General features: G+C 34.8%; 2 protein-coding genes across 2 annotated transcripts; both read left to right on the forward strand.

The window, feature by feature from the left end:
- The first annotated feature begins 26939 nt into the window (after nucleotides 1-26939).
- On the forward strand, nucleotides 26940-27761 carry LOC139841289 (uncharacterized). Its single transcript, XM_071831515.1, has 3 exons — nucleotides 26940-27107; nucleotides 27187-27261; nucleotides 27417-27761. Exons 1-3 carry the CDS (start codon nucleotides 26940-26942, stop codon nucleotides 27759-27761), a joined length of 588 nt encoding a protein of 195 aa, XP_071687616.1.
- LOC139841290 (uncharacterized) lies at nucleotides 27761-28840 on the forward strand. Its single transcript, XM_071831516.1, has 2 exons — nucleotides 27761-28378; nucleotides 28565-28840. Exons 1-2 carry the CDS (start codon nucleotides 27761-27763, stop codon nucleotides 28838-28840), a joined length of 894 nt encoding a protein of 297 aa, XP_071687617.1.
- Nucleotides 28841-72089: the final 43249 nt, after the last annotated feature.

The raw sequence follows: 72089 nt of genomic DNA on the forward strand, positions 1-72089 counted from the left end.
ATGAATAAACTCCTAGAAAAAGATGCTCCATTCATCTTTTCAGATGAATGTATCAAATCTTTTAATATTCTTAAAGAAAAACTAACTAATGCGCCGATCATGATAACACCAAATTGGAATCTACCATTTGAACTAATGTGCGATGCAAGTGATTTTGCAATGGGAGCCGTTTTAGGATAAAGGATTGAAAAACGATTTCAACCTATATATTATGCTAGTAAGACGTTAAAAGGAGCACAAACGAACTATACAACTACTAAGAAAGAACTCCTTGCTATTTTCTTTGCTTTTGACAAATTTCGTTCATATCTCGTTCTAGCAAAAACCGTGGTCTATACCGACCATTCTGCTCTTAGATACCTATTTTCGAAACAAGATGCTAAACCAAGATTAATCCGTTGGATCTTACTCTTACAAGAGTTTGATATTGAAATCTGAGATAAAAGAAGAGCAGAAAATCTCGCCGCTGATCATCTTTCTCGTCTTGAAAATCCCGAATTAGAAGTTCTAAATGAATCGGCCATACAAGACAACTTTCCTGATGAATATCTATTGAAGATAGATTATAAAGAAATCCCATGGTTTGCAGACTATGTAAACTACTTAGTTTGTGGATTCCTTGAAAAAGGATTATCGTACCAAAAACGAAAGAAATTCTTCAGTGATATAAAACACTATTTCTGGGAAGATCCACATCTGTTTAAAAGTTGTCCCGATGGAATAATACGCCGATGTGTATTTGGAGATGAAGCTAGTAAAATATTAAACCATTGTCACACAGGACCAACAGGAGGGCATTATGGGCCTCAACTAACAGCAAGAAAAGTTTATGAAGCTGGATTCTATTGGCCTACAATTTACAAAGACGCACACCTTCTTTGCAAATCCTGTGATGCATGTCAAAGGGCCGGAAAAATAAGTCAACGTGATGAAATGCCACAAAATGTCATCCAAGTATGTGAAGTATTTGACATTTGGGGTATTGACTTTATGGGTTCATTTCCAAAATCTCATAATAATCTATATATACTCGTAGCCATTGATTATGTATCTAAATGGGCGGAAGCACAAGCTCTCCCAACTAACGATGCACGAGTTGTAGTCAACTTTTTAAAACATCTTTTTGCAAGGTTTGGAACACCGAAAGCTTTAATAAGTGATCGGGGTACTCACTTCTGTAATAATCAACTTGAGAAAGTTCTTAAAAGATATGGAGTAACTCATAAAATTTCCACCGCATATCATCCACAAACAAGTGGACAAGTTGAAAATATAAACCGAGCTTTAAAACGTATTCTAGAGAAAACCGTAGGATCAAATCCGAAGGAATGGTCCATTAAATTGGAGGATGCACTCTGGGCTTTTAGAACAGCCTACAAAACTCCAATTGGAACCACACCTTTTAGACTTGTTTATGGAAAAACATGTCATCTTCCAGTAGAAATTGAACACAAAGCATTTTGGGCTTTGAAGGCATGTAATCTTGATTTACATGAAGCTGGACGTCTACGATTAAGTCAACTAAACGAATTAGAAGAATTAAGACATGAAGCATACGATAATTCGTTAATCTATAAAGAAAGAACGAAGAAATGGCATGATAAAAGGATCAGAAGTTCAAAAGAATTTAAAGAAGGAGACAGAGTTCTTCTTTTCAATTCACGATTCAAGCTATTTCCTGGAAAATTGAAATCAAGATGGTCTGGACCATTCATAGTCAAAAGAGTTTTCCCATACGGAACGATAGAATTAATAAATTCAAATGGGATTGAATTTAAAGTTAATGGTCACAGAGTTAAACATTACATACATGGTCCGATGGAAGTTGACAATGAAGTTAATCATAATTTCACCACCCAAGGAAACCTTCAAAATGAAAACATAAATATGTTATCAACAACATATGAAAAATCAAAATTGGAATATAGGGAGGATTCAAATTTGAGTGATGAAGAAGAATTCCTATACAAACCTCCTATTCCAAGAAACGAAGAAAAATGTGAACAAGAAATTCAAATAGAAATGAAAGAACTAAGGAAAGAACACCCGAAAAAAGTTTACAAACCAACTCGACTTACTAAAGCAGGAGACCCGGGTGAATTTATCATTTCTTGCTTACTTAATGATGGTGCTGTATATAATGGACTCGCAGATTTAGGAGCAAGTGCAAATATTATGCCTCTTTCCTTATACAAAAGATTAGGCATGGGTAAATTAAAACCAACCAAAATAGGTGTTCAATCATTTGACCAAACCATTAAACACCCGGTTGGAATAGCAAATAATTTACTTGTTAACGTGGGAAGTTTGACCTTTGTTGTAAAACTTCATAGTGATTAATATGGAGGAAAACCTTGATGTTCCTCTAATTCTAGGTCGCCCATTTTTAGCAACCACCGAGGCATTCATTGATGTAAGAGAAGGTAGAATAACACTTAGGGATGGTGATACATCGATCACCTTTGTGAACCGAAAGTTTAGATCTCCACAAACCAAAACTGTTAGGCCAATAAAAACGCATAAGTGTGGGGAAGATGAAGAAACACTTAATGATGATCCAATCACAAAGAATGCCGTTGATGATACGAAATTAGATGAACCCATTTTTAACAGTTCAACGAAGAAACTTTATAAACGGGTTTACGATGCTAAGATTAAAGGAAACTTTAAGTTATATAACCGATTAATATCCAATTTATCGTCAAAAGAAAAGGCAATGTTAGTTGAATTTGTGAAAGTTACAGAGGAAATCAACAAATGGATTGAAGTAAAAGTCAAAGATATACAAGTTGTTGATGATTCAATTGAAAATAATGTTAATCACAATTTTGACACCACAGCTAACTAAGTGTGGGGAGAATCAAGTCTTTAAAGGTTTATGTATTTCTGTTAGAGTTAGATTGTCTGTTTTCGTGTAGTTCTCGAAAATGGAACCCGAATGGTCTTTTCCTAGCAGACCCTAAAGAACTAGTCTTCTCCCCCCATTCTAAATTTTTATTTTTTTAGGTTTTTATAAAATGAAGACTGCCTGTGAACTAAACCATGGTCTAATGCTACACGCTTTGATTACTAAACGTAATAATGACACACTACCAAGTGAAATAGTATCAGTAATCAGAGAAAGAATGGACGGAGTTAGAAAAGAATCCAGATGCGAAGATAATAAGTTACAATTTGGTAAAGGAAAATCAAAATCCGCAGCGAAAAGAAGAGCACGACACCTAGAAAGATGTCACAAATGCGGAAAATGGTCACATGGAGGTAAATGTTCAAATAATCAAACCTATTCAAATACCGAATTTGTTACTTTATGCAGAGACAGACCGTTCATATGTTTAGAAGAAAAGACACTGAATGCTCGAGGTTACGCCTATGTAGCTATGGAAAACCAATTAAACCGACTATCTTATGAATGGGATAGATCATATAACTAAGAAATCTATTTCACAGGTAAGTCTGTACAGTTTTTATTTTATTTTTTTATTTTTAACCTTTTGATAATAAACGCTAATTTGTTCGCTAAAAAGTATTAAATTAGTATTAAATAAAATTAGATTTGGCGACCGAAATTATTGATATCATTCAAAAATTTATTACATCACTGCGAAATTTAACGTTTATTCTTAAGGTATAAATATCTTTAATCAATCAACCCAAAATATTTCAAAAATTCGTCATGAGTTAAATTAGGTCTTGGAACCGAAATTACTTTACCGAAAAGAGGGGCGCATATTTTTGATAATATTTGATTGATTAAAGTGGGATAAAAAGCCAAAAAGATTTTTAATTTTATTTTTACCATGTTTTTAAAATTAATATTTAAATCTTAAATTAATATTGTAAACTTTGTAAAATCAATATATTTAAAATTGTGAATATTTGAAAAAATTAATATAAGTTTGGTGTGAATTTATAATATGAATTTTTAAATTAAGTTTTGTGTGAATTTTTAATTTTTAAAATATGAATTTTAATTTTATGCATTTCAAATTTTAAGTTTGGTGTGAATTTTTAATATTAATTTTGAATTTTATATTTAAGTTGTGTGAATTTAAAAACAAAAATTTACTTTATCTCATTAAGTTAAAAATATGATTTTTAAAATTCGTCGTAAGTTGAAGACTAGGTCTTTGAACCGAAATTACTTTACCCAAAGGAGGGACGAGAACTTTTATTATCATTATTTTTAATCTTATTGAATTAAAGTATGCCAAAAACATTAAAAAAACCCAAAAATCTTAGCTTTTAAAACAATCGCTACAAAAAGACAAATTTTAAAATTTTGTCCAGGGACGGACTAGGACATCGATCCGAAACGACCTCGTCCTAAATAACAAGGGAAACAAAATTTTAAAATTAATTACTTAATTGTTTTAATTAGTATAAGTTTAAAAAAAATAATAAAAAAAAAAGCAAACTCCGCGACTCGCGGAGTTTGAAGGGTAATTCACCGCGAGTCGCGGGAGGACCGAAATACAGAAAAAAATATAAGGGCTGGAACTGATCAGTCCCAACACACCACAGAGAAAAAATACTGCGAAAAACACAGCCGAAAAACCCCGCAAAATACACCCCAAATTCACAATTTTTGACCGTTAATCACCAAATTTTTTACTAAAATCATGTTGAGAAGGATGCTATCAAGGAATTACTCAAGAAAAACGGTAAATTTCTACACCTAAACACCATTTAATCCGAAATTTGGTGTTCTTGAGCCATTTTTTCCCCAATTTGATTTTGATGCTTTTTAGTGTAATTATGCTTAAATTGTTTATGTATTATGCTTGTATAACCTAGATTGATGCTATTTAACATGATTAGAAGCCTTAAACTTCAAATTTAGAGTAATCTAGGGTTTGTGTTCTTGAGCAAATTTGGGGCTTTTTGATATAAACAGGTTATGGCCGATTTTTGTCATGAATTGTTGCTAAATTAAGTAGTGTAACATGTCTAGGTAGTTAAATGATCCAAACTTTGAGCCTAAACATGATTTTGAGAATTAAAGTGGACTTTTTCAAGTCTAAAATTCATGAACTTGATTTTTGAGAGATAATGTCGTTTGAAACTTGTTTAATTGCTAGTGATGATTATTTTGACATGTTATTTGAATTGAATGCTTATAAACTTGGCAAACATTTTCGTATATGCTATTTTGAAAAAGTGTAGATTTGATGAAAATATGAAAATGAGCTTAAGTTTGATATAAATTGATCATGTCATTGTAATTATTTTGATTGATGATTTTGCTGACACTAATGCATATTTGGATGCACAAAAATTGTGTTTGATGTGTTTTGCAGACTGAAAGGGGTGAATCTTCATCCCAAGCCCGCAATGCTCCTGCTGAGAATGCGGAACAACAGGAGGTGGATAACTACTACAAGCAGGATATACCTCATCCAGTCATGACCTTTTCTAATATGCACTTGGAAGAGTTGCACCCGAACCTGAGATTTGACAGACTTTGGATAGATTATCCAAAATATCAAAGGGGTTTGCATACTCTTCATTCTAAGGTTGTTGAGGTACCGAGGGTTATAGAATGGGGACCCTTAGAAGCTGTAGAATTGGCCGGGCCAATTAGGGAATTACTTGTACAGAGGTATGGTAATTCTACTTTTAATGACTGGGTACGTTTATTCACCATGCGTAGACCTGTATATAAAGTATGGTGTGAAGAATTGTTATGTAGTATAGAGTTGAATGATCGGGTAGCTAGTTTAACCGATCGTTCTTTTATTAGATTTTTGTTAGGCGGTTCGATGCGCCACATGTCTTTACTAGACATGGCTCAGGCTTTACGTATATATACGCCTGAGGAGTTAGCATCTGCCGATTGTAGAGGGTTGATACTAAACGGTAGAAAGATATATGAAAATTTTGATACACACGGTGTGTGGAGTCAAATGACAAGCCATCACCGTTTCAAAGGGGGAAATTACTCTTATTTGGATATAGATAGAGCCGAATTAAGAGTGATTCATAGGTTTTTAGCTAATTCGATTACACAAAGAGGTAAGAACAAGGAAAAGGTAAATGAACAGGATTTGTTTTACCATATGTGTATTCGAGACCCACAAAGTGCTGTAAGTATACCATATTGTGTGGGTTATTATTTATCAGCTATGATTAGGGGGATGAGACCACATAGCATAATAGGAGGTGGTATTTTTATTACTTTGATTGGTGAATATCTCGGTGTGGATATAAGTCGGGGGGGATTATTAGTAGAAGAACCAGAACCCCGCGATACTATAGGTTTAAATGTATACCATGGTGCGAAAGTTTTAAAGAGGCGAAATAACGCCACAGTACAATACCATGGTAGACATCCACAGGTTGAGAGAAACCAACAGCAAGGTAATGTAGGAGGGGGGAATGAGATGCAAGAAATGCAAAGGTTTATAGCTTCTCAGGAGTACGAAAATGCTAGACAGAGAGCATTTGAAGATTGGCAAGTTCATCAGAACCAAATCATAGCTCATTGCCAACATATAGGTAGAAACTATATTCCTACACCGAAACCCATCTTCCCTCCCTGGTCTATAGAGATGCAGCCACCGTATCCTACGTATAACCCTGCCGAAGCATTCTATAGCACCTATGGTTATGCTTGGAACCCCTATTGGTACCAGTATCATCCCTAGTCTACTTAGTTTTTTTTATTTTGTAATTTGTAATGTTGATACGTTTAATACTTATGTTAATATTGTAATAGTTTTTATAATTTTCTAACTTTTATTCTTAGATTTTAATAATTTTTGAATGTGGGGTAATATACCAAACTTCAAAAATATGTATATATGTTTGCAGTTTATCTTATGTACACAACAGGGTAAAACAACGCATTTTCAAAGACTGGCATTAAGTTCAGCAAAAGCAACTAATTTTGACGACAAGATGCAAAATATATGTGAAATAACAACAAGACGGAATGAACAAATGATGTGCACCATTTATCATTCAGCAAACAAACGCCAATATATTTGGAAACTTTGGTAAAAATTTAATCATTTTCACACAAAACACCCTCAATAATTTAAATTGTTAATGATTTCTTGCAAATGAGGGCATTGCAAGATCTTAAGTGTGGGAAAGGGTTAAATTCTTTCGGATTTTAAAATTTTTACTTTAAACACTGGGTTACCATTAAAAATACTAGTAAAGCAGTAGTTGTATTAGAATCTAGTGCTCTCTGATAATAAAGAACAGCCCTAGTCTTATATACTGACTACCCAATTCTAGTAAAAATTACAAAATTTTCAATTAAATGAACTCAAAATCATGTTTATACATATTTATGAACGATAAAACTAGGTTATAACACCGAAATTATTGTTACCTCGAAAAGGACATAAATTGAGAAACAAACCAAAATGTTAAAATTCATTTAAAATGGAATAGAGGACGATAAAAAAAGGAAAATAAAAGCCAAGTGTGGGAAAAATTACCAAGTTATCTTAAACATATGCCACATATTTTTGTACAAATAACTGAAAATACTTTTGCTTTGGACTAAACTAAAAAGTTTTACCTGATTTACTGTAAGAAAGATGGATCTACACGATGAATCAATTCCATCATTAAAAGGAAGTAAAGTCTTCCGAAAAAGACACGCGCTTCTTGATTTAGGTCAGGAAGTTGTCGTCCAGACCAGCTGTAGGTTGACGAAAAATCTAGAAAAGTCATCACTAAAATCAGCAGGAAATCCACGGACCTCAGCATTAAACAGGGTCGCCAAGTGGTCAGATTTATCCTAACCATGAGAAGGATTTATCTCGTAAAATGGGGGGGCACCATGCAAATTAGCTGGATAAGACTAATGAATCAGATCCCCAGAAAGGATAATCTCCTTAAAGATTAAAAATCAGCTTTTAAGCCTGATATTACTCAATCCTAGAGATTGACCTTAAAGATTGAGAATTCAAACTCATGGAATTCAATGATATCTAAACTCGAACTTGAACGAGAAAATATTTTGATCAAAATTACAAACCGATTTGTTTTCTGAAAACCCTATTTTCAATGCGTTCATTACCATTGAACGTAAAATCCTAGGAATTCACCTGGAATTCATTAGGTCACCTGAACTAAATCGGGTGTCATCCGTAAGAACGGTGGTTGCATAGCATGGTCAAAGACAGGACCTTGTGCCAGACCGAAAAATTATAAGGGTGAGCTTTACTATTGCTCCTACCAAGGATAGTAATTGCGTCCGACACGTTATAGACCATAATTAAAAGCATGTCAGGGGACATTGCCTTAACAGTTGCTTGTTCAACGCTTTCCTTTACAACCGGACGGTAGTTTACCGAAAAGTAATATATGGGACAAGTAAACTGGACGTGTTGCTTTCCAAATACAAGGTTAGCAAGTGGGTGACACAAAACCGCAAGTTTTGAGCTAAAATTTTCAAATCTGAAACCCACCAAACCCACAAAAATATTTTGCAAACACCAGTAAAGGGTTATTCCGGAAAACTTATCTAGGGTAAAAAATAGATTTAATTTTCAAAAGATCAAATGTTTTCATAAAGATTCAATTTTCTTAATGGATCTAAATTTTTATAGTCATGTGGGATTGTAAACCATATAGTTACTACCATTGTTTATACCGCCGTATAGAAATCACTGATGTACAAAGTGTGAAGAATAAAGAAGTGATTCTAGTATTTCAAGACGATATTGCTTGAGGACAAGCAACACTCAAGTGTGGGAATATTTGATAATGCTAAAAACAAACATATATTTCATAGCATTATTCCTCAAGAAAGACAAGCTTTTAGTTGCAATTGTTCTATTTACAAGTAATATTCGTTTAAATAATAAAAGGTGAAGACAAAAGATAGATTCGACGAATTGAAGACGCAAACGACCAAAAAAGCTCAAAAGTACAAAAGACAATCAAAGAGGTTCCAATTATTGATAAAAAACGTCTCGAAATTACAAGAGTACAAGATTCAAAACGCAAAGTACAAGATATTAAATTGTACGCAAGGACGTTCGAAAATCCGGAACCAGGACCAGAGTCAACTCTCAACGCTCGACGCAACGGACTAAAAATTACAAGTCAACTATGCACATAAATATAATATAATATTTAAATAATTCTTATAATTATTTATATATTATAATAAATAATAAAACCCGTCGGCAAGAAAGACTCCAAACTGGACTGAGCTGTAATTTCAATCTCCGCGACTCGCGGAGTTTGAAGGCCAAAAATGCCGCGAGTCGCGGAGCCCCAAGTTTTGAAAGTCCCTATAAAAGCAACCGAATTCTAAGCATTTTTCATCATCTTTTTCTTCTTCTCTCATAATACTACGTAAATATTTATATTTATATTTTAATTTAAATTTTAATTATAATTCTAATAATAAGGGTATGTTTGCGAATGTTGTAAGGGTGTAAGTCGAAATTCTGTCCGTGTAACGCTACGCTATTTTTAATCATTGTAAGTTATGTTCAACCTTTTTATATTAATGTCTCGTAGCTAAGTTATTATTATGCTTATTTAATCCGAAGTAATCATGATGTTGGGCTAATTACTAAAAATTGGGTAATTGGGCTTTGTACCATAATTGGGGTTTGGATAAAAGAACGACACTTGTGGAAATTAGACTATGGGCTATTAATGGGTTTTATATTAACTAAACAATACCTTGTTAATTTAATATACAAACTTATAATTCGACGTATTTATATATAACCACATACGCTTAATCGGACACGATGGGCGGGATATTTATAAGTACGAATTATTGTTCATTTGACCGGACACAGGGATGGATTAATAGTCAATGGACTCATTAAAACAGGGGTGGATTACATTCAAGGGTAATTGGTGTAATTGTTAACAAAGTAGTAAAACCTTGGTTTACACGCAGTCGATAACCTGGTGTATTCATTAAACAAAGTATTAAAACCTTGTTACAATTCGAATCCCCAATTAGTTGGAATATTTGACTTCGGGAATAAGAATAATTTGACGAAGGCTTTCGCTCTTTATATTTATGACTGATGGACTATTATGGACAAATCCGTATGGACATATTAAATAATCCAGGACAAAGGACAATTAACCCATGGGCATAAAACTAAAATCAACACGTCAAACATCATGATTACGGAAGTTTAAATAAGCATAATTCTTTTATTTCATATTTAATTTCCTTTATTTTATATTTAATTGCACTTCTAATTATCGCATTTTTATTTTTATTTTATTTAATTGCACTTTTAATTATCGTACTTTTTAATTATCGCAAGTTTATTTTATCGCACTTTTATTATTCGCAATTTCATTATCGTTATTTACTTTACGCTTTAATTTAAGTCTTGTATTTATATTTATTATTTTACATTTGGTTTTAACTGCGACTAAAGTTTTAAAATCGACAAACCGGTCATTAAACGGTAAAAACCCCCTTTATAATAATAATATTACTTATATATATATATATTTGTATTTTTATAAAAGTAAACTAATATAGCATTAAGCTTTGTTTAAAAAGATTCCCTGTGGAACGAACCGGACTTACTAAAAACTACACTACTGTACGATTAGGTACACTGCCTATAAGTGTTGTAGCAAGGTTTAAGTATATTAATTCTATAAATAAATAAATATCTTGTGTAAAAATGTATCGTATTTAATAGTATTTCCTTGTAAACTTTAATAGTATTTTATACCCCTTAGCTTTGACATCAGTTATAAAACTTTTTTCATGATGCTTGATATAACATTTAAAGTCGAGCATTAACACTAACCGATTTATGCTTACACATAAAAATATTTATGTTACTATTTCACAACAAATTTAAGCCCCCCTCATTGGAAATTCCTGGCTTCGCCCCTGTATATAGGTTGAAGTTCAAAACTACAAAAAAATGCCGTTTGTTTTTCTCTCAACCTCGGTATACGTGCAGATCGGACTTTTTTGATTATTCTTTCTCCTCCTTTTCCTCCATAAACCACCGTTGTTTTCCTCCTTAAACCACCGTACTCGTCCAATTTCAACCTCTTTCTTCTCAAATCCCCATTCCTTTTTCTTTTCTGCTTTTATAAGATGAACTCTTCGGTTTCTTTTTCTGATTTCCCACCTCTGTCGCATTTTTCGGAGTCGGTTGGCAAAGCTTCTTCTTTTTCGTTTCAAACTCCTTTTGAGTCTATTTTTACTCAGTTCTCGTGCACGGGTACCGATGGTTTTGAGGGTGTTTTACAGGGTTCTTCTACGCCGGTAGTTTTTCCGGCGACGGAGAACGGTACCGATAGTAGGTCTCGTGGTGCCTCTGTGTGGGAGAATTGTCCCGATGGTTGGTCTCGGGGAGCCACTGTCTTCATTTGGAGGTTAGAGAAGGAGGTTACTAGAGGTATGATCGAGAGTGTGTTCGGGAAATTGGGAACGATTTCTGAGATTAAATTTTGGGCTTTAAGAAGGTACGCCTTTGTATCCTTCTTAGAGGATTCTGTCGCTGTTAATGCCGTGAATACTTTAGATGGTTCGAATGTGTTTGGAAGACCCATTTTTGTGGGTTGGCCAACAAGGAATCGGGTCGGGAAAACTACTGGGAGGATCTCTGTTTTTCGGGCAAATACTCAACGGTGTGATTTGGTTCCAAATCCTGATGTAGGTAGCAGTTTGAAGAGTCTATATTGTTAGTGGATCATATGCCTTTAGAAGAAGTTAAGGTAAAAGATTTCTTGGTACATAATAATGTTTCTGTTGACCATATTTGCAAACTGGGGTTATTTGGATGCGTAGTTTTGTGTTCGGATTTTGGGGGTTTTAACAGGTTAATGGAGGCAGCAAAGAGAGTGAATGAGTTTGTTTTGATATCACCTTTTGATGATCTTGCTGACCATTTTGTTCATTTTATTTGGGTGGAAATCAAGGGTATTCCGGCCAAGTATGTTTCCGACGTTAATATTCATAAAGTGGCCAGAATATTTGGCAAGGTTCTACACGTGGCTAATGTTGGTTATAGTTTTGGTTAGAAGAAATGGATATGGTTGCTTTGTATTTATGAATGGATGTTATCACACATAGGTGGGAGAAAAAAGTTGGAGGGGACTTGCTTGGTTATAAAAGAGGGGTTAAGTCTTCATTCCAAATTGCACCAATCAATACACTTTAAGTATTTGATTATTTCTTTCTTTCTTACCCTTGTTTGAGAGTTGTATTAGTTAAATATTTTGAAGAGTGTAGTTGGCTTAAGAGAGTCGTCTATATCATTGTAACAATTTGTGATATAGTGTATTTCTCTCTTTGGGGGCCGGTGGTTTTTCTCCTGTTTTGGAGTTTCCACGTTAAATCTTGTGTTGTGTATTATTCTTATTTCTTTATTATTATTGTTGGGCTGGGTGGTGGGAATTAGTGAGACCGTAATTTCCCAACAACTGGTATCAGAGCGTCAGGTTTGACGGGGGGTCTCGGTTATAGGAGTCGGAGTATGCTCTGTGGTTGCCACGGGAGTGTATCGTCCACATCAGAAACGAGTTCTATTGATCGTATATGATATCTGGTTAGACAATATTTTTTCTGATTCGGAGTAAGTGGTGTCTAGAATTTGTAGTGGACCGGGTGTTGGATTTTCCAATTTAACGGATCCTGTGCGCCACTTCACTACATCTGTCGGCCAGTCGAAACGTGAGCAAAATCAGAGAAAGTGTTATTTATAGGATATGGATACGATGTCAAAGTTCAGTCCGATGAGGTTTGATGTAGAGAAATTTGATGGGAGGATCAATTTTGGCTTGTGGCAGGTTCAAGTCAAGGATGTGTTGATTCAGTCCGGTTTACACAGGGCGTTGATGTAGAGACCCGTCCTAATCCATCCGGATGAAGTCCATATCGATTATAAACAATTCACAACAATTGATTACATTGCGAGGTACTTGACCTCTACATGATACATTTTACAAACATTGCATTCGTTTTTGAAAATATAATCTTTCATTACACCGAAAGTTGACGTCATGCATATAATTTCATAATATATCTATCTATAATTGACTTAATAATAATCTTGATGAATTCAACTACTCGAATGCAACGTCTTTTGAAATATATCATGAATGACTCCAAGTAATATCTCTAAGATGAGCAAATGCACAGCGAAAGATTTCTTTCATACCTGAGAATAAACATGCTTTCAAGTGTCAACCAAAAGGTTGGTGAGTTCATTAGTTTAACATAAATAATCATTTCATAATTTTAATAGACCACAAGGTTTTCATTTCCAGTTCTCATAAATAAGCGTCCCATGAATAGAGACAAAAGTATCATTCATATGGATTGAACACCTGGTAACCGACATTCACAATATGCATATAAGAATATCCCCATCATTCCGGGATCCTCCTTCGGACATGATATAAATTTCGAAGTACTAAAGCATCCGGTACTTTGGATGGGGCTTGTTGAGCCCGATAGATCTATCTTTAGGATTCGCGTCAATTAGGGTGTCTGTTCCCTAATTCTTAGATTACCAGACTTAATAAAAAGGGCATATTCGATTTCGATAATTCAACCATAAAATGTAGTTTCAATTACTTGTGTCCATTTCGTAAAACAGTTATAAAAGCAGCGCATGTATTCTCAGTCCCCAAAATATATATTGCAAAAGCATTTAAAAAGGGAGTAATGAAACTCACGCATATAATTATTGTAAAACAGTTAATAAAACATTTGCATGTATTCTCAGTCCCAAAAATGTAAAGAGTAAAAGGAATTCAAATGAAACTCACTCTACTGTATTTTGTAGTAAAAATACATATGACGACATTGAACAACTGAACGATGCAGGGTTGGCCTCGGATTCACGAACCTATATCATTTATATATATATTAATACCTATACTTGTAATCGAACAATTATATATTTATATATATTAATAGTTATTTTAATTGTTATTTTATATCATGTGTTTTATTAATAACTTAATTAGATATAATTTATCTTTATATAAGTAATTAACATTTATTACAAAAGTATTAATATGATTAGGTTTTATATATATATAAAAATATATATATATTTTTATGTATAAAATCTTCATTTGATATATCAATAATAATAATAATGTTAAATATAATAATTTTTAATGTTAATAATAGTAATTTTATAAAAATAATAGTAATACTCATAAAAATAATAATTTTAATGATACTAATAATAATATTAATAATACTTGCATAATAATATTGATAATACTTTGATAATAATATTTGTAATAATAATAATAATAATAATAATAATAATAATATTAATATTAATAATAATAATATTAATAATATTAATAATATTAATAATAATAATAATTATTATTATTATTATTATTATTATTATTATTATATTTATTTATACCTAATAAAAGGAAATCACGCGTGTTATTAGGGTTTAAAAAAAAAAGAAAAGAAAAGAATAGATCGAGATGCAGAGCAAAAGGCAGAATAAATTAGGGTTCTTGGGTCTTGGGTTCTTCGATCGGTTAATTGATCAATCGATTAATCGACCATCATCGGAGTATAACGGGTCATCTATTCATCATCATCTTTCATTCAATCTTAATCATCTTCGTAATCGAACAACAACGAAGGAATCGAAACAGTAAACGGTGTCTGTCGAATTAGGAAGGGATCAATAATCACCACATCATATAAATACAGGTATTGCATCACTCTTCATCGTGCTCGTTCAATCATCATCGATTTTCTTTATTCCAGGTATCGACAGAATACGGTATTAGGTGTTCTTTTTATTTATTTACTTAATTATTTATGTAAATATATTTTTATTAATCCTCTTGTTGACTGTAAATTGTAAATTTATCTCATTTGTATTTACAGTAATGTAACCTATCTGTATATAAAAGATTGAAGTATTTGATTTTTCTTTTGTTAATTTGAAAATTGGTTCGATGTGATTCGTGAAAAAAAAAAATAATTTTTAAATGGTGTTTTGCAGAAAAAGGTTTGATGAGATAAAATGAATATGTCACAACAGTTTTTAGTGAGGTTATTGTGTTAGGGTTTCGAATAAATACTGGAACAGGATTTGGTCCCATGAATGACCTTAAAAGATTATTGCAGGTTTGTTATTGTGTTATTTTTGGATAGAAACAGGTTAACGAAGGTAAATAAAAAAAATAATAACAGCAGAACTTACAGCAGGTGAAATTTGTGGGTTCCTCATGGCTATTCGAGCAGACAGGAAAAGAGCAGTTTCAATTATCAATACAATGGACTTCAAATTAGCTCAGATAAGTGTCTGTTTGCTCTTGATGATTGCAGGGTATTTTATCATAAAACAGAAATAATGTAGAAGCAGATAGAGTTTTAGGAATTGATGTTTGTGATGGTTTGAGGTTCATGTTGCTGATGGAGATTGAAGTGATTTTGCAGCTGCAGTTGCAAGTGCAGTCTTCGATGGTTTAAATGGTAGTCTCTGCAGCAGTCGTGATGGTTTAATGATGTGTTTTACAATGGCAATCATTCAAGGAGTAGGGGCAATACCCATGGAGTATAACTGCTCGACAGAATCGGGTACAGAATAATGATTGTGGCAGTTTTGATGGTGATGAAGATGATGTATACCTGGATAGAATCCGAAGAAAAAAACATGGTGTTTTGATGATGTTGTCCTTCGAATCTTATAGTTAAAGTATTGTGATTTTCATGTTGGTTGATACAAGAAAGAAACAAAGTAGTTGATAGGATTGGTTTGTTTGTATTGTGAAGAAGTCGATGGGAATCAAAATCAAAAGAAAAAACATATGGTGAAAGTTAACAACTTGTACTATAGATGTTGATGTCTAACCATTTTTGTTTGGTATTGAAAATAGAATCATAATTAGATTACAAGCAAGTGGTTAAATGAAATTGAATCCATTTTTATGTGTATTTGTTTTATTACATAATTATTAATAATTATAGTTATTGTTTTATTAGATTACAACAATAAAATACTAATATTATCAATAATAAAATTTAATATAATATTAATAATGATAACAATAATACATATAGCAAATCAAATGTATCTAAATTTTATATCATCAATTCTAATAATAATAATAATAATAATAATAAATGTAATAACAATATAACAATTATAGTTAGAATTGTAATTATATTAATATTACAATTATATAATATGATAACATTCATTTAATATTTATATATTTTATATATGTTACAAATAATTAATAATGTAAATCCTGTATGTATATATATATATATATATATATATATATATATATATATTCATTTAATAGTAACTTAATTATTTTATATTCTAATTCACATATTTACTTTTAATGTTTTAATTATATTTTGTTATTTCCAAATTATTATTACATATATATACTCACATTTATTTATATAATTATATTTATGGTCAAAAAATCGTTCGTGAATCGTCGGTAATAGTCAAAGGTCAATTGAATAAGTAAATATAGTTTCAAAATTTTCGAGACTCAACAATACAGACGTTGCTTATCGTGTCGGAAACATATAAAGATTTAGTTTAAATTAAGTCGAAAAATCCCGGGCTGTCACAGTTGAAGGGTAAACCCACCCTTGTTCCCGGCCGTGATTCTAGCAAGAAGTTCGATGAAGAAGAATGGGATGATATGGATTTGAGGGCGTCAAGTGCGATTCGTTTATGTCTTGCAAAGAACGTGTTTGCAAATGTGCACGGGTTATCAACGGCTAAGGAACTTTGGGATAAGTTGGAGCAGCTGTACCAGGGCAGGGGCATCTCAAATCGGTTGTGTCTTAAAGAACAGTTCCATACTTTGCGTATGGATGGGGGTTCAAATATTTCAGATCATCTGAGTATTCTTAATGGTATTGTTTCGGAACTGGAGGCTATTGGAGTTAAAATGGAAGATGAAGATAAAGCTTTGAGGCTGATATTATCTTTATCATCGTCCTATGAGCACATGAAACCTATTTTGATGTATGGGAAAGAAACTCTAAAGTGTGAAGACGTTACTAGCAAGCTCCTATCCGAGGAGAAAAGACTGGAAGGTAACGGGGTCTCGTCATCAGAAAGTACGGTACTGTTGTGTTCGGATAGGCGGAAGAGAAACTCCAGAAAGAATCTGGTATGCTGGAAGTGCGAGAAGACTGGGCATGTAAAGGTTAATTGTTCAGGTGGAGCTAATCCGGCAAATGGCTCCAAAGGCGCTAATGATGTCTCCGTTGTTACGGAGAGTGACGAATTCTTCTGAAGTCATGTCATCCTCATGGTGTGTCCGCGCCACCATGGAAAGGGATGTTAGTTAGCGGTTCCACAATTGCACATGGGCAATGGTTTGGCATTGGTGTAGGTTGTGTGGTGGAAACTGATGTTGTAGTTGATGAAACTTCCAAGGAAAGTCAAACAGGAAGTTGCACCATAACTGTTCAGCTGGTTATACAACATGTGCCAAGGTGAAATGCTTGGAATGTGATATTCTAAGTGTGATACTCTTTATGGTGGAGTATGATAATTATGTTTAGAGTTATGATTGTCTGTTATGAAAATGATTGTCGGGTCTTGACAATGTTCGATGAAGATGCAAATTTTATTTCTTGGGTTAGAGGTAATGTCAGCAGCATGAAGATGAGGATCCTGAAGTTGTCGTCGCGGAAGCATCTACGTCGGTTTCTTTTGCAAAGTGGAAGCATGGTTATCTTCTTTTATCCAAAAGGTGGAGATTTGTTGGTTAGAGTTTTGGTTAGAAGAAATGGATATGGTTGCTTTGTATTTGTGAATGGATGTTATCCCACATAGGTGGGAGGAAAAAGTTGGAGGGGACTTGCTTGGTTATAAAAGAGGGGTTAAGTCTTCATTCCAAATTTCACAAATCAATACACTTTAAGTATTTAATTATTTCTTTCTTTCTTATCCTTGTTTGAGAGTTGTATTAGTTAAATATTTTGGAGAGTGTAGTTAGCTTAAGAGAGTCGTCTATATCACTGTAACAATTTGTGATATAGTGTATTTCTCTCTTTGGGGGCTGGTGGGTTTTCTCCTGTTTTGGAGTTTTCACGTTAAATCTTGTGTTGTGTATTGTTCTTATTTCTTTATTATTATTGTTGGGCTGGGTGGTGGGAATTAGTGAGACGTAATTTCCCAACAGCTAAATCATCCACTCTCTTAGGCAATTTGGTTCTTTGTATGCATTTATAAAATCAATTCGGGTTAAACATATTCATGAGTTAATTGCAACTAAGTTAGAGGGGGATACGATCTCGATGAAGGACGTTTGGGTTAATGAAGTTGGACATTCGGTCGATTTGAGGTTTCTTGTAGAGGATTGCTTTTTGAAAGAGGTGACGGCGAGTGTTAATTGTTCTATTAAGTTTGGTTTGTTTCCGGAAACAGTTATCAGAGAGAGTTGTTTCGGTGTTGCTGATGGTACAGATGAGGTGGCAGGTGTTCGAGGGGGTGCCAACAGAGTGGAGGATGGAATGGATGTGGTGGATGCGCATCATCATGCTTCGGGATGCTTGGACGCTTCATTCGAAAGTGACGTTTTGTTACATACGAGGGTTTTAGATAACGGGGTTTCGGGTTTAGACAGCGGGTGTTTGAATGATAAGGATGATAGAGGTAGTTCAAAGGTTAGAGGGAAAGAATGTCATGTTGAGGTTGATTTTTTAGGTTCTCTTTATTCGGTTAATTTGGCCGAGATTGATGGTGCTCTTTGTGATAATGGCTTTGGTCCAAAAGGTAAAAAAAAAGGAAACTTGACGAGGTTGCGAAACCACTGGTATGTAGTGCATCTACTTCTAGTATTCTTGATAACTTGGCTAATGTCACTACCGGTAATATTGTGGGTCGTAAATATTGTATTTGTGTTGATTTGAATTGTAAAGGTCATTGTAAGGGTTGGCACGTGCATGCTAACAAGTTTCGTTTCAATGGGGGGGGAGGCGAGTGTTTCGAGAGGGAGGACCAAGAGGAAAGGGAAGGAAAAGAAGACTGTTTCGGACGGGACGTTTTGATTACACGATTCTAGTGACGAGGATAAGGTTGAGGAGATTTCTAAGCGGAAAGCTAAAGGTGGGTTTACTTTTGTGAGTATGGAAGGGAAGCGTGTTGGTGCGGGGGTGGGTGAACCTTTAGATGATGTTGGTTTTTTTGATCAATTTAGGAATGGAGGTTTGGATGACGATGGGAGTGATATTGAGCCTTCATTTTCGTTCAAGGCTATTGCGGAGGAGGGTGATAACGATTCAAACTTGGGTTCTTGATTGGGGTTTATGTTGGTTGTCAAGTAGTCTCTTTTGCGGGTTTTGTATTTGTTATCTTTTGGGTTGTGTTGTCCTTTTTAAGGCTCGGGTTTAGATAGCATATCGTGTTGTCTAGCTTAGCTTTGTTTTCTACCTTCGAACCTTTTTTGGGTAGTTCTCTTGTATTCTTTCTCTCTTGTAGAGATTTTGTTCTTAATATAGTTTTCGTTATTCGCCAAAAAAAAAATTAAAAAAATAAATAAATAAAATATATATAGCATTTTATCTTTCTTTATCATATCATACGGAGTAAACTTTTACTCTCAATTTAATTGTCCATTAATGATACGCATATCCGCATGACCATGTGGATCACGCATCCAAAGTCCTGAACTGCACACTAATTGCCATGTAAGACATATGGCACGGGTATAGTCGCACTCTATGCGCCTATACCATCTGATGTGAGTTTCATATACTTGCATAAGGGTTTAGTATATTCTAGAAGAATATACGGTATAATTAATTCAGATTCTTTTCCTTAAATAAACGAAAGTTAGTTGGGATAAGATCACATTTAATTAGGGATGAGATCATATCAAAACCCTAATTTGTGAGCCTATAAATACATAGCTCACAAACCCTAAAAACATCATCGATTACTCATACGTAACATAGCATACACATTATCGTACGAACAAGCTTCATACGATCTCTCACGTAAAGACTTTCAGGTATGTCTCGAACTATAAAAACTTCATGTCTTTGGGCCACTCAACTCTGTATGCTAGGTTGTTAGTGGACTCTCAAATCGGCCACCCTGTCGGAATCGAAACGATACCAATGTGGGTTATCCATGACTAAGCGTCGGAGGTTCGAATATTGTTAGTCCTTAAACTCTATCATGCACTCAAGCGTAGGTTCACCTTGACCTCGTGAAAATATGCTTGATCATTTCTGTGGGACTGGTTGTGTGAACAAATAAGATCAGAATTTGTGTTGTGTATAATTTATTATATGTATCTTCTTTCCGTAAAACTTTTTTGTTTAATTAATCGGTCACTTTCAGGTTTTCAAAGTTGTCAGCAAGTATGGGTGGAGGAAACAAGAATGCCAAAAATTAGGGGCGATCGGATTCTCCAGTAAGTCCAGAGTTTCAATCACCTACAATGACTGCTATGAATACACCACCGACGCCACCTGCACCAGTTAAAGGCACATCGAAGCCTCCATCAACATCGAACATCGAAACATGACCAATCTCATCAGAAACAGTCCTAAAAGAATCATCTAAGAATTGGTGGCACTCTCTCGATGGAAGCGTGTTAGAAACAGGAACTAGTTTCAAACCATTCGAGGATCTGCCTCCAAAAAATCTGAGCTTCGGTTCTCCAAGCGAAACCGTTCCACCAGGTTTCAAAGTTAAAACTACTTGTGTGGGCACTAAACCAATCATCACAACTGTTGAACCCGAAACTCCTATCGAAAGGGTTACCACAAAGAATGCTCAGGAAAGAATCAGACAGATGGGTCTGAGAAAACCAAATGGTTCATATATTACGCTGACACCGCAACAAGAGTCAACGGCATATGCGTCTTCGCAACCAATTCCTAATACTTTAAGCAATCAATATAGCAGGACGCAATATGTCTCGACTCAATCCAACAGCTTTATATCTCAGTTGCAGCAAGTAGCGCCGCCGCATTTAGCACCGGCTTTCAATGAACCAGCACGAGTACAAGAATTTATGAGCAACTGGTTCGCGGTATTACAAGGATAAAAAGCTAAACAAAGTCTTGAGCTAGCTCCTACAACTGAAAAGTGTGTGCCACATATTGTAAATCATCCCTTCATAGTAACGCCTGTGTTACCTTTAACATTAGGAAGTTACGATGGGTTGTCAGATCCAGATGATTTTTTGCAAAAAATTGAAGGAACTGCAAGAACACACAGTTGGGGTGACGCCGTAGCATGCCATATGCTACCAATAGTGCTGCAAGGAGTAGCAAGGGAATGGTTCAATAAATTACCAGCCCAAAGCATTACAGGTTTTGCGGATTTGCGCTCAAGATTTCTATTAAATTTTCACAATCTACACGCCAGCAAAAGAACACATGTCGAATGCCACGACATTAAGCAGAAACCAAAAGAAAGTTTGGGAGAAGTCATAGACAGGTACACCAAGGAGGTTGCCAAAATCTAAGACCTCCAAAAAGTCAGAAGGTATCCGGCTTTATACATTGCATAGACACAGAAAGACACCTATCTTTGTGGTAGCAGTTACGCAGAAGAGTGCCGGATACTTGCTCAGAGTCTATAAAAGAAACGCATGATTATATGCATGCGCAAGAAGACATAAAACAAAATTGTGGAAATACCTCTTCAAGCATGGATATTGATGAAGATTATTATTGGGTGCAAGGAAGAGGGTCAGAATCTGGTAAGCGCTATGGTAGTAATGGGCCATCCCGAGGCGGTAATTATAATAGTGACAAATATCGCAAGTTTAATAATAATAAGGGGAGGAAGTCAGAGATTTAAAAATAACCATGCTGATAATGTTGCATTAATAAAAGACCTCACGAAAACACCAAAAGAAATATTGGCTACGGAGGCAGTATGCAAAAGCTTCGATCCCCCGATAACTTTGTCAAAATATGGGAATAGAGACAAAAGCAAATTTTGTGATTTCCATGTCGATTATGGTCATGAAACCAATGAATGTCGACATCTAATCAAAAAGGTAGTTGTCGAACTCAAAAGAGGAAGATTGCAACACTTGAAGAAGGGTGGAAAAGCATCAAGTGAGAAGCCAAAAGGAGAAAAAGAGTATCCATGGCAAAGAAAAAATGATGGAAGGGAAACAGAGAAAACTATTAACATGGTCATCAGCGGACGGACAAATCAGAGACGCAAATTAGAATTGCCAGAGGAATGGGAAAGCACTCCCATCCTATTCCCGGCGATAGCGCAAGAACCATTAGATGCACCTATCACAATTAAAGTGTAGTGACCAGAACTTTTCCATGTTTATATATATTAATTGAGATTGATATTTACATGATTAAATGTTTCCAACATGTTAAGCAATCAAACTTGTTAAGACTTGATTAATTGAAATATGTTTCATATAGACAATTGACCACCCAAGTTGACCGGTGATTCACGAACGTTAAAACTTGTAAAAACTATATGATGACATATATATGAATATATATATAGTTAACATGATACTATGATAAGTAAAGATATCATTAAGTATATTAACAATGAACTACATATGTAAAAACAAGACTACTAACTTAATGATTTTTAAACGAGACATATATGTAACGATTATCGTTGTAAAGACATTTAATGTATATATATCATATTAAGAGATATTCATACATGATAATATCATGATAATATAATAATTTAAAATCTCATTTGATATTATAAACATTGGATTAACAACATTTAACAAGATCGTTAACCTAAAGGTTTCAAAACAACACTTACATGTAACGACTAACGATGACTTAACGACTCAGTTAAAATGTACATACATGTAGTGTTTTAATATGTATTTATACACTTTTGAAAGACTTCAATACACTTATCAAAATACTTCTACTTAACAAAAATTCTTACAATTACATCCTCGTTCAGTTTCATCAACAATTCTACTCGTATGCACCCGTATTCGTACTCGTACAATACACAGCTTTTAGATGTATGTACTATTGGTCTATACACTCCAATGATCAGCTCTTAGCAGCCCATGTGAGTCACCTAACACATGTGGGAACCATCATTTGGCAACTAGCATGAAATATCTCATAAAATTACAAAAATATGAGTAATCATTCATGACTTATTTACATGAAAACAAAATTACATATCCTTTATATCTAATCCATACACCAACGACCAAAAACACCTACAAACACTTTCATTCTTCAATTTTCTTCATCTAATTGATCTCTCTCAAGTTCTATCTTCAAGTTCTAAGTGTTCTTCATATATTCTACAAGTTCTAGTTACATAAAATCAAGAATACTTTCAAGTTTGCTAGCTCACTTCCAATCTTGTAAGGTGATCATCCAACCTCAAGAAATCTTTGTTTCTTACAGTAGGTTATCATTCTAATACAAGGCAATAATCATATTCAAACTTTGGTTCAATTTCTATAACTATAACAATCTTATTTCAAGTGATGATCTTACTTGAACTTGTTTTCGTGTCATGATTTTGCTTCAAGAACTTCGAGCCATCCAATGATCCATTGAAGTTAGATCCATTTTTCACTTTTCCAGTAGGTTTATCCAAGGAACTTAAGGTAGTAATGATGTTCATAACATCATTCGATTCATACATATAAAGCTATCTTATTCGAAGGTTTAAACTTGTAATCACTAGAACATAGTTTAGTTAATTCTAAACTTGTTCGCAAACAAAAGTTAATCCTTCTAACTTGACTTTTAAAATCAACTAAACACATGTTCTATATCTATATGATATGCTAACTTAATGATTTAAAAGCTGGAAACACGAAAAACACCGTAAAACCGGATTTACGCCGTCGTAGTAACACCGCGGGCTGTTTTGGGTTAGTTAATTAAAAACTATGATAAACTTTGATTTAAAAGTTGTTATTCTGAGAAAATGATTTTTATTATGAACATGAAACTATATCCAAAAATTATGGTTAAACTCAAAGTGGAAGTATGTTTTTTAAAATGGTCATCTAGACGTCGTTCTTTCGACTGAAATGACTACCTTTACAAAAACGACTTGTAACTTATTTTTCCGACTATAAACCTATACTTTTCTGTTTAGATTCATAAAATAGAGTTCAATATGAAACCATAGCAATTTGATTCACTCAAAATGGATTTAAAATGAAGAAGTTATGGGTAAAACAAGATTGGATAATTTTTCTCATTTTAGCTACGTGAAAATTGGTAACAAATCTATTCCAACCATAACTTAATCAACTTGTATTGTATATTATGTAATCTTGAGATACCATAGACACTATACAATGTTTCGACCTATCATGTCGACACATCTATATATATTTCGGAACAACCATAGACACTCTATATGTGAATGTTGGAGTTAGCTATACAGGGTTGAGGTTGATTCCAAAATATATATAGTTTGAGTTGTGATCAATACTGAGATACGTATACACTGGGTCGTGGATTGATTCAAGATAATATTTATCGATTTATTTCTGTACATCTAACTGTGGACAACTAGTTGTAGGTTACTAACGAGGACAGCTGACTTAATAAACTTAAAACATCAAAATATATTAAAAGTGTTGTAAATATATTTTGAACATACTTTGATATATATGTATATATTGTTATAGGTTCGTGAATCAACCAGTGGCCAAGTCTTACTTCCTGACGAAGTAAAAATCTGTGAAAGTGAGTTATAGTCCCACTTTTAAAATCTAATATTTTTGGGATGAGAATACATGCAGGTTTTATAAATGATTTACAAAATAGACACAAGTACGTGAAACTACATTCTATGGTTGAATTATCGAAATCGAATATGCCCCTTTTTATTAAGTCTGGTAATCTAAGAATTAGGGAACAGACACCCTAATTGACGCGAATCCTAAAGATAGATCTATTGGGCCTAACAAACCCCATCCAAAGTACCGGATGCTTTAGTACTTCGAAATTTATATCATATCCGAAGGGTGTCCCGGAATGATGGGGATATTCTTATATATGCATCTTGTTAATGTCGGTTACCAGGTGTTCACCATATGAATGATTTTTATCTCTATGTATGGGATGTGTATTGAAATATGAAATCTTGTGGTCTATTGTTACGATTTGATATATATAGGTTAAACCTATAACTCACCAACATTTTTGTTGACGTTTTAAGCATGTTTATTCTCAGGTGATTATTAAGAGCTTTCGCTGTCGCATACTTAAATAAGGACGAGATTTGGAGTCCATGCTTGTATGATATTGTGTAAAAACTGCATTCAAGAAACTTATTTTGTTGTAACATATTTGTATTGTAAACCATTATGTAATGGTCGTGTGTAAACAGGATATTTTAGATTATCATTATTTGATAATCTACGTAAAAGCTTTTTAAACCTTTATTGAAGAAATAAAGGTTATGGTTTGTTTTAAAATGAATGCAGTCTTTAAAAAACGTCTCATATAGAGGTCAAAACCTCGCAACGAAATCAATTAATATGGAACGTTTTTAATCAATAAGAACGGGACATTTCATAAAGGGCGCGTTAAAGGATGTGGGCACATCATAAAGCGATTGCACATAGACACTGGTTGCGGCGTTGATATAATGTACGAACATTGTTTTCGGTTGCTGCCTGGAGCGGTACGAGCTAAACTAATAGCTCCCAGCACCGCATTATCAGGGTTTTCTAGGGAGTTCGCATGGCCAATTGGGATCATCGAGTTGGAATTAGAGCTGGTAGATGATGATAATTAGGAGTTAGTAAGAAGTACAACAGTAGAATTTGCTGTAGTAAGGTCTTACTCGAAATATCGTCGCGCTTTTAGGACGCACAACTTTGCAAAAGTTGGCAGTTATTCCTTCCACGGTGCATGGTCTTATAAAGTTCCCAACTCCAATAGGAATCATGACGATAAGGTCAAAAACATAAGACGCAAGTGTTGCGGCTGTAGAACAAGCCAAAAAATAGCCAAGTGAAGAAGAACAGCTACGAAGCTGCATGATCATCACAAATCCGCGATATCCGGATCAAAAATAAAAATCAGCGGAGGACTATCTGATGAAACAAAGTTTAAGCTTCGTAACATATTAGCTTCTAACACGGATGTATTTGCATGGAAAGAGGCAGACATGACCGGTGTGCCAAGAGAAATAGCTGAGCATAAGCTTAATGCAAACCCAAGTCTGACGCCAGTACGCCAAAAGAAACGCGGTATGGCTCCGGAAAGAAGCGAATGGTTGAAGGCAGAAGTCAAAAAGTTGGTTAAAGCAAATATATTGCGAGAAGTTCGGTACCAGACGTGGGTAGCAAACCCGGTACTAGTGAAAAAGCCTGATGGGTCTCGGTAGATGTGCGTCGATTTCACAGACATTAACAAGGCCTGTCCCAAAGATAATTATCCTCTACCAGAAATAGACTGAAAAGTTGAATCGCTAGCTGGCTTCTAGTATAAATGTTTTCTGGATGCGTACAAAGAATACCATCAGATACAGATGGCAGCAGACGATGAGGATAAAACTGCCTTTCACACCAGCCAAGGTATTTATTGTTATACAAAGATGCCATTTGGTTTAAAGAATGCTGGAGCAACATACCAACGCGTAATAGACGAGGCTTTTAAAAGTCAAATTGGCAGAAATTTAGAAGCGTATGTTGACGATTTGGTGATAAAAATCATAACAGAGCAAGGTTTATTAGATTATATATTCGAAATGTTTGTGTCGTTAAGAAAGATAAACACGAAGCTCAATCCGTCGAAGTGTAGTTTTGGAGAAGAAGAAGGAAAGTTTCTTGGTCATATAATCACTGAGCGCGGGATACGCGCAAATCAAAGAAAATAGAAGCCATCAAAAGTAAGCCATCGCCTAGAAATAAAAAAGAGGTGCAAAGGTTAACGGGTAAATTGGCCGCGTTAACAAGATTCTTATCAAAATCTGCAGAGCGTATCATTGCCCTTTTTCTGGACGTTGAAAAATTGCTTAAAGAAAATGGATTTCAAGTGGATAGAGGAAGCAGAAGTTGCGTTTCAAGAAATGAAAAAGCTGTTAAATGAATTGTCGACGATGACTGCGCCGATTGCAGGAGAGACGTTAATACTTTACTTAGCGGCATCAAAAGAAGCGATAAGTTCAGTATTGATAGCAAACAGGGGGCAGGTATGCACTATAAACTAAAATATAGTTTTTTCTTATCCAATAGACATTTAAAATTATATGTGTTATGCTGTGCGAACAGGTACAAATGCCCGTATATTTTGTTAGTAAAGCTTTAACAGGAAGCGAACTAAATTACCTTGCGATCGAAAAACTGGTTTATGCGCTTGTGCATATTTCCAAGCACATCCAATAATGGTCTTAACGGACCAACCAATAAAGCAGGTATGACAAAAAACCAAATATTGTCAAAAGCTTAAAACTGCTTGAAAAATTCTTGCAAATTTATATTCACTGATAATTGTTGAGCAGGTGCTATACAAACCAGAAAATTCTGGTCACATGGCCAAATGGGCTATTGAAATAGGTGAGCACGAGATAAGCTTCTCACTAAGAAGTGCGGTAAAAGGGAAAGTCCTAGCAGATTATCTGGCCGAAACAGCCAGAGATATTGAAATGTCGCATGAATCAAAAGAAATACCACCTCCGCCCGAACAGCTATGGGAAATGCACACAGATGGGGCTTGTGGTCCAGAAGGCGCAGGGACGGGAATAGTCCTGAAAAGTCCGGAAGGAGAGGAATATACCTTTGCGCTACGTTTTAGCTTCCCTGTAACAAATAATGAAGCTGAGTATGAAGCATTATTATCTGTGTAATGCGAGTAGCGAAATACTTGGAGGTAAAAGAGTTATCAGTATATGTTGATTCACAGTTAGTTGCAAATCAATTCAATGGGATATTTGAAGCACATGATGAGTCAATGCAAAAGTATCTGAAACTTGTGCATGAACTTGCGGTAGACTTCGACATATTCCAGATAATGCAGGTTTCAAGAACGTTGAATAAAAAGGCGGATGCGCTCAGTAAGCTGGCTGCCTTAACATCCAGCCATTTCAAAAAAGAAAATTGGGTCGAGGAAGTGAATGTTAAATCCATTGATACAGACGGCATATCTGCCGCAGTCGAAGAAGATGAACCAAGTTGGATGACACCGATAGTGGAATTTTTGAACACTGGAACATTGCCAATAGATTCAACAGAGGTAAGGAAAATTAAAATGAAAGCACCAATGTATTTGCTAGACAAAGACATCCTATATAGAAAATCTTTTTTGGGACCTCATTTGCGGTGTCTTAATCCAACTCAAGTAGAATCAATTATACGAGAAGTGCATGAAGGGATGTGCGCTTTACATTCAGGGCACAAAACAGTTGCTTCCAAAATAATGCGGCTGGGGTACTATTGGCCGTCAATGTATAAAGATGTCGCGGAGGTAATACGCAAATATCGGTCATGTCAGCTACATGCGCCGGTTAGCAAAGCTCCGCGACATCCAATGATACCTGTAGCGTCTCCATGACCATTCTGCAAATGGTCAATTGATATAGTGGGACCATTCCCCACATGACCAAGAGGGGTAAAGTTTTTGGTTCTGGCCATTGATTATTTTATAAAGTAGGTAGAAGCCAAACCGCTCAAAACAATTTCAGGCAAACAAATCCAAAATTTTGTATGGGAAAACATCGTCTGCCGGTTTGGAATACCAAATGAAATAGTAAGTGAAAATGGTACACAATTTGAAAGTAACCCATTCAGTGATTGGTGTCAAGAGCTAAATATAAAGCAAACGTTCACATCAGTTGTACACCCCCAGGCAAACGGACAATGTGAGGTAACAAATCGAGATATCGTGTTAGCTATCAAGGCAAGACTTGGGTTGTGCCAAAGGGGTTAGATAGATGAACTACCAAACGTGTTGTGGGCACAATGCACGACCCCAAAAGGCGCGACTAATAAAACACCTTTCAGTTTGGTGTATGGGTCCGAGGCTGTAATACCCGCGGAGATAAACGTACCAACCATGCGCATAGCTTCCTTCGATGAAAGTAGCAATAGCGAAGAACTGCGTGAAAATCTAAATTTGGTTGAAGAGCGCAGGGAAATGGCGGTGATAAAAGAAGTAATCAACAAGCAAAGAATCGCAAGCTGCTATAACAAGCGCGTACAACCATTATCTTTCCAATTGGATGATTTGGTATGGTAGAAAGCAAGCAGAGCGGAAGACACGGGTAAACTTGGACCTAAATGGGAAGGACCATACAAGGTTATTGGTGTAAGCGATACAGGGGCGTATCGATTAGCGAGTTTAGATGGAAGAGCAATAAAGCGCACTTGGCATGCACAAACACTTAAGCGGTGCTACATATAAAAAACAACAGAGGGACTGATCACCCCAAAGTAGCTGTTTGAAATTTTTTATTATGTAATTTTCCATTTTCCATTGTAAACATGACAACTAAGTGTTGATCAAAAGATGTTTGAAATAAATTGAATCATTCAGCTTAAGCTAATAACTTGTGTATTTTTACATTTGTTGATTGCATGCCCCTAAGCTGCACATGGACACACTCCGAGTCTCAAGTGGCATAGTTTAGTTTGGTTACTAATACTATTTTTTAATGGTGACAGTAGTAAAACATTGGATTGTTTCAAACGCTTGTACACTGCGCAAGACTGAGACTTGCACAGTCTAGACTATAAAATATAAGTTTGGTTTACTTGTTTAAATAATCAGGACATTGGCGTAGCTGGAAGACTCTTGAATATATACATTGGTTTGTCTATAATACAGATAAATTACATTGGATTATATATGCGTAAACACTTATAAAAATTTTTATAAAAGTCTTGAGTATAAACATACAAGCATTGGTTTGCTTCTTTTGTGTATAACATTGGATTGTTAGCACAAGAATAAAAAGATCATGAAAAATTGAGGGGTCGCTCCCGTCATGAAGTCATGGTATTTATTTTAAATTAGAGTTATGGCGTGCATAGAAATTGTAATGAATCGTTATATTCACCATAATGATTTCATAAAATACAATGATCTAGTTGCAGATAACCAATAGAAATATTCGATTATAATAGTCGAACCTAACAATTACAGTTGGGTCAAAAAATATAAAGTCAAACGCTTAGCATAATAGCGTTACTTGTACAAAATATAAACTAGTATATGCTAATATTTAAAAATAATAAAAGGGGTGGCTTGGCTGGAACGTTGCCCTACACTAAGGAGAATATGTCATCCTCGCACGCAGCGATCAGATGCATACCCTGCTTTAAACAGAAAAGAAAAGTATAATATAGGGATGCGAAACCTCCAAGATTGCAAGGCCCATCCCTCACTAACAAAAAAACTGCTACCCAAACATGGACAAACCACATCCATTTCGGGTAGCCTAACAAGTTCAGTTGAACTTGTCATTCACAATCTCCTGAGCGGAGACGTTGGGATCATTCACCAAAAGTTGTACACGGGGAATTGGGATCTGCTCGAGTCGGGCACAAGCTTGTTCGCATCTTACTTTCGTTCCATCAGAGAGAAGCTCAGCAACATTTGAAGGAATGGAGGGGGGTACATACATTTCCTGACAAATAACATCCCAGAACAGGGTGCGCTCATAACCACGCGCATCCACCATTGCCGCACCAAATCGCTGCTCGACCACTTTGTAGTCAAGAGCATGCTGGATGATTGTCGGTAAACCCTTTCAGAGAATGTCGTACTCTGCCTTCACTGCATCATGTTTTGTACCCCATGATTCCTGGGCCGCAATCCAATCACTAAAACTTTCATCCAGAAAGACGACATGGCTCTCCGCCTCCTTTAGCTTTGCAGATAAAGATGCAATCTCAGACTCCATGAATCTCTTCTCAGCGTTGTGCTGGTATTCATCCTGTTGTCTCTTCAACATCATGACATTTACGCGCTCCTCCGTCTGCACATGTGCGGTTACAGTAATAGCAAGTTGGGCAGTCAGCCTGACATTGTCCTCTTCTAACGAATTTATTTTGGTTGTTTCTGTCGATGATGTTGTCAGTGGATGGGCAAGAGCAGCAGATTTTTGTTGCAGACGGTTCAGATCTTTGGCAAGATTAAATAATGTCGAATGTGCTTCTACATAGAGCTCTTCAGAGGGAGAAAGGGCAGCAAATTTCTGTACTAACTGATGCGGGACACATGATTGTAGAAAAGAAAATTGTTCTGTAAACACTGGGAGTGGCACTTTCATAAACTCGTTGACATTAGGGATCAATGGAGATGAATCGTCAGGGTTCAAGTATGCACGCTTGGCACATTAAGAATAGTGGGATACACCACTTGGACTTGCAAATAAGATACAACAATGTTATAAAAGGTTAAGTCCAGTTTAAGAGCAAGTCAGATGGTCAAAATAAATACCTTCATCAAGTAACCTCTTATGGTTACCAAGGCTTCTGGCTTCGGGGGCTTTATAAAGCGAAGGTAGAGTGTCGGAATGACTTGCTGGAGAATTGGTGAGATTACCAGAGTCGGTGGCAGGAACAGGTGCATATGATTCCATCTTCATCTACAAAATAAAATAAATTGAAAAAATATGCATACGTAGTTAGTATGTAACTAAAGGTTACATAGTAGAATGCAACAAAGTATAAGAGTGTGATACACACCTTCTTACGATCAGATAAATTGAAAAAAGGTTTTTCTGGCAGAGAAGATGGAAAGATTTGAATGACTGTAAATGGAAAAGATTGCGAGATGAAATATGCCAAAACCCTATTTATAGAGAAAATACGTAAGTCAAAAAATAACAAAGGTGTAATCACAACCGTACACGTGTGTCAATCTTAAGCTAAACACTTTGTTAAGATGCCTGGTGCACGTTAGCATTACCAGACGGTTGCATAATTACAATCATTACCTTTTCGGTAAATAGTGACAGTTGTCACCTCGGGTGCAGGAAATGCAGCCGAAAAGACAGTTTAGTGACTGCACGCATACATTGCATTTAATGCTAATACAGTATTCGGTTACGCATGTATATTTAAATAATCTTATGTACTATCCGGTTACAATTGGAATCCAACTAGGCATTCAAACAAAATATTAAGCATGTGCATTTGGTTCAAGGAATTTTTATGGTTCATTATGTGTAAGTTTTCTTGCTAGTTCGACGTCATACACTAATTTTCATCGTATATAATATCAAACTGGGGGGGAGGGGACTTAATGATACGCATATCCGCATGACCATGCGAATCACGCATCCAAAGTCCTGAACCGCACACTAATTGCCATGTAAGACATATGGCACGGGTATAGTCGCACTCTATGCGCCTATACCATCTGATGTGAGTTTCATATACTTGCATAAGGGTCCAGTATATTCTAGAATAATGTACAGTATAATTAATTCAGATTCTTTTCCTTAAATAAACGAAAGTTAGTTGGGATAAGATCGCATTTAATTAGGGATGAAATCCTATCAAAATCCTAATTCGCGAGCCTATAAATACATAGCTCACAAACCCTAAAAACATCATCGGTTACTCATACGTAACATAGCATACACATCATCGTACGAACAAGCTTCATACGATCTCTCACATAAAGACTTTCAGATATGTCTCGAACTATAAAACCTTCATGTCTTTGGGCCACTCAACTCCGTATGCTGGGTTGTTGGTGGACTCTCAAATCGGCCACCCTGTCGAAATCGAAACGATACCAATGTGGGTTATCCACGACTAAGCGTCGGAGGTTCGAATATTGTTAGTCCTTAAACCCTATCATGCACTCAAACGTAGGTTCACCTTGACCTCGTGAAAATATGCTTGATCATCCATAGACAAAATCACACAGTGAAATGTACTTTAAAAAAAGTACTGTATTTTCTGTTTACTTTTCAGTTTTACCCTTATTTTTTTTCCTTTAATCCTATCCACGGGCATAATAGAACTTAATCTTAATGATGACTATATATATATATATATATATATATATATATATATATATATATATATATATATATATATATATATATATATATATATATATATATATATATATATATATATATATAGTAAGTAAAAGGATCCGGAGAGAACTAAGGATGGAAGAGAACCTAGAGAACTTAATATATATATATATATATATATATATATATATATATATATATATATATATATATATATATATATATATATATATATATATATAGAGTAAGTAAAAGGATCCGGAGAGAACTAAGGATGAAAGAGAACCTAGAGAACTTATATACTAATGCACATCCACCTACCGTATGCACCTATTCTTTGGAAAAAAAAGGTTAAAACATTTTTTTCCTCAAAAAATTTGGGAAAAAAATAAAAAAAAAAGAATTTTAAAAAAAAATTTAAAAATTCACGTCAGCACAGACTGACTGCCACATCAACACAGACTGACTACCATGTCAGGACAGACTGACACGTGTCAGCCTGCGTGGCACAGACTGACATGTGTCAGCCTGAATGGCACATACAGAGCCACACGTCAGTCTGCACTGACATGGCAGTCAGTCTGCGCTGACGTGGATTTTTAAAAAAAAAAATTAAAAAAAATCCCGAATTTAAAAATATATATATCTATGTATATATATATATATATATATATATATATATATATATATATATATATATATATTCTGAATTTTTTTTTTTAAGATTTGGTGCATATGATAGGTGAACATACATTAATAAGTGAGTTCTTTAGGTTCTCTCCCTACCTAAGTTTTCTATAGATCCTAACCCTATATATATATATACATATATATATATATAGTCATCATTGAGAGGGAAGCATTTTTTTGAATGAAGTGAGGAGAAGTAATTTTGTTTTGTTTAAAAAAAATAATTCAAATATTAAGATGACATGAAATATGAACATTTAAAAAAGACACTTTGTAATGTTATTATTTTGGCGGGAAATCGCTCAAATAAATAAATAATGTATTAATTAGAGTTTATTTGCATCGTTTTATTTTCATCTTGTGTGAAGTGTTTTTTTCTTCTTCGAAATTTAGCTTGATTTAGAGTTTAGGGTTTAGTGTTTTGGGTTTAGTCCATAAACCCAAAAACTCTAAACCCTAAACTCTAAACCGTTTGTGTTAAATCTAAACCCTAAACCCTAATTTCTAAACCCAAAACCCTAAATTCCAAACCCTAGTAGCTAAACCCTAATTTTTAACCCTTAAAAAACTCAGAAGTTGCGATGTGGTCCAGCAGTTGGTGGTCTGCCTTCATTAGGGGAGGTCACGAGTTCGACCCTCACTGGCTACATATTAACCCACAATTTCATCCTTGCCATGAAGTTCCACCTATGATACCTGTCCCACATCACGTTGGGGGTAAAGGGGAGGGGGTTTTACCGTCAATGCCCTGTATGGGATTGGTGCGAGTTTCCTCTTGGACACGCACTTTGGGGCGAGTATAACTGTGTAGGAGATGTACGCGTAGGTGGTTAAGTCCCCTTGGGTGATCGTAACTGCTGTCAAAAAAAAAACAAACAAACAAACTCAGAAGCAAAACATTCATTGCAATGAATGTTATCATATATTTCTTTGATTGTTTTCCCACAAAAATAATAACATTTATAACAAAGTGTTTTTTTTTAAATATTCATATTTTCATGTGATCTTAGTGCTTGGAAAAAAAATTCAAAAAGAATGAAAAAAATTTACTTCCCCACTTTCCCCAAAAAAGTAATTATGTCTTGATTATATATATATATATATATATATATATATATATATATATATATATATATATATATATATATATATATATATATATATATATATATATATATATATATATATATATATATCCGTTTCGACCCATATCAACCCCGTTTCGCACCTTTTTGAAACCTTGTTTCTACCATTAAGTCAAACTGTTACCTTACAACCCCACACTCTGTTTTGCTTTTTTGCTGAAATTTGCATGTAACAACTGCCACACTCGAGTGGTAAAAATAAAATTTCTGCTATATGTTTTCCAACAGTAATTTAAATCACCAACAACAAAAACAGATGCCAAAAAACATTCTTAACTCTGTATTACATTTAAACACTGAATACACACACATCTATATATACAGAAGAAGTTTGTAGTTTTATGCAACATCTGTAGTAACTACATTCATACGAAACAGAGAACAAAGTATGATTTTTTTTTAAATAATCATACAAAGAGCATGTTATACAAGTAAATAATAACAAACTGGAAAATTAAATCGATCAAGCCGAATTGACGGGTTGAACCGAGCTTTTGTTTGACACAATCCCTTAAACAGATTCGACGTCTGTTCTCAGGATACACCAGTTCGAAGCAGCGTACTGTCAGTTGAGAGCACTTGCCTGAAAAATGACTGGAAGCGGGGAGACCGAAGTTGTAGAAGAAGAAGCTGGAAAACGAAAACAAAGTTGTATGTGACAAGAGGGTAATGAAATTGTGTGTGTTACTTGATGCGTTTTTCTCAATACCAAAGGTTGGTATTTATAGTGCAAATGGGATCCGTAAATAAAAGAAAAGATTTACGAAATCAAACAAACAAGGAAATGATTTTGTTCTTGGTGGACAAGAAAATTGTTTTCCTTGGTTGATAAGTCAATTTTATATTTTCTTTCTTAACAAAAAAAAAACGTGGAAGCAAGTTGGGCTGAAACTGGAATAGACTGCAAAAACAGGCCTCGCACGGGCCTGGATTTTTGGAGTTGCATTCATGTCCGCAGGTCGCGAGGGCACGCATTGAATCCCAAGCCCAAATCCAGGTTTTTGCACCCCCCCTGCGCGAGGGTATTTAAGGGAGTAAAATGCAGTGACCCGACAAAATCGTCATTGACGGCGCTGTCTACTTAGGTCCCGTTACGTGGTCATAAGTCTTTAAAACAACGTTTGACCAAAAGTATGTCGCATTCATTTCAAAAGTAAAGATGTTTCGAGGTTTACAAAGTAGTTCGACAACTAGTTACATAACAAAGTTTAAAGTACAATTGAAATATATGCGACACAATTTAAAAGTAGCCAAAAGACGCTCCACGTATGCATGTATACTCGACATCCAAGCAAGTATCAAAAGTAATGAGCGGAAGCATGTATCACAAAACGTTCAAGGACCTGAGAAAAACATAGAAATCTGTCAACGAAAACGTTAGTGAAATCATAGGTTTAAGTAAGTATGTACAAGTGAACCACAAGATTTGTAACATTGATATAATAGTAATACATTCCAAAAGTTAATATTCACGAGCACCCAATTATCAACGCTTAACATTCCTTCCATAGAACCCCATCTGAAATGTCCCGTTTTTATTGATTAAAAACATTCCATATTAATTGATTTCGTTGCGAGGTTTTGACCTCTATATGAGACGTTTTTCAAAGACTGCATTCATTTTAAAACAAACCATAACCTTTATTTCATCAATAAAGGTTTAAAAAGCTTTAGGTAGATTATCAAATAATGATAATCTAAAATATCCTGTTTACACACGACCATTACATAATGGTTTACAATACAAATATGTTACAACAAAATAAGTTTCTTGAATACAGTTTTTACACAATATCATACAAGCATGGACTCCAAATCTCGTCCTTATTTAAGTATGCGACAGCGGAAGCTCTTAATAATCACCTGAGAATAAACATGCTTAAAACGTCAACAAAAATGTTGGTGAGTTATAGGTTTAACCTATATATATCAAATCATAATAATAGACCACAAGATTTCATATTTCAATACACATCCCATACATAGAGATAAAAATCATTCATATGGTGAACACCTGGTAACCGACATTAACAAGATGCATATATAAGAATATCCCCATCATTCCGGGACACCCTTCGGATATGATATAAATTTCGAAGTACTAAAGCATCCGGTACTTTGGATGGGGTTTGTTAGGCCCGATAGATCTATCTTTAGGATTCGCGTCAATTAGGGTGTCTGTTCCCTAATTCTTAGATTACCAGACTTAATAAAAAGGGGCATATTTGATTTTGATAATTCAACCATAGAATGTAGTTTCACGTACTTGTGTCTATTTTGTAAATCATTTATAAAACCTGCATGTATTCTCATCCCAAAAATATTAGATTTTAAAAGTGGGACTATAACTCACTTTCACAGATTTTTACTTCGTCGGGAAGTAAGACTTGGCCAATGGTTGATTCACGAACCTATAACAATATATACATATATATCAAAGTATGTTCAAAATATATTTACAACACTTTTAATATATTTTGATGTTTTAAGTTTATTAAGTCAGCTGTCCTCGTTAGTAACCTACAACTAGTTGTTCACAGTTAGATGTACAGAAATAAATCGATAAATATTATCTTGAATCAATCCACGACCCAGTGTATACGTATCTCAATATTGATCACAACTCAAACTATATATATTTTGGAATCAACCTCAACCCTGTATAGCTAACTCCAACATTCACATATAGAGTGTCTATGGTTGTTCCGAAATATATATAGATGTGTTGACATGATAGGTCGAAACATTGTATACGTGTCTATGGTATCTCAATATTACATAATATACAATACAAGTTGATTAAGTTATGGTTGGAATAGATTTGTTACCAATTTTCACGTAGCTAAAATGAGAAAAATTATCCAATCTTGTTTTACCCATAACTTCTTCATTTTAAATCCGTTTTGAGTGAATCAAATTGCTATGGTTTCATATTGAACTCTATTTTATGAATATAAACAGAAAAAGTATAGGTTTATGGTCGGAAAAATAAGTTACAAGTCGTTTTTGTAAAGGTAGTCATTTCAGTCGAAAGAACGACGTCTAGATGACCATTTTAGAAAACATACTTCCACTTTGAGTTTAACCATAATTTTTGGATATAGTTTCATGTTCATAATAAAAATAATTTACTCAGAATAATAACTTTTAAATCAAAGTTTATCATAGTTTTTAATTAACTAACCCAAAACAGCCCGCGGTGTTACTACGACGGCGTAAATCCGGTTTTACGGTGTTTTTCGTGTTTCCAGGTTTTAAATCATTAAGTTAGCATATCATATAGATAGAGAACATGTGTTTAGTTGATTTTAAAAGTCAAGTTAGAAGGATTAACTTTTGTTTGCGAACAAGTTTAGAATTAACTAAACTATGTTCTAGTGATTACAAGTTTAAACCTTCGAATAAGATAGCTTTATATGTATGAATCGAATGATGTTATGAACATCATTACTACCTTAAGTTCCTTGGATAAACCTACTGGAAAAGTGAAAAATGGATCTAGCTTCAACGGATCCTTGGATGGCTCGAAGTTCTTGAAGCAGAATCATGACACGAAAACAAGTTCAAGTAAGATCATCACTTGAAATAAGATTGTTATAGTTATAGAAATTGAACCAAAGTTTGAATATGATTATTACCTTGTATTAGAATGATAACCTACTGTAAGAAACAATGATTTCTTGAGGTTGGATGATCACCTTACAAGATTGGAAGTGAGCTAGCAAACTTGAAAGTATTCTTGATTTTATGTAACTAGAACTTGTAGAATATATGAAGAACACTTAGAACTTGAAGATAGAACTTGAGAGAGATCAATTAGATGAAGAAAATTGAAGAATGAAAGTGTTTGTAGGTGTTTTTGGTCGTTGGTGTATGGATTAGATATAAAGGATATGTAATTTTGTTTTCATGTAAATAAGTCATGAATGATTACTCATATTTTTGTAATTTTATGAGATATTTCATGCTACTTGCCAAATGATGGTTCCCACATGTGTTAGGTGACTCACATGGGCTGCTAAGAGCTGATCATTGGAGTGTATATACCAATAGTACATACATCTAAAAGCTGTGTATTGTACGAGTACGAATACGGGTGCATACGAGTAGAATTGTTGATGAAACTGAACGAGGATGTAATTGTAAGCATTTTTGTTAATTAAAAGTAGTTTGATAAGTGTATTGAAGTCTTTCAAAAGTGTATGAATACATATTAAAACACTACATGTATATACATTTTAACTGAGTCGTTAAGTCATCGTTAGTCGTTACATGTAAATGTTGATTTGAAACATTTAAGTTAACGATCATGTTAAATGTTGTTAACCCAATATTTATTATATCTAATGAGATGTTAAATTATTATATTATCATGATATTATGATATATTACTATATCTTAATATGATATATATACATTTAAATGTTGTTACAACGATAATCGTTACATATATGTCTCGTTTCGAAAACTTTAAGTTAGTAGTCTTGTTTTTACATATGTAGTTCATTGTTAATATACATAATGACATGTTTACTTATCATTTATCATGATTAAACATAGTGTATCAATATCTTAATATGATTCATATGTATTTAGTAAGACGTTGTTATAACGATAATCGTTATATATATCGTTTCGAGTTTCTTAATTCAATAAACTCAATTTTATGTATATAACTCATTGTTAAAATACCTAATGAGATACATACTTATCATAATATCATGTTAACTATATATATATATATATATATATATATATATATATATATATATATATATATATATATATATATATGTCATCATATAGTTTTTACAAGTTTTAACGTTCGTGAATCACCGGTCAACTTGGGTGGTCAATTGTCCATATAAAACCTATTTCAATTAATCAAGTCTTAACAAGTTTGATTTCTTAACATGTTGGAAACACTTAATCATGTAAATATTAATTTCATTTAATATAAATAAACATGGAAAAGTTCGGGTCACTACACCATCACAATAGTGTTAGAACATACACTATTTCTCGAAAATATATTTCATTCGTAAACGGTAGCGAACCGTTTGAATGAGGGTTTGTCAAACCCATATGGCCATATAACATAAGTTCTCGCTTACACCCAGCAAGTGTAACTAATGATAATCGAATTGAGGATTTTTGTTCAAACTCGTATGTAGAATGTTTGTTTTCCTGTACTTGTGTTCACTTAGTAAAAAGAAGCGTTTATGTTTTCTCATCCCAAATGTAAGTTCAAATGAGTAAAAGTGGGACTATGATATCACCTTGAGTGCACGTATGTAAAAGTACTTCAACAAGTAAACGTATACAAGAACGAATGCTAGTCTCGACCTAAACAAATAGGTTGTATCAATAACGGTAAACACGATAGGTCAAAGTGTTCAGTTAGTCCTATGGCTCGTTACGACTCGATCATTATAGCATGTGAATCAAATTATCAAGTTTCATGCAAGGTACAAGTATAAAAGCATGTTAGAATGATTGTATAAGTATTTAGTTAAGTTTGACAAAAAGTCAAACTTTGGTCGGGTCAAAGTCAACGAAAAAGTCAACACGTTCGGGTCGGGTCCCGAACTATTTTTCTGAGGTTTTTATTCATATATAAGCATGTTAGAACAAGTTACATGTGAATCGGAGGTGCGTAGCATAGTAAACATTTTTCAAATTTTGACCATGTAGGTCAGAACCTGGATACGCCTTAGGTCGCGCCGCGACCCAAGACGCCGCGGCATTTAACGTGTGCTGGTACCTGGTCAGTCTCAAATGTCCAAGTCTCAAATCAAAACTCTTTCAAGCATAAATCATAAACCGCTAACACTTAGAACTCGTATCTTATATCGTTAGAAAGGTAATTTGACAAAGAATACAACTAAATACATTTCACCAACCAAAAACATCATTTGCAACAATCGACTTTCCAAGTTAAATGATCAATCAATGCACACCATAAATGCTTCAAATTCATAAATGCACATTTATGATTCGGGAATTTAATGCATACATATGACACGCTGTTTCGTAGGAAATCAAACATACAATCTAACTAACCACTTACCCACAACAATTCATGGCATTCAATACATCAAAAATGCATTTAAAGTTCATCAAAACCCTAATCCAAATTCACCAAAATCGCTAATCAAGTTTATGGAGTTTTCTAAAGCAACCTACACATAAAAGTGAAGCTAGTGATGTTAGGAACACATTTAATACATGCATTTATAACATTTAACATCATTCAAACAACCAAATCACCAAATCAAACACACCAAAGTTTATGTTCATGCTAGTTACTTCAAATAACAAAATCGAACATATAAATCATATATTCATGTTAGACTTGAGCCATAGACACTAATTAACAACTTTATAAGTTAAAAACATCAAGAACACAAAATCTAGTGATTTTAGAAAGTTACCCAAACTTGATGAAATCGGTATGGAATCGAAGAGGAAGTTGCAAGGATTTCAAATATGTAATTTGTTTTGATTGAAGCTTGCTAGATGTGATTTAGATGATGAATCTTGGAAATGGATAATTGAAAGAAAATATGGAAGTAGTTAAAGAAAAGAGAAATGAAAATGAAAAAGAAGGGAGGAGGGTGTTGACTGGTCAAACGCTAGTCACATCTTTGCTCCCTTGGCAAAACTAGTCCCTCGATTTCAGTTGCAGGTGCGTGAATTACCTAAACGAGATATTTTTAAAACGCGTATTAACGAGGGATGTTATAATCATATAACGGACTTTAAATAATTAAACGGAAAAGTAAATGGAAAAAGGTTGGATGTTACATTACCTACTCCTTAAAAGAAATTTCGTCCCGAAATTTAAGTAGGTGTAGTAGTCGTTGTTTCTTCCTCGGAATCTTGCGTTTCCGGAACCGGGAATAAGTGAGGTATTTCCTTTGCATTTGATCTTGCCTTTCCCAAGTAAACTCGGGTCCTCTTTTGGCATTCCAACAAACCTTGACAATCGGGATTCGGCTTTGTTTCAAAGTCTTGATGGAGGTGTCCACAATTTTAACCGGTTCCTCCACAAAATGAAGTTTGTCATCAATAATAAGTTCCTCGAGAGGGATGACGATATCGGGTTCGGCAAGACACTTTTTCAAGTTAGATACATGGAAGGTAGGATGAACGGAGCTCAATTGAGGTGGAAGATCTAAACGATAAGCAACGGTTCCAATACGCTCCAAGATTTTGAAAGGACCAATATACCGCGGATTTAGCTTCCCGCGTTTCCCAAAATGGATTACACCTTTCCAAGGTGCGACTTTTAACATTACTCGATCACCGACTTGAAATTCGAGGTCATTGCGTCTTTTGTCGGTGTAGCACTTTTGACGACTTCGGGCCGTCCTAAGCCTATCTCGGATTTGAACGATTTTCTCGGTGGTTTCTTGAATGAGTTCGGGTCCGGTGATTTGTGTGTCACCTACTTCGGCCCAACAAAGAGGTGAACGACATTTTCGGCCATATAAAGCTTCAAATGGTGCGGCGTTAATACTCGCATGATAACTATTATTGTAGGAGAATTCGGCGAGAGGCAAGTGCTTATCCCAAGTTTTCCAAAGTCGACAACGCAAGCTCGTAGCATGTCTTCCAAGGTTTGAATTGTGCGGTCGCTTTGTCCGTCAGTTTGTGGATGGTACGCGGTGCTCATGTCTAAACGCGTCCCCAACGCTTCTTGTAAGGTACGCCAAAATCTAGAAACAAAACGGCCATCTCGGTCGGAGATAATCGATAAGGGTACACCGTGTCGGGCTACGATTTCTTTAATGTAAAGTTGTGCGAGTTTATCCATGTTGTCGGTTTCCTTCATGGCTAGGAAATGCGCGGATTTGGTGAGACGGTCAACAATAACCCAAATAGTATCATATCCGCCAACCTTCTTTGGTAGTTTGGTGATAAAATCCATCGTTATTCTTTCCCACTTCCATTGCGGGATTTCAGGTTGTTGAAGTAGTCCGGACGGTCTTTGATGTTCGGCTTTGACTTTGGAACAAGTTAGGCACTTTCCAACATAAGTAGCAACGTCCTTTTTAATGTTCGGCCACCAATATTGTTCTTTAAGGTCATGGTACATCTTACTGGCACCGGGGTGAATCGAGTATCGTGACTTATGGGCTTCGTCTAAAATAAGGCTTCGCAAGTCCCCATAACTAGGCACCCAAATTCTTCCAGCGAAATATCGAAGTCCGGTTTCTTTAACTTCGAATCGAGAGGTGAGGACGTTCAAGTGTTCGAGAGAGATGTTTTCATCCTTGAGAGCCTCGTCTTGGACTACACAAATTTGGCTATTAAGGTTAGTGTGGATGGTGATGTTTAAAGCTCGGACACGAAGAGGCATCGCTCTTTCTTTTCGACTCAAGGCATCAGCTACTACGTTTGCCTTCCCGGGATGGTAACGAAGCTCACAATCATAATCGTTTAAAGTTTCAATCCACCGTCGTTGTCTTATGTTTAGTTGCTTTTGATCGAAGATGTGTTGGAGGCTTTTGTGATCGGTGAAGATGGTACTTTTGGTTCCATAAAGATAATGTCTCCACATTTTAAGTGCGAAGACAACGGCTCCAAGTTCGAGATCATGTGTCGTATAGTTCCGTTCATGGATTTTCAATTGTCGAGAGGCATAAGCAATGACTTTCTTTCGTTGCATCAATACACACCCAAAACCATGTTTCGAGGCATTGCAATATACAACAAAATCGTCATTACCTTCGGGAAGTGACAAGATAGGAGCCGTGGTTAGCTTTGTTTTCAAGATTTGAAATGCGGATTCTTGTTCGGTCGCCCAAATGAATTTCTTTCCCTTGTGAGTTAACGCTGTTAGAGGATGAGCAACCAAAGAGAAATCCTTGATGAATCTACGGTAGTATCCGGCGAGACCTAATTGACGAATGTGAGTAGGAGTAGTAGGAGTCTCCCATTTACTAATGGCTTCGATTTTTGATGGATCGACTTTAATACCTTGGTCACTTACAACATGACCAAGAAATTGAACTTCCTTTAACCAAAATTCACACTTGGAGAATTTGACATAGAGTCGTTCTTGTCTTAAAAGTTCAAGCACAAGTCGGAGGTGTTCCTCGTTTTCTTCTTCGCTTTTAGAATAAACCAAAATATCATCGATGAACACGATAACGAATTTGTCAAGATACGGTTTGCACACGCGGTTCATAAGATCCATGAACACCGCTGGTGCGTTAGTGAGACCAAATGGCATGACAAGGAATTCATAACTACCATAACGAGTTCAGAAAGCAGTTTTAGAGACATCTTCCCCCTTAACCTTTAATTGATGATAACCCGAGCGGAGATCGATTTTCGAATATACACAAGACCCTTGTAGTTGATCAAAGAGGTCATCGATGCGAGGAAGAGGATATCGGTTCTTAACCATCAATTTGTTTAGTTCACGATAATCAATGCACATTCATAGGGATCCGTCTTTCTTTTTAACAAACAAAATCGGAGCGCCCCAAGGTGAATGGCTAGGTTGGATAAAACCACGATCAAGTAGTTCTTGGATTTGACTTTGCAATTCTTGCATTTCGGATGGAGCGAGTCTATATGGTGCACGTGCTATGGGTGCGGCTCCCGGAATAAGATCGATTTGGAATTTAACTGGTCGATGAGGTGGAAGACCCGGCAATTCGTCAGGAAATACATCGGAATAGTCACTAACAATTGGCACATCATCGATGTGCTTCTCATCGGACTCGACTTTCTTAACGTGAGCAAGGATCGCAAAACAACCCTTATGGAGTAGTTTTCTAACTTTAATGCATGAAACGAGGTTGAGTCCGGTGCAACTCTTATCGCCATAAATAATCAAGGGTTCACCATTCTCGATAGGAATTCGGATTGCGTTAAGATCACAAAGGTTGTGAGATTTCGTTTTGACCATCCAATTCATACCGATTATTACATCGAAACTTCCTAGTTCCATGGGTATCAAGTCAATTTCAAATTCGTTACCCAAAATGTTTAAAGTACACCCTCGGTAATATGTGTCGGCACTCAATAGTTTCCCGTTGGCCACTTCAATGATATAAGTGGTATCTAGTGGGAGTGGTGGAGTGCTAAAAGAATGAATCAAAGTCTTGGATACAAAGCATTTATCGGCACCCGAATCGAATAAACAAGTAACATAAGTGTTGTTGAGAAGAAACGTACCCGTGACTAATTCATTGTCATCTCGGGCTTCCTCGGTGTTAATGTTGAAAGCTCGGCCACGCGTATTGGGGTTATCTTTCTTCTTCAGGCATGCATTTCTATAATGGCCCGTTTAGCAACATTCGTAACAAGTGCCCGTTTTTGGTGCGTTGGGCCCCTTTCGAGTGATAGGGGCGACACTTTTACACTCATTGGCCTTATGACCAACTCCTTGGCACCGATGGCAAATTAGCTTGCCACATTCACCAAAGTGATGTTTGTTGCATTTGTTGCAAAGAGGTAGGTTTCCGGCATAACCCTTCTTGCCGTCGGAGGTGAAAGGCTTCTTGGCAAAATTGTTGTTGCTTGATTGAGGGGATTTCCATTTTCTTTTTTTGTTACCCGACTTATCCTCGGCTTTAGGTGCTGGCACTACAATTTCGTCCACCGTTTCTATCAACTTGTGGGCCATGTTCAAAGCTTCTTGATGATTAGTGGGTTTGGATGATATTATCCCGTGTTTGATGCTCTTTGGGAGACCATCCATGTAAAGTTCAACCCTTAAAGCTTCGGGGTTCACAAGGTTTGGCACATCAAGGCTAGTTCGGAAAATCGTTGATTATAAGCCTTGAGATCGGTTCCGACCGCTTTCAAAGTTCTTAGCTCTTGTTCGAGCCTTCGGGTTTCTTCACGAGGGAAATATTCGACGATCATCTTTTCCCTTAAGTCGGCCCAAGAGAGGGCGTGAGCTTCATCGGTACCCACCGATTGTACATAGGTGTTCCACCATGTGAGGGCGACACCGGCGAAAGTGTGAGTGGAGTATTTGACCTTATCTTGGTCCCGACAACCGCTTATGCTAAAGACGGCCTCCATTTGTTCGAACCATCGAGTGAGAGTAACCGGTCCCCCGGTCCCATCAAAAGTATGAGGTTTGTACCCCATGAAAGCTTTGTAGGAGCACCCTTCGCTTGAGTTATTGGCCCCTTGATTGTTGTTGTTGTGGTTGTTGTTATTGTTGTTGTTGGAGGAGTGACCGGCCATGGCCGCATCCACGGCGGTGGCTATCATTCGTTGTAGAGCTTGTTCGGGCGTCTCATGGCGTGGCACACCACAAGGAGGCATTGTTCCTTCAAAACACAAGAATACCGTTGATTAGTATTTTTAATAATACTAATCATGATATGGAATAAGGATAGAGAGAAAAATTTTCCTTGACTCGCCTTAAATTCTTTATGCCACAATGTCGGAACGTTCATATGAGTCACCGTAATATAATCCCAGAAATTATATTACCCTGATTCATATGTGCATTCGACATCATTTAATATAGTCAAGGTTACTCTGATACCATCTGTAGCGACCCGACAAAATCGTCATTGACGGCACCGTCTACTTAGGTCCCGTTACGTGGTCATAAGTCTTTAAAACAACATTTAACCAAAAGTATGTCGCATTCATTTCAAAAGTAAAGATGTTTCAAGGTTTACAAAGTAGTTCGACAACTAGTTACATAACAAAGTTTAAAGTACAATTGAAACATATGCGACACAATTTAAAAGTAGCCAAAAGACGCTCCACGTATGCATGTATACTCGACATCCAAGCAAGTATCAAAAGTAATGAGTGGAAGCATGTATCACAAAACGTTCAAGGACCTGAGAAAAACATAGAAATCTGTCAACGAAAACGTTGGTGAAATCATAGGTTTAAGTAAGTAAGTATAAGTGAACCACAAGATTTGTAACATTGATATAATAGTAATACATTCCAAAAGTTAATATTCATGAGCACCCAATTATCAACGCTTAACATTCCTTCCATAGAACCCCATCACAATAGTGTTAGAACATACACTGTTTCTCGAAAATATGTTTCATTCGTAAACGGTAGCGAATCGTTTGAATGAGGGTTTGTCAAACCCATATGGCCATATAACATAAGTTCTCGCTTACACCCGGCAAGTGTAACTAATGATAATCGAATTGAGGATTTTTGTTCAAACTCGTATGTAGAATGTTTGTTTTCCTGTACTTGTGTTCACTTAGTAAAAAGAAGCGTTTATGTTTTCTCATCCCAAATGTAAGTTCAAAAGAGTAAAAGTGGGACTATGATCTCATCTTGATTGCACGTATGTAAAAGTACTTCAACAAGTAAACGTATGCAAGAACGAATGCTAGTCTTGACCTAAACAAATAGGTTGTATCAATAACGATAAACACGATAGGTCAAAGTGTTCAGTTAGTCCTATGGCTCGTTACGACTCGATCATTATAGCATGTGAATTAAATTATCAAGTTTCATGCAAGGTACAAGTATAAAAGCATGTTAGAATGATTGTATAAGTATTTGGTTAAGTTTGACAAAAAGTCAAACTTTGGTCGGGTCAAAGTCAATGAAAAAGTCAACACGTTCGGGTCGGGTCCCGAACTATTTTTCTGAGGTTTTTATTCATATATAAGCATGTTAGAACAAGTTACATGTGAATCGGAGGTGCGTAGCATAGCAAACATTTTTCGAATTTTGACCATGTAGGTCAGAACCTGGACACGCCTTAGGTCGCGCCGCGACCCAAGACTGCCGCGCCGCGGCATTTAACGTGTGCTGGTACCTGGTCAGTCTCAAATGTCCAAGTCTCAAATCAAAACTCTTTCAAGCATAAATCACAAACCGCTAACACTTAGAACTCGTATCTTATATCGTTAGAAAGGTAATTTGACAAAGAATACAACTAAATACATTTCACCAACCAAAAACATCATTTGCAACAATCGACTTTCCAAGTTAAATGATCAATCAATGCACACCATAAATGCTTCAAATTCATAAATGCACATTTATGATTCGGGAATTTAATGCATACATATGACACGCCGTTTCGTAGGTAATCAAACATACAATCTAACTAACCACTTACCCTCAACAATTCATGGCATTCAATACATCAAAAATCATTTAAAGTTCATCAAAAGCCTAACCCAAATTCACCAAAATCACTAATCAAGTTTATGGAGTTTTCTAAAGCAACCTACACATAAAATTAAAGCTAGTGATGTTAGGAACATATTTAATACATGCATTTATAACATTTAACATCATTCAAACAACCAAATCACCAAATCAAACACACCAAAGTTTATGTTCATGCTAGTTACTTCAAATAACAAAATCGAACATATAAATCATATATTCATGTTAGACTTGAGCCATAGACACTAATTAACAACTTTATAAGTTAAAAACATCAAGAACAGAAAATCTAGTGATTTTAGAAAGTTACCCAAACTTGATGAAATCGGTATGGAATCGAAGAGGAAGTTGCAAGGATTCCAAATATGTAATTTGTTTTGATTGAAGCTTGCTAGATGTGATTTAGATGATGAATCTTGGAAATGGATAATTGAAAGAAAATATGGAAGTAGTGAAAGAAAAGAGAAATGAAAATGAAAAAGAAGGGAGGAGGGTGTTGACTAGTCAAAAGCTAGTCACATCTTTGCTCCCTTGGCGAAACTAGTCCCTCGAGTTCGGTTGCGGGTGCGTGAATTACCTAAACGAGATATTTTTAAAACGCGTATTAACGAGGGATGTTATAATCATATAACGGACTTTAAATAATTAAACGAAAAAAGGTGGGATGTTACATAAAACATGTCATAAGACCTTGACAAAGCTTATATCCATGCCACTTATATATTACATAAAAGTTCTTTCCCACTCCTATGTGAGACAAGTTCCATTTCATTTCAAAAGCTTCTACTTTGCACTTAAACTATTAACTTTAAGACGTGATATCTCATTCACCATTAACTCGTTTTGGGCACAATTTAGTTCATTTTAAACTCTCATTAGTGGCTACAAAACCCACTAAATAATCGTTAATATATATCACTTTATTATATATTAATTTGTGTCTAAACATTGGTGGAACATACTTTTCCAACCAAATTTTCCAACAATCCCCCAGATGAATGGAGAGTGTGATTAAATTTCAGCGGTTGAATCTTGCATACGATAAGTAGGTGTTACCCTTTGAGCTTTCTCTTGTGAAAACACACTTAGTCTACTGGCTCTGAGTAGACGGCGATGTCTTTGAACTCGTCTGCCGTTTGTGTAGGCGACAATATGCTTCACACAAGACCCTCCCTGACAATCTCAAGTCCTCATAGTTATGTTCGTTATGGTCATGAACATTAGCCTGGTTCTGCGAGAGCTTATCAAGTATTGTGCCCCAACAATACCCTTCGAAGTGACACCAGTTCTCTCTCACATAGGTGATTCACCACCGAATGGCTACTGATTAACCACACATGGTTATTTCAGTTGAATCATTAAAAGCCATGGGCTTATCCTCTTACATGTCACTTTTAGGAATGAACTAGGAAGTCTACTCATAATTAGTAAACTCCCTTTAAAAGGTATAGGGGTTGCTAGTTTAGTAATTAACTCCCCTACAGTGACTTCGCCAGTTAATACTAGTAGGTTGTCCCATTGAACTCGGATCGTGGGATCTCCAGTCAACTGAGTTAGGTTTTCCTTCATATAAACTTAGCCTTTCAGGAAATTCAGTCCCATTCCCATGCACGACCTATCCACTAACTCTCTGCTTAAGCCTTTTGTCAACGGATCCGCAATATTATCCTTTGGCTTCACATAGTCAATAGTGATAATTCCTCTAGAGATTAGTTGTCGTACTGTATTATGTCTACGTTGTATATGTCTATTCTTACCATTATACATTGTGCTATGAGCTCTACCAATCGCCAATTGGCTATCACAATGTATACTTATGGTCGACACCGGTTTAGGCCATCTTGGTATATCTTCAACGAATTGACGTAGCCATTCTGCCTCTTCACCAGCTTTGTCTAAAGCGATGAATTCTGATTCCATCGTGGATCTAGCGATAACCGTTTGTTTAGACGATTTTCACGATATAGCAGCACCTCCAAGTGTGAATATGTACCCACTTGTTGCTCTGGAATCATTTGTATCAGATATCCAGTTTGCATCACAGTGACCTTCAATCACTGCTGAATATCTGTTATAATGCAGCCCGTACTCTCGAGTATATCTTAAGTACCGAAGTAACTTAATAATACAATTCCATTGAAATGTTCCTGGATTACTCGTGTATCTACTTAGCTTGCTTACAGCATATGCTAAGTCTAGTCGAGTACAACTCATTAGATACATTAAGCTGCCAATAATTCTTGAGTATTCTAACTGGTTAACAGGTTCTCCTCTGTTCTTAACTAGATGTTGACTTGAGTCAATGGGAGTTCTAGCTATATTAGAGTCATTAGCATTGAACTTCTCAAGAATCTTATCCACATAATGGGTTTGACTTAGAATACGTTCACTTTCGGTTCGTGTGATTTTTACTCCCAATATCACATCCGCTAAACCCATGTCTTTCATGTCAAACTACGATTTCAACATGTCTTTTGTAGATTTAATCATCTTCTCATTACTACCAGCAATGAGCATATCATCTACATATAGACAAAGGATAACATATCCACTTGGTGTGTCTTTCACATACACACACTTGTCACATTCATTGATCTTAAATCGTGAATCAAGCATGACATTCTCAAACTTCTGGTTCCATTGTTTAGGAGCTTGTTTTAATCCATATAAAGATTTAACAAGTTTACACACTTTCCTTTCTTGTCCATGCGCTCGAAACCCCTTGGGTTGTTCCATGTAAATCTCTTCTTCTAGATTTCCATTTAGGAAATCGGTTTTCACATCCATTTGATGTACTTCCAAGTTTCTAATGGCGGTAATGGAAAGTACCAACCTGATTGAGGTTATTCGCATTACTGGAGAATATGTATCAAAGTAATCTAGACCTTCTCGTTGTCTATAACCTTTGATTACCAACCTTGCCTTATACTTATCAATGGTACCATCTGACTTTATCTTCTTCTTGAAGATCCATCGATAACCTAGTGGCTTGCATCCCGGAGGAAGATCTACTAAATCCCAAGTATGGTTTTATAAAATAGAATCTATTTCACTTTTAATGGCCTCCTTCCATTGAGGTCCTTCCGAGGAAGACACCGCTTCACGGTAAGTTGTCGGTTCATTTTCAATCATGTAAGTGTGAAAATCAGTACCGAACGATTTTTCGGTCCTTTCTCTTTTGCTTCGTCTCAGCTCAAGCTCTTCTTCCTCAGTTCTATGAGTTTCTCTTAAACTCGCTCATGAAGTGTCTCATATTTCAACAACTTCATCGTCTATTCTAGACGAACTTCCATGTTCATTTGTAATGCACAAAAATACATTTTCGAAGAACGAATCATTTCTCGATTCCATGATCGAACCTTTGTGAATATCTAAAATCTTGTATTCATGCACAAGGAACCGATAAGGCGTACTGTGTTCAGCATATCCAATAAATATGTAGTTAACAGTCTTTGACCCTTGATAAGGCTAAAAAGGAACATATATTTCATAGCAAAATCCCCCAAGAAAGACAAGATTTTAGTTGCAATTGTTCCATTTTCGAGTAATATTCGTTTATTTTAAATAAGTGCGAAGACAAAAGGCAAAAACGAAGATTTGAAGACGCAAAGGTCCAAAAAGCTCAAAAGTACAAGATACAATCAAAAAGGTTCAAATTATTGATGAGGAACGTCTAAAAATGACAAGAGTACAAGTTACAAAACGCAAAGTACACAATATAAAATTGTACGAAAGAACGTTCGAAAATCCGGAACCGGGACCAGAGTCAACTCTCAACGCTCGACGCAACGGTGTAAAAATTACGAGTCAACTATGCACAAGAATAAAATATAATATTTAAATAATTCATAATAAGAATAATATTAAATAATAAAAAGATGTTAATTGAGCATAGTTCAGGGGTCATAAATGAAAATTCAAATTTATAATTTGCTATAAAAGCTATGTAATGCGATCGATATATGGATACCTTTCTTCGATCATATTTCAATATATATATCGATCTATCTATCTATTATCAATATCAATTATCAATATCTATATTCTATATCTCTATCATAATGTTAACTTAATAAGATATAACAATAATCTTAATTTTAACTTTAAATTATGATAATAATAAGATTTATGATAGAGATCGTTTGAGTGTGTAAGTCGAAATTCTGTCCGTGTAACGCTACGCTATTTTTAATCATTGTAAGTTATGTTCAACCTGTTTACATTAATGTCTCGTAGCTAAGTTATTATTATGCTTATTTGAGCCGAAGTAATCGTGATGTTGGGCTAAAATATTAAGAAGGGGTTATTGAACTTTGGACCATAATTAAGGTTTGGGCAAAAGACCGACACTTGTGGAAATTGAACTATTGACTATTAATAGATGGGGGGTATTGTCTAATTGAGTGACAACTCATTGGAGTCTGTCGAACCTATCTTCAAATTAATTAACCTAATAATTAATAATGATTATGGTTGTCCTATTTAGTGATGTTCATATGGAATCTGTTATAATCATTTAATTAATCAATTGGGTTGGGTAATTGATTATTCATTCTGATCAAGTGGATGAATTAATATTCATAAACTAATTAAAACAGGGGTGGATTACATACAGTGATAACTGGTGTAATTGTTGACAGAAGTGATAACTGCGTCACAGTTTAAATCCTTAATCAGTTGGAATATTTGACTTCGGGTATAAGGGTAATTTGACGAGGATACTCGCACTTTATTTTTATGACCGATGGACTATTATGGACAAAAACCAGATAGACGTATCAAATAAACCAGGACAAAGGACAATTAACCCATGGTAATAAATTAAAATCAACACGTCAAACATCATGAATACGGAAGTTTAAATAAGCATAATTCTTTTATTATATTTCTCATCGTATCTTTATTTACTGTCATTTTATTACTCGCAATTTTATTTACTGTCATTTTATTTATTGTCATTATTTTACGCACTTTAATTATCGTCATTTATCTTTACGCTTAAAATATAGAATCGACAAACCGGTCATTAAACGGTAAAAACCCCCCTTTATAATAATAATATTACTTATATATATGTTTGTATTTTTATAAAAGTAAACTAATATAGCGTTGAGCTTTGTTTAAAGATTTCCCTGTGGAACGAACCGGACTTACTAAAAACTACACTACTGTACGATTAGGTACACTGCCTATAAGTGTTGTAGCAAGGTTTAGGTATATCCCATCCGTAAATTAATAAAACTTGTGTCATATTTTGTAGTATTTTGTATTAAAAATAATACTATTTCGTACCCTCACGCTACATCATCAACCCTATCTTTTGTGCCTTAGGTAGTGGAATAGCTACATTTGCTAGGCACCCCCACACTTTGAGGTACTCATATGATGGTTTTCTTTTCCACCATAGCTCGTATGGGGTTTCATCTCTTTTCTTTTGGGGTATCTTATTTAAAAGATAGTTTGTCGATAGGATGACATCCCCCCACATTGACTGGCTTACACCAGAACTCACCAACATGGCATTCACCATTTATTTCAAGGTTCTATTCTTTTGTTCAGCAGTGCCATTTGATTGGGGTGAGTAAGGTGCAGTGAATTCATGTCTAATGCCATTTTGCACACAAAATTTAGCAAAAGGTGCAACATATTCACCACCTCTATCACTGCGGACAACCTTGATTTTTCTTTCAAGTTGATTCTCAATTTCATTTTTATAAGCAATAGACTTGTCAATTGCTTCATCTTTACTTTTCGATAAGTAAACGTAATAGTACTTAGTGCTATCATCGATAAAAGTAATGAAGTACTTGTTACCATTCCTCGTTGGAATGGATTTCAAATCACACACATCAGTGTGGATCATATCAAGGGGTTTGATTATTCGTTTTAACTGATTTAAAGGATGATCTTGTTAATGTAGCTTCAACACATGTTTTACATTTATAGTTTGAGTCAATGTGTAAAGTTGGTATGCAATTCAATTTAATTAAGCGACGAATGGAATTAAAATTATCATGACCTATTCTACCATGCCACAAATTAGAAGACTCGAGCAAATAAACAGAACTAGTACATGTTTTATTTGCTTCACTGTTAATAACCATTACATTGAGCTTAAACATGCCATAAAGGGCATAACCCTTACCAACATAAACACTACTTTTGGTCAACACGACCTTATCAGACTCAAACACTAGTTTAAAGCCAAACTTATTCAATAACCACCCAGACACAAGATTCTTATGAATCTCAGGAACATACAACACATTAGTCAAAGTAAGTTCCTTTCCAGAAGTCATCTTCAGGATCACATTTCCTTCACCCTTGATATCAGTTGTAGCAGAGTTTCCCGTAAACAACTTATCTCCACTAGTAATCTCTTTGAAAGTGTTAAAGAGACTCTTATCAGCACACACATGACGGGTGGCCCCAGTATCAACCTACCACTCTCTGGTATTAGAACCAACTAGATTAACCTCAGAAATCATAATAGCAAGGTCAGAAACCATAGCAACCAGTTTGTCATCATCATCAACCATATTAGCTTGCCGGGTAGTCTCTTTCTTTAGCTTCTTTGCACTCATCAGCACGATGACCCAGCTGGTTACAATTAAAGCATTTGCCAGAGAAACCTTTCTTTTTAGCAACACTACCTTTAGGTCCAAGTTTGAACCCTTTCCCCTTGTTACTTTTCTCAGTCTTTCCTTTACTCTTGCTACCTTTTGAGGAGTGACCATGTTCAACAATATTAACCTTTGTCGAACTAGGGGTAATGCTCTTTTTAAGAGCAACTTTGTTGTCTTCCTCAATGTAAAGACGGACCACAAGGTCTTCAACAGTCATCTCCTTTCGATTATGTTTCAAGTAATTCTTGAAATCAAGCCAGCTTGGTGGTAACTTTTCAATTATTACTGCAACTTGGAAACTCTCACTGATTACCATTTTTCAGCTTGTATGTCATGAATAAAGGCTTGCAATTCTTGGACTTGACTCATAATAGTCTTTGAGTCAACCATCTTAAAATCCAAGAATTTAGTCACTACCCATTTCTTGGTACCAGCATCTTCAGTCTTGTACTTTTTCTCCAAAGACTCCCATAATTCTTTGGCAGTCTCTGTTGTGCAATACACGTTATAGAGAGAATTCTCCAAACCATTCAAGACATAATTGTGGCACAGATAATCTAAGTATTTCAATGCCTCAACCACGCTCACAGTTTGAGCATCCCCTTCAACAAGTTGGGGAGCGATATGGCCGAAACGAACGGTTTTATTTGTGCGGTGTCGTTAGGTCGCAACACGTCAGAATCAGTCATCATAAGGGGTAATGGTTTTAAATTTATATTTAGTGGGGCCTAAATCGTACTACTCCTTATTATGAGTAAGGGAAGTATGACATAGGGTCGTATTTTTAAGATATCAATATAATCGTACCTATATTTAAAGCTTAAGATAATTCTAAGGTGAAGGAGTAGTGGTTACCTAATTTTGAGTTTTTCTAGTTTATAAGACAGATAAAGTAAATGCAAAAAAAATTTGTAATTCAGATAAGGTTAAAACAAGCGCATACTATGACTTCACCAGTTACTCTGTCAGGATTATGGAATGTTGGCTCATGAATAAGTAGGGACCTTGTATTCATTACACAGGTCCTAAACGCCCCTATCGTAAGCGATGTCACTAGGTAATGCGATAGGCTTGAAGATTCTGAATATACAGCAACATCCCTTACCCCCGACACCCGTGCAGTCTGACTACAGGCATACACATTCAGACGGCTCATCCAATTGAGCGACTCGGTTGGGTGACGTATTAACATTCCACAAAGGTCTAAACTCTCTTAAGAATAATAAAATACAGGGTTTACCGTATCCGAGAGACGTGATGTGTTTCGATGCTTTCATTAATGATTGGGTTTAAAAGATAGTTAGGCCCTTAAAAAGTGTTCAACCATAAAGAACACCATGGCCAAGTCAAGTTGACTTCCATGAACACGTTCGGTTATCTTAATGATCTAATCCTTTATGTGTTTAAACAAATAGTTCCTTAATTAACCAAGAATCCCTCAAGCGGGGTGCAATGTTTGAGACCGCATTATGGTGAAGTGTACTAATCAGCACTGACCGGATTCCATGGTCTTACTTAGCAAAGGTACAGCTTACAACAACTGTTGTGCTTCAGCATGCACGTACGAAGTTTATATGCTTGGTGACTACACTAGGATGGTCTAGGACCGACAATGTACTAAGGGTCTAGTTAGATGTTTCACTACGAAAGAGTTCTCAGTCGAAATCCAAATCTTGATAGACTTACTACAACTGGTGTGCCTCAATCGATCTCTCGTTGTATCCGATAGACTTCTCTTACCAAGGGGTGACACAGATAGTGTACTCTGAATCGGTGTTCTCGATTTCTCAATAACAGAGCCAATAACTACGTTCTATTAGTTGGAAAAGCGATTGAGTTTAAAGCCTAATCAGAAAACATTTCGACAACATACACAATCCATGATATTATTCTGGCATTATAACTGATTACATCATAGCATACACTAAATATAACTACTCGCTAATCATGGCAACAATATCACAAAGCATAATGATGGAAGACATTATATAAAGATAAAGGATAGAAGTACCAGTAGATTAAACGAGTTCCGAATACAAAAGTGACAACTTCAAACTCCAGACCGCTCCTAATACAATATTCGGCGTTCTTTTTCGGGTACTAGATTTCCCGCACGGAGTCGAAGACCTTGAAAGTATGACTAATATTGTATAAAGAGAGAGAAAGAAGTGAATTTAAGTGTGTGTTTAAATGGATGACAAAGAACCTTTAAATAAGAGTGAATTTTGCCTGCAAACGTTTGGCAAGCCGTTTGCAAGGCCCGTTTGACCAGGCAGCCCGTTTACCATGCCCGTTTGCCTTGGGCGTGTGGCAGGCCATTTGCCATAGTGGCAAGCCATTTGGCTACCCATTTGGCAATCCGTTTGGCTTGCTGATTTGCTGGATCGTAACTTGATTTCTTGTCTTTCACCATTTTCGCTCTAGAATCTTCGTTTTAGCTCCGATTTTCTTGATTCTTTTTTGCACCGTCTTCATAATCACTTAATCTTCAATTTTAACCGTCGAAACGTGTATTTTACCGATAAAGTTCGAAATTTTATTGTTTTTGGGCCTTAATACCGAGGTAAAAACATGACTTTTTAGCCGATATCAGAGAGCGGTTTCAGTTAAGACCCTCGCAAGGTTCAACGTTGTAGTGACCCGAACTTTTCCATGTTTATATATATTAATTGAGATTGATATTTACATGACTAAATGTTTCCAACGTGTTAAGCAATCAAACTTGTTAAGACTTGATTAAATGAAATAAGTTTCATATAGACAATTGATCACCCAAGTTGACCGGCGATTCACGAACGTTACAAAATTGTAAAAACTACATGTTGTGGTATATATAGACATATATATATGGTTGACATGAGATTATGATGAGTAAGTATCTCATTAAGTATATTAACAATGTGTGATATACATAAGAAGTGAGATTACTAAGTTAAGAAACTCGAAATGATATATATAACGATTATCGTTATGATAACGTCTACTAAATACATATGTATCATATTAAGATATTGATACACTAAATTTAACATGATAAAATGATATTTAAATATATCATTAAGTGTGTTAACAATGAACTATATATGTAAAAACAAGACTACTAACTCAAGAATTACGAAACGAGACTTATATGTAACGATTATCGTTGTAACGATATTTTAATGTATATATCATATTAAAAGATATTCATACATCATAATATCATGATAATATAATAATTTAACATCTCATTTTATATAATAAACATTGGGTTAACAACATTAATTGAGATCGTTAACTTAAAGGTTTCAAAACAACACTTACATGTAACGACTAACGAAGACTTAACGACCCCATTAGAATGTATATACATGTTGTGTTTTGATATGTATTCTTACACTTTTGAAAGACTTCAAGACACATATCAAAGTACTTCTACTCAACAAAAATGCTTACAATTACATCCTCGTTCAGTTTCATCAACAATTCTACTCGTATGCACCCGTATTCGTACTCGTACAATACACAGCTTTTAGATGTATGTACTATTAGTATATACACTCCAATGATCAGCTCTTAGCAGCCCATGTGAGTCACATAACACATGTGAGAACCATCATTTGGCAACTAGCATGAAATATCTCATAAAATTACAAAAATATTAGTAATCATTCATGACTTATTTACATGAAAACAAAATTACATATCCTTTATATCTAATCCATATACCAACGACCAAAAACACCTAAAAACACTTTTATTCTTCAATTTTCTTCATCTAATTGATCTCTTTCAAGTTCCATCTTCAAGTTCTAAGTGTTCTTCATAAATTCCATAAGTATAGTTTCATAAAAATCAAGAATACTACCAAGTTTGCAAGTCTACTTCCAAGCTTTCTAATCCATTACAAGTAATCATCTAAGATCAAGGAATCTTTGTTATTTACAGTAGGTTATCTTTCTAATTCAAGGTAATATTCATATTCAAACTTTGATTCAATTTCTACAACTATAACAATCTTATTTCGAGTAAAAATCTTACTTGAACTGTTTTCTGTCATGATTCTGCTTCAAGAACTTTCAAGCCATCCAAGGATCCTTTGAAGCTAGATTAATTTTTCTCATTTCCAATAGTTTTATCCAGAAAACTTGAGGTAGTAATGGTGTTCATAACATCATTCGATTCATACATATAAAGCTATCTTATTCGAAGGTTTAAACTTGTAATCACTAGAACATAGTTTAGTTAATTCTAAACTTGTTCGCAAACAAAAGTTAATCCTTCTAACTTTACTTTTAAAATCAACTAAACACATGTTCTATATCTATATGATATGCTAACTTAATGATTTAAAACCTGGAAACACGATGAACACCATAAAATCGGATATACGCCGTCGTAGTGAAACCGGGGACTGTTTTGGTTTGGATAATTAAAAACTATGATAAACTTTGATTTAAAAGTTATTCTTCTGAGAAAATGATTTTTTATATGAACATGAAACTATATCCAAAAATCTTGGTTAAACTCAAAGTGAAAGTATGTTTTTCAAAATGGTCATCAAGATGTCGTTCTTTTGACGGAAATGACTACCTCTTTAGTAATTGACATGTAACTTAAATTTCCGACTATAAACCTATACTTTTTCTGTTTGGATTCTTAAATTAGAGTTCAATATGAAACCATATCAATTTGATTCACTCAAAACGGATTTAAAATGAAGAAGTTATGGGTAAAACAAGATTGGATATTTTTGATCTTTTTAGCTACGGGAAATGTTTAACAAATCTATAAAAATCATATCCTAGCTAACTTATATTGTATTATACATGTATTCTAATATATTATGTAATCTTGGGATACCATAGACACGTATGCAAATGTTTTGACATATCATATCGACCTATGTATATATATTATTTGGAACAACCATAGACACTCTATATGCAGTAATGTTGGAGTTAGCTATACAGGGTTGAGGTTGATTCCAAAAATATATATACTTTGAGTTGTGATCTAGCCTGAGACGTGTATACACTGGGTCGTGGATTGATTCAAGATAATATATATCGATTTATTTATGTACATCTAACTGTGGACAACTAGTTGTAGGTTACTAACGAGGACAGCTGACTTAATACACTCAAATCTTTAAAACATAATAAAAAATGGTTGTAATTATATTTTGATCATACTTTGATATATATGTACATATTTGTATAGGTTCGTGAATCGATCCATGGTCAAGTCTTATTTCCGAGGAAGGAAATATCTGTGAAAGTGAGTTATAGTCCCACTTTTAAAATATAATATTTTTGGGATGAGAATACATGCAGGTTTTATAAATGATTTATAAAATAGACACAAGTACATGAAACTACATTCTATGGTTGAATATTGAAATCGAATATGCCCCTTTTTATTAAGTCTGGTAATCTAAGAATTAGGGAACAGACACCCTAATTGACGCGAATCCTAAAGATAGATCTATTGGGCCTAACAAACCTCATCCAAAGTACCGGATGCTTTAGTACTTCGAAATTTATATCATATCCGAAGGGTGTCCCAGAAAGATGGGGATATTCTTATATATGCATCTTGTTAATGTCGGTTACCAGGTGTTCACAATATGAATGATTTTTATCTCTATGTATGGGATGTGTATTGAAATATGAAATCTTGTAGTCTATTATTATGATTTGATATATATAGGTTAAACCTATAACTCACCAACATTTTTGTTGACGTTTAAAGCATGTTTATTCTCAGGTGAATATTAAGAGCTTCCGCTGTTGCATACTAAAATAAGGACAAGATTTGAAGTCCATGTTTGTATGATGTTGTGTAAAAACTACATTCAAGAAACATATGTCGATGTAATATATTTCTATTGTAAACCATTATGTAATGGTCGTGTGTAAACAGTATATTTTAGATTATCATTATTTGATAATCTACGTAATATTTTTAAAACCTTTATTGATAAAATAAAGGTTATGGTTGTTTTAAAAATGAATGCAGTCTTTGAAAAACGTCTCATATAGAGGTCAAAACCTCGCAACGAAATCAATTAATATGGAACGTTTATAATCAATATGAACGGGACATTTCAAACGTGGTCAGATAAAAACGCATTTTTTTCTGCCAACGTTTAAAGTCCACACCAGTGAACTTTTCAGGTCATTCGAGTGCGGTATCGCAATAGTTGTCTTGGCACCAATATTCGTAGCATTAACATCCGACTGAGAATCCATTCTGAAAAAAAAAACGAATTGAAAACACTTATTAGTAACAAGGTTGACTTAGGAAAACGGAAAACTTGTAAGCATACACATGTTTAAGATGTCACAAAACAAAATTATAAAGCAATGAACTAGTCAAAGGAGAATTTAATTGTATTAATCATATATATTCGTATTAACATGAAAATTAAATAGTCCATATATTATGACATGTGATCTAGAATAACCTACTGCATATGTCTGCATATGTGACATGAAAATTAAATAATCCATATTTTATACACATAAGCTCTACGAATTTGATGCATCATGAACATGGCAGTACAAATATCCACTAAATCTAATTCAAATTGGTTGTTAACATATAATATGAAACAAAACTTGCTACTATTAGTCAACCAAACCATATACGAATTACGGAGTAACAAACAACTCGGACAGTAGACTATGAAACATGTTATTGTTGAATTTAATTATAATAGCATAACAATGTTAAAGGACATATTAATATAGAACCAGTATATAAAGCGTTAATGATTCAATATAAACAATCGTACACATCATAGGATGCAAGATAATTATAAAGTACACAATCATACATAGGCGGAGTTATATAAATATAACTCGACAACGGTATTTCAGCATTACAAAACTATAGCAGAATTAAAGCAGGCTGCAACAAGCCGTAGTTTGATTAGCATGCAGAAGCTGATTACGAATTATGAACATACGGAACTCAGTTTTATAATAGCATATAATAATTAAGAGATCAGATCAGATCAGATCAGATCAGAAAACATGTTTATAAATCGAATTAGCAAATATACAAATCAGACAAGAGCATGCATAATAGTATAAATAGCAGAACAAAATACATTATACGCATAAACGAATTAAACTAGTAAACGTCTAAGTTTCGTGTTACAAACGGCGGATCTGTTTAAGTTTGTAGTAAATATATGCATACGAAACAGAGAACAAAGCATGATTTTTATTAAATATTCATACAAAGAGCATGTTATACAAGTAAATAATAACAAACTAGAAAATTAAATCGATCAAACCGAATTGACGGGTTGAACTTGGCTTGTGTTTGGCACAATTCCCTTAAACAGATTCAACGTCTGTTCCCAAGGTACACCGGTTCGAAGCAGCGTACTGCCGGACGAGAGCACTTGCCTGAAAAACGACCGGAAGCGGGGAGACCAAAGTTGTAGAAGAAGAAGCTGGAAAATGAAAACAAAGTTGTAGGTGACGAGAGGGTAATGAAATTTTGTGTCTTACTTGATGCGTTTTTCTCAATACCAAAGGTTGGTATTTATAGTGCAAATGGGATCCGTAAATATTTGTATTTTTATCGTTTATTCGTAATATTTGTATTTTTCGCTCGTAATTAGTTTTAAGTCATAGTTTTTGCCATAGTTATTTTTATTTCTAGATTTTTAGGCTTTGCCGTAAAATCCCTTAAGTGCTTTTTCTTTAGACTAAGATTTAGGTGCTTTAGAATTTTGCGATGCCGTTTTAATATTTTAGTACCTTTTTAAGTAATTTCTGTTTTGGATATAGAATTTCTTTTAAGCTTTAATACCTTTAGACGCAACCTTTAATTCTTAGTTTTAGACTTTTAAGTTTCGACATTTTTCTTTCTTATTTTTTTTCGACGCGTTTCTTTTTCTTTTTCATTTCTACGCTCTAGTTTTTAGGACATAGAATTTTCTATTTCTTCTCTAGAATTTCTTTAAATTCCAACGAAAAATTATTTTAAGCGGTTAAATTGATAGACATCCAAATTTTCTGGTTCGTAGTAATAGTTGGATTTGTTAGTGACGAGTTGTGGGCTTCCGATTTAAAGGGTCCTGGCTACCTGCTGCATCTATTGGCTATTTGAAACGTGGGCAAAAGCAGAAAAGTCTATTAATTTGATAACTTATATAATTTTTAGTTTTATAACTAATAGGATAATTAGTAAATGCACCACATTGTAGCTAAAATTTGGTAATAAGCGCATTATGGAAAATCTCGAGAATATTTTGGAAACTCTTTATGACATCCGAAATCAATTTAATCAATACTCTCAAATGGGTGTTGATGACAATTCGTTCGGTCAATCTTGGATCACGAATGACGAAACAATAACTGGTTGTGAAATCTCTGGAGATTATCACTCAACATGGGAATGTTATTATTACGTTCCTATGGAAAATTATGCACCCATGGAACCTGAATGGAATGATTATGAAGAATACAATTCTAATTGGGATTATTCCCAAGAATATATCCAAACTCAACAACCAGAAGACGATGAAAATTATGTGTCTGAAAATTCTTTAGATTATATGAAAATCAAACTCGAAGAACTCGATGCTCAAAATGAACAAATGAGAGAGTTTGTAAATAGGCAAGCTGAAACTCTATCAGATTACACACCTGTTGATCTGAGGAATATTGTGCAAGAAAATCTCATATCATCGAATTTTGATGAATTCGAGAGCTCCGAAATCACCAACTATCCTGATGATACTTTTTATTCAGCTTTACCAATTTCACAACATATCGACACATTAGCCTCTACCAACAAAATCATCGATCTATCAATGGATGAAGAAGAAGTAAGGGTGACAAATTGGTACTCTTGGGAAAACGATAACGTTGAAAATTTTACCCCCGAGACGAAAGTGGTGGGACCGATAAGTACCGTTAATGAAAAAGAATCTACTTCGATCCCGAAATTCACCATTCCATAACCTTCCAAACCAATATTCTCAATAGACGAGTCATCTACCGAAGATGAACTACGAGCTGTAATAGATAATGACACCTCGGATTTCACCCAATTGGGTAATAGAGGTGAAAACTTTGATCCAGAGAATAAACGGAAGGAAATGTTAGGAATTGTCCACCCTATAGAAATATGTATATCGGTGTATATCGATCCATTTGACCAAGAACCAGAAAAGAGACATTTTCATTTACTAAAAGCTACACTTAAAAAAGAATTAAGTAGTGACAATCGGGTGGTTCTAAACTTTAAACCCATTGATATATTATACACCACCCGAGATGTAAATAACTGGCTCACTATTCTAATTCGTGGAACTTATTCTACTGACTTCACATGTCGTCAGCTAAGTGTGGGGAAGTCTAACCCCACTTAACGTTAAATTCAGGGTTCGAGTTAGTGCATAACTCGTTAATAAACATGCATAATAAGTTAGGGTAAAAGACGCATTTTCAAAGATTAGCAAACAGTTCAGAAAAGCAACCATTTTTGAAGAAAAACATATGTGATAAAACAAGAAAGAATGAACGATGAGGCGCGCCATCTATCATTCGACGAGCTTTGTAATTACAAACTGGGTATCTTTAACTACTTTTCTACACTAATCACCCTCATAAATTTATAATTAAAGTCTGATTTCATGCAAATGAGGGCATTGCATGATCTCAAGTGTGGGGAAGGGTTATAAATTCTCTCAGGTTTACACTTAATTGCCAAATTTTGTGAAAATTTGAAAAAATTTCAACTAAATGAACTCAAAATCATGTTTATACATATTTATGAACGATAAAACTAGGTGATAATACCGAAATTATTGTTACCTTGGAAAGGACATAAATTGAGAAACACCCTAAATACTTGAATTCATTTAAAATGGAATAAAGGAGAATAAAAAGGCAAAGAAAGAAACTAAGTGTGGAGAGAATGTACCAAGTTATTCAATTAAAAAACTATCTATCACATGTTTCTGTAAAGTTATTGCAGGTGCTTTTGTTTTGGACTAAATTAACTGTTTTACCCGTAATATTATAATAAAGATAAAAGAAAAGATGGATCTACACGATGAATCAATTCCATCATTAAAAGGAAGTAAAGTCTTTCGAAAAAGACACACGCTTCTTGATTTAGGTCAAGAAGTTGTCGTCCAGACCAGCTGTAGGTTAACGAAAAATCTAGAAAAGTCATCTCTAAAATCAACAGGAAATCCACGGACCTCAGCATCAAACAGGGTCGCCAAGTGGTCATACTTATCCTAACCATGAGAGGATCTGTCTCGTAAAATGGGGAGGACGCTGTGCAAATTAGCTTGATAAGACTAATGAATCAGACCCCAGAAACGATAATCTCCTAAAAGATTAAAAATCAGCTTTTAAGCCTGATATTACTCAATCCTTGAGATTGACCTTAAAGATTGAGAATTACAAACTCATGAAATTCGATGATATCTAAACTCGAGCTTGAACAAGAAAATATTTTGATCAAATTAAAACCGATTTGTTTTCTGAAAACCTATTTTCAATGCGTTCAATACCATTGAACGTAAAATCCTAGGAATTCACCTGAATCAAATCGGGTGTCAACCGTAAGAATGGTAGTTGCATAGCATGGTCGAAGACAGGACCTTGTGCCAGACCGAAAAATTATAGGGTGATCTTTACTATTGCTCCTACAAAGGATAGTAATTGCATCCGACACGTTTTAGACCATGAACATCTGCATGTCATTAGATATTGCCTTAACAGTTGCTTGTTCAACGCTTTCCTTTACAACCGGACAGTAGTTTACCGAAAGATAATATACGGAGCAAGTATACTGGATGTGTGCTTTCCTAATACAAGGTTAGCAAGTGGGTGACACAAAACCGCAAGTTTTGAGCTAAAATTTTAAAATCTGAAACCCACAAAACCCACAAAAATATTTTGCAAACACCGGTGAAGGGTTATTCCGGAAAACTTATCTAGGGTAAAATCTAGATTGAATTTTCAAAAAGATCAAATGTTTTCATAAAGATCCAATTTTCTTAAAGGATCTAAATTTTCATAGTCATGTGGGACTGTAAACCACATCGTTACTATCATTGTTTATAACGCCGTATCAAAATCACTAGTGTATAAAGTGTGAAGAATAAAGAAGTGATTCGTGTGATTTAATTTCAAGTTCTGTATTGCTTGAGGACAAGCAACGCTCAAGTGTGGGGATATTTGATAGTGCTCCAAATGAACATATATTTAGTATCAATATCCTTCCAATATGCAAAGCTTTTAGTTGCAATTGTTCTATTTTTATGTAATATTTGTTTAAATAAATAAGTGCGAAGACAAAAGAAGAAAACGACGATTTGAAGATGCAAATGACCAAAAAGCTCAAATGTACAAGATATAATTCAAGTGGTTCAATTTATTGATGAGAAACATCTCAAAATTACAAGAGTACGAGCCGCAAAATGCAAAGTGCAAGATATTAAATTATACGAAAGGACGTTCAAAAAACCGGAACCGGGACCTGAGCCAACTATCAACGCCCGACTCAACGGACCAAAAATTACAAGTCTACTATGCACAAGAATATAATATAATATTTAAATAATTATATAAATTATTTATATATTATATATTATATTAAATAACGTCGACAAAGAAGAAAACAAAGCAATGTGGCTGGATCCAGCTGGCCATGCGATCGCATGGCCTGAAAGAGCAAATTCCATGCGATCGCATGACTTCAGAAATCAGGCCACATCTTTAAAAAGGCAACGAGTTTGGCAGTTTAAACACACCAATTTTTATCATACTCCCTCTGTAATATAATATATATATATATATATATATATATATATATATATATATATATATATATATATATATATATATATATATATATATATATAGGTTAGTTTTATATTAGATTAGTTTGGGTTATGTAAAGGTTATTTTACGGGTTTTGAAGTCGAAGCTCTGTCCATGTAACACTACGCGATAAATAATCAATGTAAGCTATGTTCTCCTTTTTAAATTAATGTCTCGTACTTAAGTTATTATTATGCTTATTTGAGCCGAAGTAATCGTGATGTTAGGCTAAATATTAAGATGGGGTAATTGGGCTTTGAACCATAATTGGGGTTTGGACAAAAGAACGACACTTGTGGAAATTAGACTATGGGCTATTAATGGGCTTTATATTAAATTAACGATACCTCGTTAATTTAATATAAAGGTTACAATTTGACGTATCTATATATAACCGCATACGCTTAATCGGATACGATGGGCGGGATATTTATAAATACAAATTATTGTTCATTTGACCAGACACGGGGATGGATTAATAGTCAATGGACTCATTAAAACAGGGGTGGATTACATTCAAGGGTAATTGGTGTAATTGGTGTAATTGTTAACAAAGTATTAAAACCTTGGTTTACACACAGTCGATAACCTGGTGTATTCATTAAACAAAGTATTAAGACCTTGTTACAGTTCGAATCCCCAATTAGTTGGAATATTTGACTTCGGGTATAAGGTTAAATTTGCCGAGCATTTTATAATTATGACCGATGAACTATTATGGACAAAAACCAGATAGGTTTCAAATACATCCAGGACAAATGACAATTAACCCAGGGTAATAAATAATCAAAACGTCAAACATCATGGTTACGGAAGTTTAAATAAGCATAATTATTATATTGTTATTTATTTTACGCACTTTAATTATTGTCATTTATATTTACGCTTAAGTTTTAAAATCGACAAACCGGTCATTAAACGGTAAACCCCCTTTTATATATTATTACTATATATAATATATTTTGTACAAATATAATTGTTTAAAAATATAGTGTAAAATAAGTCGTCTCCCTGTGGAACGAACCGAACTTACTAAAAACTATACTACTCTACGATTAGGTACACTGCCTATAAGTGTTGTAGCAAGGTTTAGGTATATCCCATCCGTAAATTAATAAAAATTGTATCGTATTTAATAGTATTTCCTTGTAAAAATTACTACTATTTTGTATACACCTCTACGCACATCAGCTTAGAAGATGGCGAACAGGTCAAGTAGACAATGATGGCGTTTGTCAAGTTTTCACTTGATTCTTGAATCAAGTGGGAGCTACGATATTACCCTTAGTTTAACCTCTTGATCCCATGTCGGCTCATGAGATCAAGCATAGGATTTTTGGGCTAGGCTATGTGTGTGTGATGCATGGTTGTGTTTTAATTTTGCATTTATATATAATTGTTGATTAGAATATATATGTTAAATGTTTTTAATGAAAACATTAAATAAAACCTCTAACGAGTTTCAAATATTAAAATTGATGATTTTAAAAGGTTAAACTCTAACGAGTTTAAATTTAAATAATTTTGAGACTCAAGTTATATACGTTTTTGATGAAAACATTAAATAAAACTCTAAACGAGTTTTAAAGATTAAAATTGATGATTTTAAAATAAGTTAAACTCTAACGAGTTTAATGTTAAATGATTTTGAAAGTCAAATAATATATATGGACGACAACTTTTAAAACTGTTTTAAAACGATACACGTTTGTGTATTTGTTATTTTTATATCCTATAAATTAAATAATAAATTAGATCACAAACATAATCGACATATATAATTGGTTAAAATGTTTTTTAACTAATAGTGTAGCGAATCTTGTGTGCATGCATTATTCGTTGACACAAAATTTTTCCAAAAATACCCGTCAAATTTAAGTCATACCATCCAATGAGCTTGCAAACACTCCTCGTTATTTTTCTGATCTAGTGAGACTAGGCTGAATTATAGCCACGAGGTGGATTTTTCGATCTAGTGAGACTAGCGTGAATTTCCACTGTTTCCAAATTGGATGACTTAATCATATTCACGGTGAGACCTGAGTTCGAGGCAATGATGGGACAAACATGCCATTAGATAATAGTGGTTTGTTGGACTACAAATATCTCTAGGTTCCATAAAGATCTAAGAGTTGTACTTGTAATGCAATTGGTACCCGCTACCTACCAATAGACTCCATAACTGCTAGCTGATCAACAGATGTGGCTATAGAACCTCTATGTAGATCTTAGGCTTTCATAAATTAATTGTTTTTTAAAAATATTATAAAAACTTGGGTAGTTAATTTATTAAAGATAAATATCGAAAATACTAAATTGAATCTTATATCTGTTGTAGATGTCAAATAATCAAAACGTAAATCAAAACACACTTCTTTCTTTGTTGGAGAAGGATAAACTCAATGTTCAAACTTCCTAGACTGGCACTACAACCTGAAAATTGTTCTCAAGCATAATTGAAAGTTGAATAAAGTTTAGAACCTATATCCTTTCTTCCTGTTGTGGCAGTTGTTGCTGCTCAGCAAAATGATTATCGAATGTTGTTCGATGATCAGGAAGAAATAGGATTGAAGGGTGAAAAAGAATAAGCCGAATACTTTGTGGAAGGAAAATGACAAATTATTTGCTAGGAAAAATATTCCACCTTCCAAGAAGGAAAGCCCAACAAAAGACGCCGAATGTTTCCATTGTGGAAAGGTTGGTAATTAGAGAAGGAAGTTGTCCTATCTTCCAATCTGAGCTGAGAAAAGGTAACGCTGGTAAGACTAGTAAATCGGGTATATTCCGTATATAGTTATATACTTCTTTTAGTGATTCCTAGATCTTTGTTAACTGGTTGTGGCCTTCACACCTGTAACAATATTAAGGGAATGAGAAGAAGTAATAGACTGAAGAAAGACACACTGAATTTGCAAGTAGGCAAAGGGGATCTAACTTTTGTTAAAGCTATTGGTACCTCTGAACTTACTTCTCTAAATGGTCTTATTGTTTTGTTGGAACAATAGCATTATGATCTCAATACTGCGAGCGACATAGTTTGAAAGATGTTAGTTTTGAACTTGCATTTACACACTTAGGTATTTCAGTTTCTAAGGATAATATATTTATCTTAATACATATCCACGTGATGGTATTTTTGAAATTGATATTCATAGTGTAATTTCAAATGAGTATTATGTATATACCTACATCGCCAAAGTCTTCAAGCAAGACTTGAATAAGACCTATCTATGACATTGTCATATTGGTCATATAAACAAACAATGCATTTCAAAACTCCAATTTAATGGACTTTTGGAATCAATTGACTCTGAGTCATTTGATGTATGCGAGTCATGTTTATGTGAAAAGATGACAAATGCTTCTTTCTCCGATTTAGGTAAAAGAGCTAAAGATCTTTTAGGACTAATACATACTGTTGTATGTAGCTCTTTAAGAACAATGTATAGATTTAGTTAATTTTACTTCATTACATTTACTGATGAGTACAGTAGCTATGATTATGTTCACTTGCTGAAATATAAACATAAAGCTATTTTAACATTCAAAAGTATTCCAAAATGAAGTAGATAATCAGCTTGGAAAGACCATTAAAGCACTTCGCTCCGATGGAGTAAGTAAGTTTATGAGTCAAGTGTTTTTTGGACCACCTAAAGAATTGTGGGATTGTCTCATAGTTCACTCTACCTTACACACCACAACACGATGGTGTGTCTGAGTAAGAGGAATCGAACTTTACTTGATATAGTTTGATTTATGATAAGTCTGATTTCTCTACTACCGTCTTTTAGGGATATGCATGAGAGTCTGCTACAGGCATACTCAATGTGATTCCAACTATGAAGGTAGAAAAGACACCATATGAGTTATGGCATGGGAAGAATCCTAAGATGTCTTATCTGAAAGTCTGGGGTTGTAAAGCGTACGTGAAGCATGACACTTCAAAAAAATTAGAACCCAGAACTATCTAATGTTACTTTATACGATACATAAAGGAAACAATGGGTTACTACTTTTACTATCAAGCTGAAGACAACGTGTTTTCTGCTCGGTCTGTTGAATTCCTGGAAAGAGATCTTCTCTTACAAGAAGTCAGTGGGAGTAAAGTAGATCTTGAAGAAATTTAAGTACTTTAAAGTAACATACCTTCAGTAAGCACTAGCAATCCACACGTTGAAACTGAGCGCACTGTTAGTGAGACAGAACGTGTTACACCTGCACTTTATAGATCTAGTAGAACTCATCGGCTTATGAGGTTTAATTATCTGATTAATTCAGATAAACCTCAACTAAGGGATTATGATGAACCCTCTAGCTGCGTGAGGCCATATCAGATCCTGAATCTAAAAATGACTAGATTCTATGAATACAGATATGCAGTCCATGAAGGATAATCAAGTATGAGACTTGATTGATCTTCTAACCAATTATAAGACAATGAGGTAAAAATGGGTCTTCAAAGGAAGACTGATATGGACGGTAATGTAAACACTTTTAAAGCTCGATTGGTGACAAAAGGTTATAATGAAAGTTTTTCACCAGTCGCGAGCCTTAAAACAATTAGGATACTTATTGCCATGGTTACCTATCATGATAATAAAATATGGCTAATGGATCTTTCCTAAATGGCGACCTAAGCGAGGACGTATATATGGTTCAGCCGGAAGGGTTTATGAATCCTAAGCATCCTAATAAAAGCAAGCATCCAGGAGCTAGAATCTTAAGTTTAATGAGAAAATCAAAGTGTTTAATTTTTCTCAAAACCAAGATAAGCCCCGAGTTTACATTAGATCTAGTGAGAGCAAAGTAGTCTTCTTGATCTTATATGTTGATGACATATTACTTATTAGAAATAACATTCCAACTTGCAAGATGTCAAGTCTTGGCTTGGAAAATGTATTTCTATAAAGGATCTTGATGAAGCTACTTATATTATTGGAATGAGGATCTATACAATAGATCCAATTGGCTTATTGGTTTGAATCAAAGTACATACATTATCTTGTAGAGATTTAGCATGCAAAACTCCAAGCATGGAGCTTTGCCAATGCAAAAAGAAATAATCGTGAGAAAGTCTCAAAAGTCCTATCATAGCAGATGAGATGAGACAAATGAAATGTATCACATATGCTTCAGCTATATGATCCATTATGTATGCCATGATATGTACTATACTCGATGTTTCGTTAGTTTTGAGTTTGACGAGTCATTGTCAACATAATCCAGGTGAAGTACATTGGATTATTGTTAAGAATATTCTTTAGTACTTGCAGAGTACTAATGATATGTTCTTGGTTTACGGTGGTTTGGAAGAAGAGTTAAGTATTAAGTTTTATACTGATTCTAGTTTCCAAACTGATCAAGATGATTCTCGATCCAGTCACGTTGTTTCTTTGTCATGATGGGCAAGACAGTTGATTGGAAGAGCTCTAGGCAGAGCACTATTGAACAATCTACAACAAAAGCAGAATACATTGTTGACTGAGAAGCTGCTCAGAAAGCTGTCTGGATAAGGAAGTTTGTTGTTATACTCAGAGTAGTACACAACATTTAATCTTCTATAATATGTACTGTGATAGTTCGAGTGTTAATATACTTTTGAAAGAATCACATGTACATTTAAGTATCTGGCACATTCTTCAAAAGTTTGACTACATTTCATTAAGTCATTAAGAGGAATGATATTAGTATTCTTAAAGGTTTATACAAATGATAATGTGGCTGACCCGT

The sequence above is a fragment of the Rutidosis leptorrhynchoides genome, chromosome 4 (assembly GCF_046630445.1).
Source record: "Rutidosis leptorrhynchoides isolate AG116_Rl617_1_P2 chromosome 4, CSIRO_AGI_Rlap_v1, whole genome shotgun sequence".
In the NCBI taxonomy this organism is placed as follows: Eukaryota; Viridiplantae; Streptophyta; class Magnoliopsida; order Asterales; family Asteraceae; genus Rutidosis; species Rutidosis leptorrhynchoides.

Excerpts from the sequence above, each read along its gene's own strand:
- LOC139841289 (XM_071831515.1), top strand. The coding sequence starts at position 26,940 with ATGGATTTCAAGTGGATAGAGGAAGCAGAAGTTGCGTTTCAAGAAATG. Across the intron at positions 27,108-27,186 it reads TGATAGCAAACAGGGGGCAG|GTACAAATGCCCGTATATTT; the intron begins GTATGCACTATA and ends CTGTGCGAACAG. Across the intron at positions 27,262-27,416 it reads ACCTTGCGATCGAAAAACTG|GTGCTATACAAACCAGAAAA; the intron begins GTTTATGCGCTT and ends ATTGTTGAGCAG.
- LOC139841290 (XM_071831516.1), top strand. The coding sequence starts at position 27,761 with ATGCGAGTAGCGAAATACTTGGAGGTAAAAGAGTTATCAGTATATGTT. Across the intron at positions 28,379-28,564 it reads TGTATAAAGATGTCGCGGAG|GTAGAAGCCAAACCGCTCAA; the intron begins GTAATACGCAAA and ends TTTATAAAGTAG.